General features: G+C 35.5%; 2 protein-coding genes across 2 annotated transcripts in view; both read right to left on the bottom strand.

Annotated features, from left to right (window-relative positions):
• Nucleotides 1-478: 478 nt before the first annotated feature.
• On the bottom strand, nucleotides 479-26,240 carry LOC138691091 (venom serine protease-like). The gene is made up of 7 exons (XM_069812798.1): nucleotides 23,798-26,240; nucleotides 21,777-22,010; nucleotides 15,459-15,657; nucleotides 7,180-7,377; nucleotides 4,216-4,370; nucleotides 3,724-3,877; nucleotides 479-519 (listed from the first exon to the last, which is right to left on the bottom strand). Exons 1-7 carry the CDS (start codon nucleotides 24,017-24,019, stop codon nucleotides 497-499), a joined length of 1,185 nt encoding a protein of 394 aa, XP_069668899.1. The 5' UTR covers nucleotides 24,020-26,240; the 3' UTR covers nucleotides 479-496.
• A 16,211-nt stretch (nucleotides 26,241-42,451) lies between these two features.
• Nucleotides 42,452-72,089, bottom strand: part of LOC138691090 (venom serine protease-like) — an 83,315-nt gene continuing 53,677 nt past the window's right edge. Inside the window, exons 4-8 of the mRNA XM_069812797.1 lie at nucleotides 52,600-52,798; nucleotides 48,337-48,534; nucleotides 43,584-43,738; nucleotides 43,088-43,241; nucleotides 42,452-42,526 (exon numbers count right to left, since the gene is read on the bottom strand). Coding sequence (XP_069668898.1) covers nucleotides 42,504-42,526; nucleotides 43,088-43,241; nucleotides 43,584-43,738; nucleotides 48,337-48,534; nucleotides 52,600-52,798 — 729 coding nt within the window. The 3' untranslated portion in view covers nucleotides 42,452-42,503. The remainder of the gene's footprint in view (nucleotides 42,527-43,087; nucleotides 43,242-43,583; nucleotides 43,739-48,336; nucleotides 48,535-52,599; nucleotides 52,799-72,089) is intronic.

Below are 72,089 nucleotides of genomic sequence, written 5' to 3' on the forward strand. Positions count from 1 at the left end.
AGATTAATTTTTGGTCCTACAGAATTATCTGTTATGATTATTATTAGTTATTAATGGAGAAAGTGAATCAGCCATTCGTTTACTAAAGAAATTTCGTATAATTTTGAATGGTCACATGACTGCCTTTCTATTTAAAATTTCCAAGTTACATCCAAGACAGCGGCTTTCAAAATGGCGGATGTGTAGTAGGATTGTATGTGGCATAGACGACTCATTAATCTAATAATAAATAGTAACATCTGTGTTATTCCAACATTTAGCATATTGGGATGGTTCCAGACCTTTAACTATCCCTGTACATTTATAAATAATGCAGATATCGTATTTTCGATGTATATATGGAGAGAGAGGGCAAGAGAGTAAAGCGTTTGTTAGATATGCCTCTATATTTTTTAGGAAATATATGAACAATAATACTGCATTTATTTTTAAATTACTAAGATATATTTCACAAATAACGATTTATTTATATACACAGGGTCTGAGTTACATATCGTTATCGGATGCAATATTCGGCGTCTGAAAAGAAACAAAATTGTTGTTACTTTACTGCCGCTATAAAATTGAATGTAATATAAGTAATTGTACGTTTATTAAACATAAATCACCATAGTGCAAAGTTTAAAAAGTCCATTTCATTTCCATTATGAAAATATTAACTGTCACTAAATATTAATAATTACCGAGAAAAAAGTAATATTTAGACAGATGGTAACATTTGTACCGACATCATCATGCTGACAGAGGTAGCCTAGTGGTGATAACGACGAAGGTGACTGTCGATACATTAAAAGTAAATTATTACCAGACATCGGATTCTAGGGCAAATGCCTATTTTGTTTCTTTAGGAGAAAAGTAAAAATAATTATTAATATTTGTGTTTCATGAAAATTGAATGGTATTCAAAGAGTTTTATAGTGCCCTAAAATGCCCTAAAACGGTTATTAGAGCCTAATTTGTTAAAATTCGCCTGAAAATGCCTAACTGACTGTAAAGTTTCGCATTTTGCTCTTACTTTTTATAATTTATACATGCATTCACTGCGAAATTTAAGGCATTTAAAAAGTGGAAAGTTTGCTTCACACCGGCCATTAAACCATTGATAAAGGAAACAAAATGTTTTGAATCTCACGACACTCGCAATAGATTTCACCGAATTTAACATGTTTGGAGGCATAAATGCCGACAAAGAACCAACCTTAGTTTTGAAGCAGGCAACAATCACAACATGTGCTGCTACCGATTCAGAGATATACTATACTATAAAAATGACTGTTTTCGGTCTGAAACCGATTAGCTGTACTGCCCTTCAGAGTGTCATAAAATCACAATTTTTGGAGAAAGAGTGTTTTTGAAATATTTATGAAAAGTCGTAAAACTGCGAATTAGTAGGGTAAACCGTTACAAAATATTTAAAAGAATGGCCCTCCTAGTGTTAACACTACCAGGAAATGCGACAATAAGTGGAACTTTGTATTTTTGTCCATTTGAATCTCAATAACAATGGTTCATTTGAATGCTCGTTAACAGTTGCTCTTTCCCTCACCTTATTTGTGTTGAGAAGTTTTGAGCGGTAGGACGTTTTCCTGTGAAGTTTAACGCGATAATGCCGAAAAATTATAAGTGCAAAATCTACATTGATCCGGCAATGTCTAACAGAATATTCAGAATTAATTTATGATGGAAAAATAATATTTTGCAAGATTTGTAGCAAACAGGTATGTAACAATAGTTGAAATAAATTCTATTAATTTTAATGAGTGGGCCTATAATATTTATACATTGACTGAGCTATCCTGAGGTATAATTCTTTTTAAGACCACTACACTTTAACCTTTTAAATTCCGATAGTTAAAGTATTTGCAGGTCATTAAAATTTTGATTGTTCGAACCCACTAACTTTGTGATAGAAATATGGCAATACAACAATTAGGATTTTATTTTAATTCAGTTTACTTTACATTTTTAGATTTCGCAAGAAAAGAAGTGCCACCTAAAGCAGCATGTGCAAGGAGCGGCTCATAAGGCTAAAGCTCAGCAGAAAAATCAACTGCAACAAACTTTACTAACACAGCCTACTTCATCCAATCTCAGCAGCAATTTCTATGCTGATTTAACCAGAGCGTTTGTTGTTGCTAACATTCCCTGGAATGCAATTGAAAATCCGGTTTTAAGACAGTTTTTACAAAAATACTGCAAACAAAATATCCCATCTGAGTCGACCCTAAGAAAAAATTACTTAGACAGAATATACAATGAAACTTTAGCTTCCATTCGGGAGGATATAGGTGATTCTTACATATGGGTCTCTGTGGATGAAACCTCAGATCCTATGAATAGGTATATAGCAAATATGGTAGTAGGAAAACTTAGTCCTGATGGACCTTCGATTCCACACCTCTTATGTGTTAAGGAACTTTCGAAAGTGAATAGCCAAGCCATTGCTTATTTTGTAAATAAAGGCCTACAGTCTTTATACTCAGGTAATATAGACGATTCTAAAGTTCTGTTGTTTTGTACTGATGCTGCGTCATACATGGTTGCTGCAGCTCCACTTCTTAAAACATTTTATCCTAACCTCACGCATGTAACCTGTCTAGCACATGGCCTTCACAGGGTTTCTGAAACAATCCGGAATGAATTTCCTCTTGTCAATTCGTTTATTTCTAACAAAAAAAAAAAATGTTTTTGTAAAGCCCCATCCAGGATTTCAATATTCAGAGAGAACTTTCCAGATATCCCACTCCCACCTCAGCCGGTTGTTACACGATGGGGAACCTGGATTCAGTCAGTGGTGTATTATTCTAAATATTTTAAAGAAGTGGTCACAGTTATTGATAAATTACCTGAAACTGATAGTGCAGCGTGTGTGAAAGCAGTGAAAGATTGTCTGAATGACTCACGAGTGAAAAACGATATTGCCTACATAACATCAAACTTTTCTTTCATACCTGCAAGCATTGAACAATTAGAACGTGAAAAACAATCTCTTTGTAGCCAAATAGCAATAGTAAAGGAAGCTCAAGTGAACATACATTCTGCTTTGGGCGAAACTGGGAAAAAAGTTAAAAATAAGTGGGACAACGTATTAAATAAGAATGTAGGATTTTCATTGTTGGAAAAAGTATCAAGAGTGATATCGGGGGAAAGTGTAAATGTTTCAGTAAGTATTGATGTTTCTATTGTACCTAATTTAAAATTTGCGCCTCTCACATCAGTTTCGGTTGAAAGAAGTTTTTCTGCTTTCAAAATGATTCTCAGTGACAAAAGGCAAAGGTTAACTGTGGAGAATTTAGAAAAAATTCTGGTGGTGTACTGTGCAGATAATTATAATAAAGTCTGAGCATGGAACTGAATTTCAATAACTTAAAATGAGTAATCTTGATATCAATAATCATTATTTCATTAGTTTCAATATATTAAATTTGTGCAGCTCTGTTTATAAATATAATATAGTATTCTTTTTTTATGTTTAAACATACTTTTTTGTGCGTATTTTAGTGTATAACTAAAAATTTCAGTGAAAGAAATACGTATGATACCTTGATGTGCCTAAAATGCCTATTTTCATTAAAATAGAGCCTAATTTTACAAATTTTGAGCTTAATTTAGGCGCCTAAAACTGCAATTTTTAGTGCCTAAAAATCCGATGTCTAATTATTACACTCAAATACAGAAAAAAGTCCTGGAGACTTCCCATGGTAATACTATAGCTTTACGTACCAGGAGAGACGTCAAGAATCCAGTTAATGTATGGATACACGCGAGTGTTAACACCGGGATAACCGAGGGCGCAGCCTCTGCCGTAGCTGATCACTGCTAACAAATGAAGACGGTTGCCTGGACCAGACCAAAGAACAGGACCGCCAGAATCAGCCTGGCAACAACCAAACAGTATATTGTTTGCAAGATTTTTATTTACGACAAGCAACAATGACACGTCATTACATCCATCCATCCATCCATCCATCCATCCATCCATCCATCCATCACATACATACATAAATACATACATACATACATACATAGAGTTATGTAGACTTTACGTCGCAGGCTTTTAATGAAACACGTTTTTCAGGAAGATCCTATGTACTTCATAAAAGCCGACCGTCACTTCATGAAGATCCAGGACACTTCATGAAGATCCTTAGGATCTCCGTAAAAAAACTGTTTACATTATCTGAGATAATATAATACATATACATGGAGACATACCTGGCAGGCGTCTGTTCCAGCATTGAATGTGCATATGTGATTGCTGGTGACCTTGGAACCGAAAGTGTTGGTGCAGTTCTCTAAGGGTATTATATAGAGCTCCGTCTGCAGAAGAACGTCCGACTTGGGACCTCCCTGCTGAGTCGTTCCCCAGCCTGAGAAATGAAACGTAAGTACGCATGCACTGTGCACAGTATTTTGTGTAGATCTTGCAATGTAAGTCCTAGAGAATCCTATGAATACTGAAAGAGTGCGAGCTGGCATTCGCACTATTCGCCACGACTACCGCAACCCAGAGGTGTACCCATTGAATGTCTGTATTTTTTCCTTGGTAAATCCTACAGCTCATGGAGGACAAAGGCCGACCAGCCGACTACTGGTCTCACGCCACACCGCAGCTGAAATGAACGTGCATCCCATCAGTATGGGGGTAACGTCTTGTACCCACAGTCGATGAACAGTGCCTTTCACTATCGAGTCGTCCGTTGCACGGCGACCGGCGATATCAGCCGTTGATAATCGAGCTCCAGGCACTGCTGCCGACTTGACTCCCCTCCCCTTCGTAGAAGCGCGGGAGTCAGTCAGTCTCACAGCAGTTTTGTTTCAGCGTGGTTGTGCTTTGAAGTGCTTAGAATGAAAAGTTATTTCTGTATTAGTGCTACAAGTGTTATTGTGTTTGGTATTAAATGTGATTTCTGTATTAGTGCTGTGCTATAGTTTACATAATGCCTCGACTTACGCATTACAACAAAAAATTATTTATGTATGGTTCATATGTGTTAACAAATTCTTGCAGGGAAGTTGTAAGGCGATTTTTAACTGAATATCCAGGTGTGCCTGCCCCACATAGAGATACTGTGCGAAAACTTTTCACTAAATTTAGAGAAACAGAGTCTATTCTTGATAAGAAGAGAAGAGTAAATAAACGTGTGCTTACTGAGGAGAAACTAGACGAAGTGGAAGCAAGATCAGAACACACTTCACAGCAATCCCTCCAACGGCTTGCACAGGAAGCTGGAATTTCGATGACCTCAGCATGGCGACTACCAAACTCTTAAAATTGAAACAAGCTCACTGTTGTTCATGAATTGTTGCCAGGTACTGGAGCGCAGATAAACCCAATTTTACACATGAAACTCCCTTACACGATGAGAAAATCGGGGTTTGCTGCGCAGTAAATGCATATAGGGCTACAGGGCCTATACTTTTTGAAACTACTATTAATGCACAGAGATGCAGGGATGACATACTCACACCATACAGTTAACTGGTATTGAATGTCAATCAGGGTATTTCCAACAAGACTCTGCCACGGCGCATACAGCTGATGAGATGTAAAATTTAATTCAGGACATTTTTGAAGCTAGGGTCATCAGTAAAGAATTATGGCCGCCACGATCCCCCAATGTAATTGGAGCACTTGAAAAATAAAGTGTATGCACGAACCCCCACATATTAGAAGAATTGAAACCAAATATCAGGCGTGAAATTGACTCTATTTCGTAAGAAGAATTAATACGTGTAAATGCACATTTCCTAAAAGATGCCAGAAATGTGTGGATGAAGGAGGACAACATTTCCGACATCTTGTGTTATAAGCCACATCTCCAACGCCGAGCAACGGGCGACTCGACAGCGAAAGGCACTGTATGTAGCTGACTTGCGACACGGGATTTTGCCACTTACTGTAGCTTGCTAGATACATCACAATGCTGGGTGGGCATCGGTTCCACACACTGGTCGAAATTTCATGAGAAAATATCTTCCTCCTGTTGTGCCCAGGGATTGTGATAAGCAATCATAACTTTGTTATGAACATGAGCAATATATTTTCACTTTATTTGAAAATAATGAAATCGTACTTATTAAAAGACTCAAACATCCCTTTACATGCGACAGAGCTCGCTTCCTGTTTCGACTGATTACCGTACAGTTTAGTTAACGTCAGCAGAACCACAGTCCAGTCCTTGAACAACGCAGAAATGCGTACGCTTGCATTTTACTCGTAGCACGAAGTCAGTCTTAGCAACAGCTGACATAACGAAAGATACAGCGTCTCTCGCGAGACATTTTAATTGGCGAATCAATGCGGTCTCGATTTCTATTGGATAAAGCAAAAACAGAGATTCAGTTGTGAGAATTCCTTAAATCTACATTGTTCTAAGTGACGACCGGAAACGCCGATTTGAAATAATGGTTAAGAATCAGAAGCGTGGTGTTTAGTGAATGCAATACCGTCTTTTTAGAAGATTCGCGGGTAAAATAGCGTCACTCTGTTACGTCACAAAGGACGCGGTTCCAGAACTTATAAATGGACATGAAACGTCTAAAACGCGGCCATTAGTTATTGGTCAAGACAGCGGTCATGCAGTAGCGGTCGTAACTTCCTACGTCCAGGAAGAAATTAAGAAAATGGCATCACCTGCGAACAGCACCAAGATTCGCCCTACTATCTACTGTAAGTAAAATCATCAGTTCAATCTTTAGACTTTTCATTTAACTAGTTTATCTTGGTACTGTAGAATTAACAGACATTTTCATACTTTCTAAATCGTTCAATCTTAATATTTAATAATTTACTGTATCTGTAGTAAATTGATATCTTGTTAATAAACTTAATAATAGTGAATTTCTACACTTGTGATTATTTCGAAAGCCTGAGATCACATTATAAGTAGGAATCCCTCCTATCCATAAGCAAGTACAGTTTATAAATCATATCAGAGAGCTAGGAAGTATAACTCAGTGTCTGATTCGTTTGTGTTATCTTGATAGAGATTATAACTCGCGATTATCTCAAAGATAAGCCATCCGCCCTTTTCGTGGCAAGTGGCACGACAAAATACTGGTGTCAGATATGATAGAGCTCAACAATAAATTTTGGTGTCAGATATAGTATAACAAACATTGGTGTCAGAAATGGGCATAACACTCCGTTAAGACTCGAAGCATCCAAGCACTCACCTAACACTGTAACAACAGCCCCAACGTTTATGTTAGGGAAGCGAAACGGCAGGCATGCGGGTCCGACCTCGCTGGAGAAGATGATGTCCTCGTCCACGCGAATCACAGCGATGTCGTTCATCTGCTTGTCAGAATTGTAGTCCGGATGTGACTGGAAGCTCTCCGCCAGCAAAATCTTTGCCGAACTCGTGTCGTCTCCTGTGATGTAAGGACATTTTTCAAACTGTACTTTTTTTACTTGGTTATTTAAAGACGCTGTATCAAATACTTATTTATTTAGCGTCGATGGGATTGGTGATAGCGAGATGGTATTTGGCGAGATGAGGCCAAGGATTCGTCATAGGTTAATGTGTCAAACGAATAAGAGGGGTAATGTAGACGTGTGTGGTGTCAGCGAAAGAAATGAAGGCAACGTGAGCCAACAGCTGGGAAAGTTTAAGGTGCACAAGAAAGACGATAGGGATAAGAAAGAGGGGCTAATGGTAAGAAGTGAAAGTATAGAGAAGGTAAATAGAGCAGATAGAGAAAAAAAGACGGAGAGCAGCAAGGACAAACCAGCATACAATCTAAGGAAATGGTGTGTCAGTGGAATGAAGGATTAATTAAGGGTTCAGTGAATATGGATGAATAGTGTTTAAGTATGAGAAGGGGCATGATGAGTTTATTTAATTAGTAGGAATGAGTAGGACGTATTGTATAAATAGTAAGAGTAGAGAAGCTAAAAGTAGGAATAGACTAGATAGTATCAGTAGGACAAAGAAGTAATATAGATAGATGTAAAGTAAATAATAGAGGGTAGGCCTAGTTAAGACTATAGTACAGTAAAATTATTGTAGTGTATTTATAAATAAGTAGGGTCTGTGAGAATGCAGAGTAGGAAATGTAATTGTTATGTTGTTATTAGGATAGGAAATAGTAGAAGGTAGGTTTAGAAGGAAAGAAGGAATAGTTAATAAACGCTGAAATATAGGAAGTATGGTGAACGAAAATGAAAGACATAGTGGATGAACATTAAATGATGAAGAAGTTTCGGTCATTAACATCGGTTAGTATATTATAAGTTGTAAATAGTGTATGAACGGGACTGCTGGCCCGAATACTGATAATGTGAAGGTCCAGCAGGACCAAAGGTTTGAGTGAGAATAAACCATACCATACCATACTATACCATCCATAAATTCCGCATCTGCGTCCAGGGTCCTATTTCACAAAAATATGGTCTAATACAGAGTGAGTCAGCCAGGACTAGACCGTCGTCAGTGCGAAGTCGTATGCGTAGTAACTGCTGCGCCATCGCTGTGATCAGACCTCTTGCTCGCATTAGTTTCGTGTTTAGTTACGTAAACACGTTCAGACAGTGAGGGTGCAGCTGTATACCGTACATTTGAGTGCAGTAGTGTGTCCATTATGAAATATAGACTTGAACAACAATATTAGTTATGACAACTTTGTGAAATACGAATCTTACAGAACAGTTGTAACAAACTTCCGTCAGTCATTCCCTGATTCGCCAGAGCCTTCTAAAGCAATGGTTTACATTTTAGTGAGAAAAATTCTTAGAACTAGATCACTATTAGATAATACACGAACATGAGTGAAGCGTGTTTTCACTGAGGAGATATTAGATGAAATTGCCCACCGACTAGAGAGACGTCCTACGACATCATCCCGCCATGTAGCTCAGCAGGTAGGGGTGTCACAATATTCAGTAATAAGAGGTACGAAACAATTAACATTAAAACCTTACAAAATTCGTGTAGTTCAGAGATTAACGGAACCCGATTATCAGAGCAGACATAGGTTTTGTATGCGGTTCCAATAGTTAGTGTATGATGGACTACTTGACCCAATCTTAATTTTTTATAGTGACGAAGCATGGTTCCACCTCAGTGATTACGTGAACACTCAAAACAATTGTTATTAGGACAGTGAAAATTCACACCGTTTTCATGAACAACCGCTACACGACATAAATTCGAGCCATTTAGAAGAACGAACTGCGGCGAGTTGCTGGACATGTCTCCAGGAGATGTGAAGCTTGCCAGATATCACAAGGACGTTATTTCAAACATGAATTGTGAATTCGGTAAGTATATCATTAACTCAATACTAACCGGAAAAGCGCGGAACGAATTCTCCGCGTCGTTACGTATGAATCAGCCGCCGTGAGTGCGGTTAGGAGTCTAGCCCTGGCTGGTTCACCCTGTACATTACAAGTGTATTGAACTGTAACTAATGGTTATTAGCACAATTGTGTTCCACAAAGAATTCTTGTATATTTGTACGTTATTACTCCATACTGATAACAGTATAAGTGAGCTTTCATTGTTCTGTTTCACGTAAGTATTAGTATTAGTCAGTATTGTAATTTGTACAGATTTCTCTACAAGAGAAGGATTACTAATAACTTCAAATAAACTTTTCGTGTAATTCAAGGAAACAGTTGACTGAAATATGTAGTATAATAGTAGTAAAAATGATTATAATGATAATGAGAATATCCGTGTATACAAAGGAAGAATAAATTTCCATTTTAACTCTGTATTTGAGTGAACGTTTTAGGTTAAGTGCACTTGAAGTAGAAGGACTTTTCATTAACATTAGGCAGATAAAATCGTCCAACGAATCGAAGTAAATCTTTAACAGTTAAGCATCAGTAACTAAATAGTAAATACGCCTCATTGGTTGGGTAATGATATACTCCGCGTCACCAGAAAATGCATCTGAAGGTCAAATGCAATATCTTCTGTTGCTTCCCAGCGATTCTTAAAACTTCGTGTGCTATTACGAATGAGGGTGTTATCTCTATCCCAGCTCACGGACGTTTTGAATCAGCATAGGTCACGCGGTGTCAAATGCTGGTGCTATATGCGAATAAGAAAAACATCAGTCTTTTACAGATAGCCGTATTGAAGGCAATAGTGTGTTAATTGTGCAGAATCATTTATCTTTAAATCCGTGTCTACTGTATTAATTGTTTTATTATTTTACATTTTATTTAGCTAAATTAGTTTATTACTTATTTTGACATTAACCCAGATAAGACTGACGTCCTATATATAGGACACCGGACGTTTTATTTTTTCAACATTGTTGTGTAAGATTTTCATAGTCGGCAATCATAATACCATAATCCTTATGTGTTATAAATTGCCTCCAATTTTTTTTGTTGTGTTCAGTCTACCATAGTCATTTTTGTTAACATATTTGTGTGAGTCATGGTTGTGGAGCAGAACATGTTGTTCTCGAAGTCTGTATACATCACATGCTATAGGTATAATGCTTTTGATATTGATAGGGCATACTCGTATAATGTACTTCGTATATAATAATTCATAATTAGATTCAAATTTTGATGCCATATCATGGTAAATTTAGGCGTACTACATGTAGTACGTCAGTCATAAGAGGGGATATTTCGTGAGACTGATGGTACTCGTGTTATTATAGGGCGTTTTAACTAAATGAAGCCGTGAAAATGTTTCAGGACGACCAAGTTGCTATACCTAAGTGCAATAACATTTCCATCACCATTTTATCACCAAAAATGCGTGTGGTAACGTAACTGATGAGGATTCTGGTGATGAAAATAACCCTACAATTGACAATATGCCTGGTAGTCAGTTGCGAGCTGAGACGGAAGTAACCTTCAACACACAAGGAAAGGGAATGGATGATTATGATGACGAAAGTCATAATGGTGATGATGAACATAGTAAAGGCGATGGTGAGAATGGCAGTAGAAATACTAGTGATTCAGCACCCGATATACAGATGAAGAGAAAGAATAATAAATTTCAATTGGAAAGAAGTTTACATACAGCAGGGAAATACTATATTTTTCAATTTCCGTGCACACAGTTTCAATATACTCTAGAAATTTGAAGAAGAATATATCAGTGAAATAACCCAATATCATATATTAGTACAACAAAAATATGGGTGGACCAAAACATCAATCTGTACAAAACATCTATTAGAAGCAAGAAATGGTACTTTAGTCTGCATTGACGTAGCAAAACAAAATGCATGACAGCTATACAAGATAAACTCCAGCGAAAAACTCGATCATCTTGCATTTCGCAAACGTCTTGTCTTATCTGTTCTCGAATCCACTATCTGACATGTACAGTCAAGCGGTAGACCAGCGGTCGTCAACTCACTGCACTCTCGGGCTATCGTCTCTTACCCGCAGGTGAATTTGTGGCTGCTGGAGGGTATGCTCTCTACCTAATCCTGCTGCACTTACCCTTTACCCATTTCAGCGAGTGCTGATGACCACTGCGGTAGACCATTTCATCTAAGACTGAGCAAAAAGATTCAAGGTTTGATGGAAGTAATCATTTTGTGGTATCTCAAGAAAAACGAACTCGATGCAGACAGTGTCACACAAAGTATGTATGAAGTGTGATGTTGGTGTACATGTAAAATGTTTTATCACGTATCACACACCATAAACATTCTCGAAAAATACAATAATCTTATTGTGTGTGAGCGATATAATTTTGTGTTAATTTGATGTATTGTTAAGTTAAACAATTTATATATATATTAGTGCTAAAACGGCTTATGTCATATAATGTTTTTGCATGGGAATATGACTGACGTCCTATATATAGGACACTGAAAATCTCGGATACTAGCAACATAAAAATTTAAAAATAGCTTTGTTATGTTATATCAATTACAATTAAATAATTCATACAAAAAAATCGAATTTTTTTAACAAATAATAATTCAGTCTTATCTGGGATGGAGACTGAGGCTGGATCATGTGTTATGTACAGAACATCAGTTAAAAATGGCAAACGAATAGGACAATGTAATTTGCTAAGTCACAGCAAGAATACTGTTTACAATGTGTACAGGGTGTTCAAAAAATACGGGGCATAATTTCAGGTATGTATTTCCCACATGTAGACAATCAAAATAGTTCATTACAACATGTGTCCGGAAATGCTTCATTTCCGAGTTATGGCCTTCACAACATTGAAATTCACTGGAATGTTTTTCTTTCCGCAGGTCGTTGTCATTACAGAAGATGTTCAAAATGTCCACCTCCTGCTTGAATACAGACCTCACATCGATGTCTCATTGACCTGCGAACACGATCCCAAACTCCAGGAGTATTGCGTATGTCCTCAGAACATGCCACAATTCGATTCCGAAGGGATTCCAAATCAGGCACCGGAGACGAATAAACCAATGATTTTAAATGGCCCCACAAGTAGAAACCGAGAGGGTTCAGATCAGGTGAGCGTGGAGGCCAAGCAATTGGGCCACCTCTACCTATCCATCGATCAGGAAACCTTCGATCCAAGTACCGGCGAGCCGTACGACTGAAGTGTGCAGGAGCGCCATCATGCAAGAAGTGAATGTGTTGACGATTGATCAGTGGAGTGTCTTCTAAAACATGAGGTATGGTGTTTTCCAGGAAGTTTGTGTACGCCTGCCCCGTAAGTCTGTTTACAAGTACATGGGGTTCAACTAATCGATCACCAATGATACCGGCCCACATGTTGAGGGAGAACCGCACCTGGTGATGAGATGGAACAGTTGAACGTGGGTTTTCATACGCCCATACATGCTGATTGTGGAAATTTGTTATGCCATCTCGTGTGAACTGTGCTTCATCTGTAAACAATACTAAGGCAGGAAAGTTCGGATTTACACCACACTGCTGCAAGAACCACTGACAGAACCTAACTCGTGCAGGGTAATCTGCTGGTGACAGGGCCTGTACACGTTGCAAATGATAAGGATACAATTGATACTCTTTCAACAGTCTCCAGACAGTCGTATGAGGAACATTGACTTGCAACGCTACCCTTCGTGTGCTGATAGAAGGAGTCATGTTCACAGCCTCCAGAATCTCCTCCTGTACTTCTGGAGTTGTAGATCTTGGTCGTCCCCTTCCCAAACCAGGAGAGTTAAATTTTCCATACTCGCACAGACGGTAATGGTGACGTACAAATGTCTTCCGATCTGGACATTGTCGCTGTGGGTACCTCTCCTGGTACAAACGACGAGCCAGCGCAGTATTGCCGTCCGCCTTACCGTACATGAAGTGTATCTCTGCCAGCTCTTGATTTGAATACATTTCGCACAGTCTAACGCCTACACAACACTGAATGTAACCTTCGCCTCGGAATGAACTGTCAGAGTGCCCTCTTAATGTCTCCTTTGACGACAACGACCTGCGGAAAGAAAAACGTTCCGGTGGATTTCAATGTTGTGAAGGCCATAACTCGGAAATAAAGCATTTCCGGACACGTGTTGTAATGAACTATTTTGATTGTCTATATGTGGGAAATACATACCTGAAATTATGCCCCGTATTTTTGAAACAGCCTGTATAACTTTCTTAAAGAACTTGCGGAAATTGCCACCACTGATTTTAGAAAATCTTAAGATCTGACTGTAAAAATATGTGGCATTCCTAATCGAACCTTAAACAAGGTTCTCGAGGAAGCGTTAAAATCTACAGAAACTCTTCTGAAGTGTTCTTCTCCTATGAAAACAATCAAACGATGTCATGTGACAGATTTCAATTACTGCGATAAAGATGTGTTACACCGTACAATACTTCAATTTTATGACAGGGGTGAATATTCGACTTTAGATAAATTAAGGAAAGTCATAGCAGAAAAAATTTGGTTCCAAAGATTGCAATCGTCTATTTTAAGAATGTTAAAGGAACTGGAGTTTACGTACAGAATATGTAACGAAGGAAAAAGATTCTTAATGAAAAGACACTGTTTTTTAAGATTTCGAACTTCGTACTAGCACAGACGTGAACAATTAGGAATGACAAATGTCTGTTCACATTATTTTAGATTTATGAAATTGTTTTTTTGAATAGATCATCTGTAACAAATAGCAGAAACAATAATTTCGACTGATTAATTACCAATTTCTTTATTGTGCTAATATATTACATAATATATACCTATGTCAAGCAAGGTAAATCATATATATATTAACACAGTAAAGAAGTTGGTAATTAATCAGTAATATATGAGTGTTAAAAAAGTGTACACAGAAAAATGAAGAATAATTTCGAGTTGCAATGATTTGCAATCCTATCTTAAATTTGTCTCCCAAACATATATACATATTACGATTTACTCTGTTGTTGCTGTTAGACACAGTATATCGAAACATATTTTATTCAGTATTTGTAATTTTTAACAGAGAGGATTATATGAAAAGTTGTAGACCAATACTTTATTTTTTTGTCAGCCTTAATATCAATTCATTTATTTATCATGGCTGCAAACGATATAACTACAGTCTAGTATATACAGTCACAAAGTTCTTGATCAAACTGAATCCTCTAGTTATTATTTACATTGAAAGACACTCTTTCAGCTTTCCCAATGACGGGACTGCCACATTGGACAAAGCATAATGAACATATTGAGTTAAAACAAAAACAGACCACAAAAGAGAAAGGAGGGGAACGAACAAAAGGGAAAATTAAGTACAGGAAAGATAATAGCATGCATATAACATGCCTAACATAGTGAACAAACAGATTAGATATTCGAGCAAAATTCTTCCTTTTTAGGAAACAAAGTACAGATGGTATTCTAAAATGGCAAGTGATCCTCTGATAGCGGCAAGGGAAACATCACGAATGAAGTCGTTGTTCAGCTGGAACTTCTTGCAGAAACTGACAAAGAGGCGAGGTATTGTGCCCCTAGCGCCAACCATTAGCCCAACTACTTCAATGGAGGTGAGGTGATATTTCTCCAAATAGAATGGAACTGTTGGCTCATAAATTCTGCAGTTTTATGAGTGGACTTGAGCGGGCTGTTGTTGTTCCTGTTTCTCTTTATGTGTATTTAATTTTTAAATTTAAAGTTTATACACATACATTATGTGCATTATACACTCCATTTTGTCAGATGTAATATTTGTTTAATTAATGTGTTTTGTTTGTAAACAGACGATATTAGGAATTGGGTCAATTATTTTCCCAAAATAGACTATGAAATGTTCCACATAAAACAATTTTTATCTCGAAAATGAAACAAAAACAGGAAAAATGGTATTAAACTATTTTTGAAGTATCTTAAAGAATAACCCCCGAAATGAAGACATTACTTAGGCCCACGGTTCACTCCGTATAATCTAATCTCTCTCCCCATTTCTTTTCCCTACTTGTTCCCCTTTTCTTCCTCCCTTTCCTCCAATTTATTTTCCTTACTCATTTCTACTTCCCAACTTCAATTCTTTTCTTTTCGAAAGTCCATCATAAATGTACTTTGCCTTACCGGTGGAGATGTCGTGGTCCCCTACCAGCACGCCGGTGATGTTTACTGGTCTGTCAAGTAAGGCGTGTGCGGCTGTTAGGACGTAACGTTTCGCAATAATAGTGCCGCCGCCGAATACGTCCTCGTTTACTAAGTGGACCAGCCCCACCATCATGGGGTACTCGTTCACTCCCGTCTCTGTCCCGTTCACTATGCGAGACTGGCAATACAAAAAGAGCCTGTTATCACGAGTCCAAATCTGCAGCTGAAGAAGTCAGGCTTTGCTCCTCATATGTTATTGCTAGGGCCGTGACATCGGTATATTTGTATTAGTTTAAGGTCGATTGAAGGTGAACTCACGACGCCGGACAGAATGTAGTCTACGTGTTTCAAGTACAGGCAGCGGAAGCGAATTGGCATATGCCGAGGCAAGCACGTGCCGTGTTTTGAATACGATTATTGCGTATTATAAAATCAACACAACACAATCATTGCATGTATGAGTTAATATCGGAAAGGTCTAAAATGCGGCGAGGTTGAGAATATTGTTGGAAATCATATTTAAATTACCACAGATGTGGTAAAACATAAGTCTGAAAATATTTTTTTTTTAATGTTCAGAGTTTTGAATTGCAGTTTTGGAATGTCGAAAATATATATGGGGAGTACACTTTTGCTTTTCCTATAACTGTTACATTAATTTATTTATCACATCTATTCCGTACCTTAATTTCCTTGCATGTTGTTTGCCTGGCTTCGGTTCCTGCTGCAATAAACAACAACATTCACTTTCAAAGTTTCACATGAAAATGATCGCCGATGATAGTGTATCCTGGCATGCGGAAAAAACTGCGTTCAACATCGGCTGAAACCAAGAGCGCTTATATAGAATATTTCACATCATCCATTTCTACATAAAGTTGATAACAATCGCAGTTGTCATCTGACAAAACTCTTGCAATTTTGCATAATGAATTGAAACCACCGTTTTTTTGTATTACTGTGTTAATTTTCGCAAACATCTTTTTGCTTATATCATCTTGCAGATCATTCACTTTTGAGATGAGATTATTTACTATCGAAATTTGCTCCACTAATTTCACACCCGTCTTTTCGAGACATTCGATTGTAGACGGGATACATACAAAATTAGACAAAATTAGATGAAATATATTCACACCGTTTTTAATATTTAGTTCACCAAGAAGAGTTTGGGCATTACTTATGGAAGCTGCATTGTTTCCGTCAAACATCTGTATGACTCCTTTTACGCTGGCAAAATTATTGTGAAAGTATGTGCAAGCTTCCAGTCATGATCCTCATCACGTTAAAATGAGAACAGGAGGAAGAGGCAAACTACTTGAGTCCGACTATACGAGCGAACGGTAAACGGACACAGTGCACGACGATGCACTGTGCGGTATGCTCACGAATCGTCTACAAACTAGTACAAATATACCGATGTCACGGCCGTGGTTATTGTAGATTACGTCCTCTGACTACCTAAAAAAATTAAGTACCTTCAGCTGGACACCGAATGTCAGAATCAGACAACGTAGGCAAAATAGAGCTTAGAACCGGTTTAGGTTCGACTGGTCGGAAAACAACCGTCAAGGTCGGGCATCCGACCGAATGTTCGAATTTCAACCGGTTAGCCTTCATGTTTTACAGGCTAGACAGAATACCAGGCGCACTTCATCCTCCCCAGCCGTGGGACTGAAGTCGGATGGTCTATGGTGAGTCCTCGGCATCACTTCATTTCACCCCTTTGATCTGATTACTAGGTTGGGTTTCTCCGAGGTTTTCCCCAAAAGGCAAATGCCGAGTAATCTTTTGGCGACTCCTCGGACCTTACCTCATCTCACTGCATCTCGCCAAAATATTGTAAAAAAAAAAAATGCAGAAAATTGTAAAAATGTGTAATTGTAATATTGTAAAATTTTGACTTGTTTCACATCTTAAAGCTTCATTGCACATGTAAGATCTATGGAATATAATAAATGAATGAATGAATGAATGAATGAATGAATACATTAAACTAGCATTATCTGACCACTGAGCTACGCTGAATTCAATCCACAGCACCGGATCGAATTCTCGGAGCGCTTGGTACATAGAACCAAGGCTCCGGGTTCAATCCCCGGCGCCGGAGCGAATTTTTCTCCTCAAACATTAATTATTTTTGTTTTGTTTTCAGTCTTTTAAACGATAACATGTTATCACCTACAGTCCAGAGTCTTATCTTTGTGGTAAAAACGAGAGTGTCAAAATTCAAAATCTGTGTAGCGCGTTAAGGCTGTCTTCAGCATATTTAAGGTAACTAGTATTACATATGATTCGGATATAATTGAACCGTAAGAGCGACGAAAATTTAACAACACAAGAACTCATTGTTAGCTCGCAAAATAACATTTTAAATCACGTGGTCTGAGAAGATAAGTTTTGTAATACTATCTCCGAGATTGTTGCCAATTTGTCTGCAGCAGAAGACATTTGGCTGAAGAATTTCCGCTAAATCATTTCGATCTAACTCAATGTGTCAATGCTACTACTCCCCTAGCACGTATTCTTCTATCGTCTAGAGAATGACCTCCTGCTTCATCGATAAAAAAAAATGGAAACTAATATAGTGGTTTGCTGTGATGCCTCTTCTGGAAACAACAGTGAGCGTGCTTAATATTCATCTAGCAAATATCTTCCTAAAGTATTATTTTGGTTCCCAGACGCTATGTCCACGGATATTATTTTCGTCCACTGCTTCGTATGTCCCTTTGATATTCCGTCCACTATATTTTTTCGTCCTCTGGTGTTATATGTACACTATTATTTCGTCCACAGTTTAAGTGTCCATTGTGCTATTTTGTCCTCTGAAAGTTTGGTCCACATTTTATTATGTCCTAAATTTATGTTCGTCCTCTTTATTAAGTTGTCCATTTTATTATCTGCGTCCAATATTCCTGATGGTCCATTTGCATAAATGGTTTGAAACTAATACTCTGCCGTTTTATTTCGGCACACTACTTTTTATTTCCTTTTCCTTTCTATCTCTCCTTTCTATTCTTATTATTTTCTTTTTAGTATTAGTTTACCTAACTTTTCATAGATGGCTTTACTTCTTATCCATTTTCAGTCTTACTTTCTCCTTTAGATAGTTTGTTTCCTTTCTTCCATTATTGCTCTATTATTCCTCACGTATAAGGAGCGAACTTTAGTGATCACGTGACTTGTGTTTGGTTTGTGATTGGTTATTTTGAGGGAGCATTAACATAGAATTTCGTTTTGAGTTTTAGTCTGGTGGAAGACTCGTTGAGGGAGGTTGGACGACAGCTGGGAGACCTGTGAGTTGGTGTTGTGGCTATTCGCGATGGGATCGCGGGTGACCCAGTTCGGAAAGGACGTGGACTGATGTAGGCTGGGATCGAACGGGGTTCGTGACTTTCTACAGGCAGGAGCGTAGCCGAGCTGCGGTGATGTATTTAGTGTGTTTATGAAGGTATGAGTGTCGAATTGAACCTATTGTTGAGTGTGTTTCGAAACTGGCATACCAGAAGGTAAACGGGTTTCTACATATTAGTAAGGTTAAACTTATTGTGATTCATAGAAAGAGTTTTATTTGAGATAGAGTGTGAGAATTAGCTGGCATTCGTCAAGGGTTTTACATTGAATGTGTAATAGTGATTTCTGCTACACCAGAATGGCTGGGACTTGTCTAACGAGCTGCTAATAATTACAAACTGTGAGGATGGATGGCATTACTATTTTGTGTAATGGCGAATGCCAGTTCAGTGAACTCTAGTGGTCAGCCAGTGTCGAAGGATTGAGGGATTATCATCGATTGTACTTTACTGGAGACCTTGGTTCATTGCTATTTTTCCTAAAGTGTTCTTAATAAACCTTGACGGAGAGTGTTAATGATTTATATGGAGTGTTTTCTGTGTATCACCTCACCAAACAGACAATCGACACTAATCACACCTTTCGACGGCAGGGTAATAGTTTATTATTGAAGTATTGTTTACTCAATACTTTTTTATCAACTATACAAAGTGCACAGAGGCCCACCGTAGCAATACACTATCACTACTATACCACTACCAATACAATAATAATAACATTGGCGCTACAGCCCTTGGTGGCCTGGGCCTCCCTCAGTAATTGTCGCCATCCGTCTCTATCTTGTGTGGCAGCTTTCCAATTTTTGCACCCCAACTTTCTGGCATCCTCTTCCACTCCATCAAGTGCAGTCGACCTCGTCTTCTCTGACCTCCCACCTGGTTGGCGAGTTGGTATAGCGCTGGCCTTCTATGCCCAAGGTTGCGGGTTCGATCTCGGGCCAGGTCGATGGCATTTAAGTGTGCTTAAATGCGACAGGATCATGTCAGTAGATTTACTGGCATGTAAAAGAACTCCTGCAGGACAAAATTCCGGCACATCCGGCGACGCTGATATAACCTCTGCAGTTGCGAGCGTCGTTAAATAAAACATAACTTTAACTGACCTCCCGGATTTGTTATTACAATTTTTTTACAAGGCTCACTTAGGTCCATACGTATTACATGTCCTGCCCACCTCAATCTGCTTGTTTTAACTGTATTGATTATATTTGGCTCTCCTAGAAGTCTATATAATTCATAGTTGCATCTCCTCCTCCAGAGACCTTCCTCAAGTGTTGGGCCATAGATCCTACGCAGAATCTTTCTTTCGAAAATCTCCAATCTTTTTTCATCGTTTTTGGAGATTGACCAAGTTTTGCCCCATATGTCAAAACTGGTCTCACTAATGTTTTGTAAAGAATAATTTTTACTTTCTTCGATAGAGCATGCGAACTAAAGTGATATTTCAGGCCAAAATATGCTCTGTTTGCTTTCATTAATCCATTAGAGATTTCTTTGGACATGTTATTATCGCTAGTGACCACTGATCCCAAATATGTAAAGTTGTCAACTTTCTCAAAATTATAGTCTGATATCTGCAGGCTGTCTATCTTTCCATTATCTGCCAACATATATTTTGTTTTCCTTTCGTTGATGGTGAGGCCTATTTCTTTTCCAGCCTGTTCCAAGGAAAGGAGCACTTCCTTTATATATTTCATGGATCTGCCAATAATAACAATGTCGTCCGCAAATGCCAATATTTGTGTGGATTTATAGAAAATGTTGCTCCGTGTTTGCACTTCAGGCTTCCTGACGACACTTTGCAATGTGTAATATTGAATAAAAGGCATGCTAATGCATCTCCTTGACGAACTCCTTTGGGTATTTGGAATGGTTTCGATGTAAGGTTCTGTATTTTAACTTGGTTGTATGTGTTACTCATTAGCAGTTTAACCATTCTAATTAATTTAGTTGGGATATTCAAATCTTCCATTGCCACTTACAGCCTTTCCCTATTAATACTATCATAGGCACACTTAAAACCGATAAAAAACAGATGAATTGGGATATAAAATTCCTTCATTTTTTGTAATAGTATTTACTCACTATAAAAACGTACAATATGATGAAGTAAAATGTTGTTATGGAATTGGCAATGGTGGACGATTTCTGTTTCGAGCCCTGCTTACTGTTCTTATTAACTACTTTTCCCTGACTTCTCTTCTTGTATTGTTATAAGAACTTCCTCTTAGCCACCAATAGCTAATAGTTCCCCCCTTAAAATGCCTGATGGAGATGCATTAGGAAGTTCTTCTCTTTTGCATTTGTTCGTCCTGTTGCATTTTTTACTTCCAATTCGTCTCCATTGGCGATATGAATGTGCTCTCCTTTCGCAATACGTATTCCAGTAGTGTGATATCTTTGGGTTATGTAACGGGCATTGCATATTTCCATGTTTTCACAGCGCCAATAAGAATAAAATACATTTTCATAGCAACCCTTTGTTTTTAAATTGCATATTGGAATGCTTGTTACCCAAAAATTAACAAAATATTCCAGGACAAAATATTTAGTTTGCACAGAAACTAGTGGACGAAGAAAAAAAAAATGCACACAATAATTCTTGACCGAAATATTAATGGACAATATTTTGGTGGAAGAAAGGTTTGCTGGACTAATTCCCTTGGACAAAATAGCTGTGAACGTGAGATAGTGGACAAATTGTCTGATGGACGTACTGCTGTGGATGTATTGTCCTGGGAGCATTATTTTCATCAGTTGCAAAAAGATACGAGAAAAACTTATAGTAACATAAAATACAAAGAAAGTGAATTTATTAGCATGATTTCCATCTTACTGTAGATATGTTGCATGTTTAAGTAATTTTTCTATCTTCATATTTGTAACTTATGCATACCTAATCCTTTTCATGTTTATACATATACGGCTGTAATGATTAGGCTACCTGTTTCTTCCACCCGCAGTCGCACTTGGGCGGTGAATGGGTCTGCACCCGGGTCGCAGTGATGGTGCATCGAAAGGCACCTTTGCTGAAATATTGGGTAGTCAATTGCATCGTCATCTGATTGCTCTTTGATTTCAAGGTGAAAGTCCCAGATCCACAGTATTTGTGGCCATCTGATAATCTCGTGTCTCCAGTGAGGGACACAAGAACTTTACCATCCTTGCAGTTTTCGCTCTGTGAAAATTTGAGTACGATTGAAACATTAACAAACGCACAGGAATAATGTTTATCTAGTTAGAGTCTAATAAAGTAGAATTAAATAACCCACAAAATGAGATTGTTGCTCCTACTGGTTATTACTTGTTTGAGAACTAATGAGATTCAATAATTACATAGATTAACAGGAACAACAGACCTTCTTCTGAAACTAATTTTTTCTAAAACAACAAATAATTCTTCAATGAAGTTAGGAGTGTACCAATCGTGAGGAAAATTATTACAAGAAATTGACTACCTAGAGCAATTAAATATGAAAATCTATTCAAGAAATACGTAGAACTCCATAATCAAGTAACTCAATGACGGCCTCCATTGAGAAATGTAATTCATTTCATTCCTGGAGAATATTCCAAATTTACTTCTCCATTAACCTCAGTAGCGGCACGATTAAAGGTTTGCACTTAAAGCCTGAAAGTTGCAGTTTCGATTCCCGATGGGATCAGACAATCACAGATATTAACAGTCATAAATTTGTATATATACGATCTAGTACTTTACACTCGACAAAATATCGACAATTACTCGTTAGTGGCCAATATACATGATCTTGAAATAAGAAATAGTGAACAAATTAATATTCCGTATTAAATATTCCATTTTTTATTGCTGTAATTATTGTATTATTGTAATGGTAAATACTATATTGTATATTATATATCACTGCCACCGGGTGTATACCCAATTGTAGTGTTAATAAATACATGCATACAAGAGTAACACAATCCTTTCAATTATGGGGATGAAATTATATAATAAGCTCCCCAGTCAATACTATAAATTATCTATCAATGGCTTCAAAACCAGATTTTACAATTGGTTAATAAATAATCCTTTTCACTCTATTTTTGAGTTATTTAACATTAATTTGTACGAAATTGTTTTTTAATGAATACATTTAAATGCAATTTGTTACAACTAATACATTAAGGGTGAAGTATTTTCATTAATTTAAAAGTTACAAATTAGTTAATATTTTCATTGTATTATTTAAATTTTACTGTTTCAATTAGGCCTATATTAGTGTTTTTTCAAATGGATTATACGTTTTTCAACGTATATCTGACGAAGCTATAAATGTATGTCTAATGGCCTAATAAATTGAACTGAATTGAATTCAATTGAATTTACTCCATCGACCTAACCCTTCAGGAGGCACTATGGCCTTGAAATTTACTCAGCTTCTAAGGCCGTCAGCATACTGCACTGGACAGTCTGTCTAGGACAGGAGCATTTTGTTTTGCGTCAATTTTTTGCGGTTGGAATTGATTATTCAAGAGATGTTTTCAGAAAGAGTTTATCGATCTTTTTCGACGTACTAGACTCCATGTTTATCTGAAAAGATTTGCAATACAGATCTTTTGTTAACACTTTTTCATCTCTTTGAGAGTTAAACAGTCGAAATGTCCTTCGAACTCTTTAAATTGTTTGAATATCTCGAAGCTCATGTTTGAAGCAGCTTCATGCTTACTTTCGATAACAATGGAAGTCGGTTTCAGCCAAACTTGCATTCTGCACACTTGCAATCACATCACATTGATACAAATCTCCAGACTCTAGACATCCAGGGAACTTTTCTTCTTCGAGGAAAATTTCCCGAGAGCCGAGCCTGGGAATCGAGCGAATCCTGGAAGCCAGCATGCTGACCACCATACCACGAAGGAAGTCACAATTATAACGAAAAAATGAAGACGGCGATGATGAAGAAGAAACAAGAATCTAATAAGAATGTATGCCATACTCACCGGTTGTATGTAAAATTCTTGACACTTCAGAATGAGATCAAAACGAGATGGGGCAGTGACCTGCCAGAAGCAGTTCATACCTCCGGGGTAGCTGTTCGGATAACAGGGGGATTTAATATCATAGGTCTGCCCTGCGTCCACCTCGTAGTGGTATCTGCATTGTGCAGCCGCGTCTGACGCGAGGAGTGCCACACCGGCCATCAACCACACGCGCAGCTCCATCCTCACGAGCTGCAAATGGATGTGGCAACTTGCTTCAAGTTTTCTATATCATCGCATAGCATCACGTTTGTTCCTTACTTCTCCGTTACGTTTGGTGACGGTTAGAGTATTAAGTGCGTTTTAGTGTGAATCAATTCATGTAGTTTCAAATTACGAACACATTCTACGGGTAGTAATTGCTTCTCGACCACATACAGTAAATAAATCCTGAGTGCTTGGATGACAATGTTACAAAGTTACAGCAAGAGCAGAGGAGATTGGAAGGATTAAATTGTCATAAGAACCTTACTCTGAAAATTTACAGTTTAAACTTTATAACCATTAAGCAGTGGTCGTCAGCACTGGCTGTAATGGGTAAAGGGTAAGCAGTGCAACGTAATATGCCCCGTGGTGCAGCAGGAAGAGGGAGACAGCATACCCGCCAGCAGCCACGAATGCACCATAGTGCTGATGAGCGCTGCATTAAGCAATCAGACCTGATAAATGTGGCTGTGTTATCCTGCTCTAAGACAATATTTTAGCATCTCTCTCGTGAAATGCGTGCTGTTTATCGCTTTGTCAAGAAGACTGATATTTCACGAAAATTTACTTACGCCACTTGATTTGACACATTCATTTAGAAGGATGTCAGTTTAGTTCAAGTTTGTTGATGGCATGACTCGTAAATGTTATCGTAACTTGCTGGCGTGCACTTTGTGTATGGAGCAGCTGGAGCTAATGATGGAGAAGCTGCAATGGAATTCATTACGATGTCACCTGAATGGTAATTTTCCAGCAAGGTGGGTTGGAAGAGGACATTCTGTCGCTTGACTACCGCGATCCCGATATATCATCCACTAGATGATTTCTTGGAGACCCATTTCAGAGCAATTGTTTACGAAACATCTGTTGACACAGAGGAACTGCTTACAAGAAAATGGTTCTTGCCTTTAGCAGGATCCTAGTAATGTCGGGAATTTTTGAAAGGGTGCATCAATCAATGTTGCAGCAATGCACTCTTTTTATTGAAGTCAGGGTCACCATTTTAATACGTCCTCTACCTTAATTTCCTAGAATAATTTCTGCCATCATTTGATAACGACTCCATCCTTTGTAAGGTAAATAAATAAAATGGTTCATATGGGCTTGTAGAGTGACAATCATTTATACAATTCACATATTGCATCCTGTAGTTTAGTTTGCAAAATGACAAATATATGTGGAATTCAACAGAAAAATTGTTTGAAATTATAGATATTAATAGGGATAAAGATATCATGATGCGAGAATTTAAGGTTTTTGAAATTATGGATATTAATAGTGATAAAGATGTCATGATGAGAGAATTTTGGAGATTTTGTACATTTTCATAGATACAACATTATCACACGTTTGGAGCTGTTTATCAGCTCTTTTATCAGGGAAGGGAAGCTAAGGGATGAGAAAGGAAGGGAATGATGGGAAAAAAATGAAAGGAATGAGAAGGAAGGAAAAGGAAAGGAATGAAAATGAGAGGAATGAGAAGGAAGGAAAAAAAAAGAATGAAAAGGATAAAAACATGAAAAGAAATGAGAAGGAAGGGAAAGGAAAGGAAGGGAAAGGAAAGGAATGAGAAGGAAGGAAAAGGAAAGTAATGAAAATGAGGGGAATGAGAAGGAAGGAACAAGAAAGCAATTAAAAGAAAAGAAAAGGAAAGAAATGAGAAGGAGGAAAAGGAAAAGAAAGAAAAGGAAAAATGAAAAGTAATTAAAAGGAAGGAGAAGAAAAGAAAAGGGAAGAAATGAGAATAAGGGAAGAGGAAAAGAATGAGATGGAAGGAAGGAAAAGGAAAGGAATCAAAAGGAAAAAAAATGAAAGGAATGGAAAGGAAGAAAAATGAAGAAAGGAATGGGGATGAAGAAAAAGAAAGAAATTAAATTGACTGAGAAGGAACAGGGAGGGCAAGGTTTGGGAAAGAGATAGAAGATAAAATTGAATCCATTACTGAGAGCTATTCTCTATGACTGGACCATGCTCTTTCCTTGCCTTTTCCAGATCATGAGTTTATATGTAGGTCCGAAATGTTGGGCATATCCGAGTTTATGATATGCATAAAGACACAAACATTTTACACCACTTTGACTAAGATATTAGTCCTAGATCATATTTAAAATGTCGTCGGGCGGTTAAATAAATTACGTTGAAGGAAATACAGTATCTACCATTTTTAATTATACATTCTTAAAAAATTATAGTGTAAACAAATTTGTACTGTATAAATATAGATTTGAATGAAAAATAGATAAAAATTATAAAACGTTAAACATTAGACTATCACCGAACCATATTGATGAATACAGAATTCGAATAAAAATAGTTATACCTTATTACTCGTATATAGACGTTCATCAAGAATTAAACATACACTACTTTTGGATTATGTAAGTAGGTATGTAATTGAATCAGCTAATATTAATTTATATAAACACTAATTAGGAACTTGAAATGACATCCTTTCGTACCAAATAAGTGTAGGATTAACTTAATAGTCTACATAGATATTTTAAGCAATTAAAGTGTCGCTATGTTCAAACTTACAGATTAATAGATTTAATCCGTTATTTAACGACAGACAATCTAGCATCCATGGGATTGTTAATAGCGAGATTATCCACAACGGAATTGCTGGACATTTGTCTGAAATTTGGAGAAAATCTCGAGAAAATATTCATACTAAAAATAATGTCAACAAGCGTTGCGAACCAATTTCCGTAGGCAATTATCCTAAGTCCTAGATCACGACGGTAGCTATGAATACAAAATTTGTCATATAGGAAATATTCCGGAACTTCAATTTTACCACCTTCAGACCATTTTATATTGTAATGCATGGACATTAATTAATAATGGAATAATGTTTCACTTTTGAGTCGCATAAATAAAAAATGTAATAATTTCAAATAGGCTACAGTTCTGAACAGCGAACGGAATGAGAATCGGTTGCAGGGGAAACATAGCGTGATGGAAGTTGGACCTAAATACTATTTGTCAGATTGAAAAAGATAATTTATTATTTATTCTTACTTCCTGAAAATGCACCAATTTGAAACTATTCACAAATTGTTAGATATATAATAGACTAGTTACGTAATTATACAGGGACATCATTTTATTTTTACTAACATTTTTAATATTAACCTGGCTATACCTTTGGATTAATGATTGAGACCCGGAAACACAGTTTGATACCTTCTTCCACAACTGGAGTTTGATGGTACTGGCGTAAAATACAAACAAATCACTTTACTAGGTATAGGAGGGAAGAAAAGTAGTTCATCCATTCACGTGAAGTAGGAAATACCGCGATTTTGAATTTGATAATTTTCATTAGGTTTTGTTTAATCAAAATACAGTACAGTATTAACAATAGACTAAGTGTTTTTACTCACGAACTGAGTTATGCATGGGAACGTATTCATTATGCAGCGTATATTATACTGTCTACAGCACATTAGCGTACAATATAGAGAATGAAGTTAAATTGAAAAATAATCATAATATGGATATATAAACTCATTTTTGAAAATGGTGACCGTTCATTTCGATACAGGCTTCAGCTCTTTTGTGCCTATTATCGCACTATAGACTATTGCATCTAATTCCAATTACCAATTTCGTCCTTCATACTTAGTAACTCATATTAAAATAATTCTGTGCCTACTCTATAAAAGAGTACCTTACGTACAGTAAATTCAGTCTTCATTTCTGCCCGACCCGCACAGATAAAATTACTCAGACATGCTATCTACTGTCCGTCCAAGTGGTTATGCCACAGGATCGTAGAAAGGGGGGAATCACGTGATAGCTAATTACTTAACGATGTCCTTTTATTGAAGTTATTTTAAACAGTTGCATATTATTACGTAGACGTCCAATTAATTCCTAACAGAAATTAATATTTTTGGAAAAGAGTTAAGATAGGCCAGCCACTAGACTTTAGAATGGAGAGAGCAGAAGCAGGTGGGGGGAAATCGGGATGCGACGTAGGCAAACGGACGACAGTACCTGTGCGAAAATATGATTCAATGTTGGAATTTTTCGTCATTGGAAAACGCGAACATATTTCTGAAACGTACTATACTCACTAACTCAGTACTGCGTCCTTGGTTCTGTGTGGAGTAGAAGGGGTGGGAGTGAAGTACATTCAAAAACTCAGGTACAATAAAAGTTGAAGTAAAAATAAAATGATGATCCTGTATAATTGAATGGAATATCAAGTATTTCCTACGTGTAAATCGGTCGGGTGTGGGTTAATTAATTAATCGTCCACCTCTAAGCATTAACACTATTCCGTTCTAATTTCTATGAGGATAGTGAATATTATTATTTGGCAGCTAGATAGTGTGTTCATATTTCACAGTTACATGTAGGCCTACATTTTTGAAATAAAATTATGTGCGACATTAAATCAAAAACTATGAAAATTAAATGTTTTCAAGAAATTTAGTAATTAAGAAACATTTCTTGTTGTAGTTTTCTAATGAGAGAAATTGACTAGAAAACAGTGTTGAGAATTATATGCATTAAAAACCCTAAAATATGCATAAACGGAAGAACCGTCCAACTTACGAATATCACAGTACAGGACCCCACAGTGGCGATGTAATGAGAAATATTGAAGTTATTGGGATTAATGAAGAAAGTCACAATAATTCCTTATTATTGCCTTATTGGCTATTTCAAATTTAATTCAAACCGATTTGATATAGATAATTAATTTTCTTTCATGATTGTATGAAACTTTAGTGACATAATAACCCTGAAAATGTTCTTTCTACATCACGTGAAATGAAACGACAAAACTTATAGTCTGGTAAAACAATAGAATAAAATTAACGTCCACATCGCATTAACGCATTTCTACGCAGCGGAGAACAATGGGCTGTGAGTTGGAGTTGTACCGGGGTAGGACAGGCAGGTGGGCGGCAAGGTAAAGGATGCGGCGGGGAGTGAAAGGGACAGCTTTGGCAGGTCTGGCTGAGTGTCTTTTTTTTCACGTAGTGATCGCGATACTACTAATTAGACTAGTCAACAAATTTTAACTTTGAAAATTGTGCCGAAATGAAACATTGTTACTATCCACATATTTGCCATGCTTAATCCAAAAATGGAACCCATTTTTCAGCAGCACCCTCAGATTTTCAATTATTACCCTTATTCCATTTCTGAAAAGTTCAGTACTAACTAAGCAGTTCCACATTTTTATTATCTAATGCAGAATGCATAAACATAGACGTTCACTATTATAGTGGTGTTAGTACTAAAAATAAAGTATCCTTCATGTTATAATGATGTAAATAGCTATTTACATTTACGTAATGGAAGGTAGGCGTCGCCTTAAAACACTTTTTTGTGTGTATTTTAGTATTCTCTCTTTGTATGAACCAGCAGTAATCACTCACCATAGATGGATCCCGTCTCCCTTTATAACGCTGTTCCATCTGTAAAATGTCTTTGTGAAAGCGTTCCCCTTGTTCGTCGCTCACTGCACGACGTTTTTAGGAAAAAATCTAAGTGAGAATGCAGGAAGTGAATTTTGACAGACATCCTGTATCCAAAATTCTTATAATTTTGAAAGAGACTTCGAACTAGTTGTCATTATTTTCTTCCTTCTTGTTGCCGAGGAATTCATTCGCAACATTTTTGAATTACTCCCATGCTGCAAGTTCGTTTGGAGTTAATTTTTCTAAAAAAAAAATCGATCACGCATTATTTGTTAACCTCAGGTCCCATGAATATTCCTTCTTTTAATTTTGCAGCAAGACAGGGAATATTCTTTGTAGATATTTGAAACCTTTGCCTGTTGTGTCCATACCTTTCATAAAGTTCTTCATGACCCCTAATTTAATGTGTAAAGGATGGAGATATATTTTTTGTTGGTCAACTAAAGGTTTAAATTTTACATTATGTTTTCCAGGAGTGAAATCTTCTCTTCTTGGCATTCCTTGACTGTATAGTGATGTCGAGTATCTCGGCTGTCCTAAAGGCACAGAAAAAGCATATTTAGTGAATCCAATCTGCATTCCATATAGAAGACTTCAAGATCCCGCAAATATGCCAACAATGGTTTTCATATTTTAATGGCTTCAAGAATACGGCGCACGTTTTCGTATGTTTCTTTCTTTGCTGCACTGTATGCTACAAATATATAGGAAAGTTTATTAAGATTGTGTAAGAAAACGGCTTTCAGACTAATTTTAGAAGCATCTATAAATAAGCGCCACTCTTCAGCATTATGTGTAATACCTAGTTTTAATCAGTCCATTTACATCGCTGCAAGTACAAACTCCAGAATCTGTAACTATGAAAAGTGGTAATAGATCCTTATTTATGTCTCTAAATACTGAAACATTAGTATCTTTATCCAAGACCTTCCAGTCCTGAAGACGAGATTCTAGAAGCTCAGTCAGCTGTTTAGTTAAGTAAAAATCACGTACCAGATCATTGAGTTCCACCTATGTTATTAAATGTGGATTTTCTTCTCTCTCTTCATCTGGAATGTAGACGTCATCTCTTGATATAGAGCGCTCCACATTATCAGATGATGTTATGTCAGATTCCGATACTTCTTGCCATGTAGAAGGTGGAATGGGAACAGGTAAATTTTCTCCGTGAGGTATTGGTCTTATAGCTGATAGGAGATTAGGAAACTGAATGAGTCTCTTATTGTTTTAAGAAAATTCAGCAACATTGGTTAAACAGAAATAAACAGTCATCTTTGTGGTTATTTTGTTCACGCCATACCATTGGTTCGGAAAGTTTTTACAACTACGCCTTTGCTTCTTCATTTCATTTCACACAGAACAGTTCACACTACTAACAAAACCTCTACACCCGAACTAAACAAAATACAGACTGACTGTCTCTATTTTCATTACCAGGCACCCTGTAAGTCTATATTTTCTTTCAAGTATCAACAAACCATGATTCAGATATGTCAAGTGAAGAGGGACTTGGTATATGTACACTAGGCATTGAAAAATGTGTATAAATTCTATATTTACGAAGCTAAATTATTGAAATTTATTTCATGTGTACCTTGTTAAATGGGAATACGTATGCATACATCGAAATTAAATGTAGGCTCATGTGGCTTCCACCAATTTCCACAAGCGGCCCGTAATGGAATCCACAGTCTTCTAGAGGAAGTTGGATGGGGCATTGGTGATAATGCCCCGAATCCGTGCTTCCAATTCTTCATTGTCCCTGGAGAGGATTGTGGCATTCCTTCCTTTCTCTGTATGGCACCATCCCCGAACGAAAACAACGGAATTCCGCACTTCATAGCGTGCAGTTCGTTCGCGAAAAACAGGTGATCGACCATCTTTGCTATTGTTGTGCGAACCGCCCCTCACGGCCTCCATCAATACTACGGACGCGCAAAAGTTCAAACTCTATTTAATGATTTACATGTACACACAATTTTCATTATGGTTGCATCAATATTAAATATTCCACAAGTTACTTCCCGCTAGCACTGTATTTATGGCTATTCATAAAATACAACATTGTTGCAGTGCTCGGAAACCTGACGTGATGGAAAAATCTGATTACATATTCGTAACCAGCGCATCAGACTTGATAATAATCAGCATTCTGTTTGTCGGCACAAGAAATGCTGTTTACTAGTGTTATTGGTGGTACCGAACTGAGTCCAGGACCAGCAAGCGGCAACGAGGCAACCAATGTCAAGTGTGGGAGCTGCAGAAAGAATTTATGAGTACGCGTGCTGTGCAACCAGTATGAGAAGTGGTTTCATCTGACTTGTCAGAAGATCAAGACGGAACAGATAGAAGAAACGTGGCTGTGCAAGGACTGCGGGAACGATGCAGGCAATAGGGTGCTCATCGGTCTTCGGAACGAGGTGAAGATGCTATGCGAGAAGCTAGAGAAAGCGGAGCAACGAATCAAGTATTTGGAGAAAGAAAATAAATTGTTGGGACGGGAAAAGGAAAATGGTGAAGAGAAGGAAAAGAAGAAGCATGGTGCGGCAAGCGTTATCATCGGAGACTCCATCATTCGACACGTAGGAAATCTACAACCGGAGCTGGCTACAGAGTGTTACCCTGGGATTAGAGTGAAAGAGATGACAAGCGTAATCGAGAATTAGGAACGAGGGGATCCGGAGAACATCGTGCTTCACGTAGCAACAAACGATTTGTGAAGAGATGTTGATTACATCATGGCAGACGTATATGACTTGGTGATGGAAACGAAGAAGAACTATCCGGCAGCTGGGATAATCATCAGTGGAGTCGTCAGACGAAGGGACGTGTGGGTAGCGGAGTGTCTTGGTGCACGTTTCGTCGATCCAAACTCCTGGATAGACGACAGATGCTTTGGAAGAGACGGAATCCACCTAAATCGGAGGGGAGCTGCAGAAATGGGATCCCTCTTCGCGCGGGAAGTTTCTACAGCATGGGGCGGCGGAATCGAGGACCCATCAGCGGGCAGCGGGACCGAAGGACTACCAGCCATCGGCGGAGGCGAGGGTCTACCAGCGGTCTGAGAGGTCGAGGGATACCAGCAGGCGGTGAGGTCCAAGACCTATCAGCGGCCGGCGGAGACCAGCAGTGACGACGAGGTGCCACGAAGATCCAGAATGTTTAAGTAAGGACAGGCCTATTAAGACTACTGCATGTTAATTGCCGAAGTATTAGAACTAATCTTATGTCGATGTTTATAATCCAGATGTAATAATTGGGACTGAATCATTGCTTACGGAAGACATAAATGACTCGAAAATTTTTAGGTTGGATTATAGGGTCTTCAGAAAGGATAGAAGTGAAAAGAGAGGGGGAGTTTTCGTTTGTACTAAGTATAACTGATGATAAAGAAAAGGCCAACTTATGAAATTCGTATTTCATATCGGTTTTCAATAATAATAATAATAATAATAATAATAATAATAATAATAATAATAATAATAATAATAATAATGCCGCTGAGAGGAGTGGTTGTGTCACAAAGCGTGAATGTGAACCAAATTCGACTTTCAAAATAACTTCCAAAGGGGTTAGAGAGAGAATAACGAAATTAAAAAAATCAGAAGTCTCGAGGACTAGATAGTATTGCTACAGAGATTCTTATATTAGGTTCCGAGGCCATGATTCCATATTTAAGGCGTATATTTAATGCCTCCATAAACAATGCAGCTATTCCATGTGACTGGAAATCAGCTATAGTGGTACCCATACATAAAGGTGGAAATAAATTAGATGTCGGAAACTGCAAACCGATTAGTCTTACATCTGTCGTATGTAAAGTCATGGAGCATTTGATATCGGATTATATTCGTCGTGTTCTAAATGCGAAAGACTGGTTTTACAACCGCCAGCATGGTTTTAGGGAAGGCTTTCCATGTGATAGTCAAATTACGTCGCTGGTTCAGGATCTAGCTGGAGAGGTAGATAAAGTTGGACGAATCGGTGCAGCATTTGATTTGGTGCCACATAACATATTAATAGATAAGTTAAGTAGGCTAGGAATAGATAAAAGAGTGGTGCTATGGATCCAAGAATTCTTAAAAGGTAGAACCCAGAGAGTTAGAGTAGATCACGAAATATCGGAATTTGTAAAAGTAAGTTCAGGGATGCCACAGGGCAGCGTTCTGGGGCCATTACTCTTTATAATATACGTAAATGACTTATGCGAGAATATTACATCAAATATGAGGCTATTTGCGACGACTGCATTATCTATAGAAAGATTAGAAATAATTCAGATGTGGATGCTATTCAAACAGACTTGAATAAAATTTATAACTGGGTGTTAATACATAGGATTAAAATAAATGATTCTAAAAGTAAATCCATAACATTTTGTAAAACCCGAGAGGAAACTATTCTTTATTATTAATTCAGTGGTGCTCTAATTCCGAAAGAACAATGTTATAAATACCTAGGAGTGTATTTAAACTCCAAACTTTCTTGGGAAGAGCATGTTGATAATGTTACGGTAAAGCATGGAGGGCACTTCACTTTATTATGAGAATCTTGAAAAAGGCTAGCCCCAAATCGAGGGACATAGCATATCTAACGTTAATGCGACAGTTAATGGAATACCGAACTGTATGTTGAGATCCCTATAGAATATATCAGTTAAATTATTTAGAAAAAATCAAGTATAGGGCAGCTAAATTTGTTAAAGGTAAAAGAGAAGATGGAAACGATACGATAAAAGAACTTAGATGGGAAACTTTGGAAAACAGACGTAGGAAAAGTAGAATAACATCATTGCATAGAGGACATCTAGGTCAGAACGCATGGGTAGACATAACGGCTCGGCTAGCGAAGCCAACGTACTATGGTAGGAACGATCATGATTTTAAAATGAAATGTAGGAAACATAAAACGGATGTAGGTTAATTTCTTTAAGGTGACATGTATTTATTTAGCCTGACGAGTTACTCCCTTGGTTTGAATTGTAAATTATATAAAAATAGCGTGCAGGAGGGTCTTAGACTAGAAATGTTTGGTTTAAGTGTAGTTCTGTTTATAAGTATGCATAAGGGTGTAATTATTTGTCTTATTTGAGCTGTTGCATCAGTGAAGCGTGGGAAGTCAGTGAAGTTACGGTTTTACAGTGCAGTGAATAGTTCCGATCAGTGATAATTTATAGTGTCAATGAAATGTGTTCTTTAGTGTCAGTGAAATGTGTCCTAAAGTGTCAGTGAAATGCGTCATAGTGCCACTACAGTGAGGGAGATGAGAGTAAAGTGAAAGATTATTATCAGTACCAATGTGAAACTTATGTAGGACCTGTACATATGTAGGATGTATTGTACAATTAGCTTCACTTATCAATTAGGTTATTTTTTGTATTATTATTAATTGTATTATTGTGTTAAATTTTATTGTGTATTCTTATTACATAGTGTATATAATAAGTATTGTTTATTGTATGATTGTACTGTGCATTCGCAGTGGTCTGCATCGGACGATTTCGCTCGAGCGCCAAGTAGTTCATAGCATAATCCGATAGGTAGCGCACATGCATGATGGGTAAAATTGTTGCGAGCGATAAATCCGCGAACGGTATAAGCCGAGCGTTAAACATTCGTTCTTGTTACAGTGATGAACTGTGTAGTAACGTCATAGATGTTTATAATGTTAAAACTTTGCATGTTTAACTAACATCTCCATAGTACAACTACAAAACTTGCTTTAAAATGTAATATAAATGTTATAGGTAAATGTCCCCCACTCCCACAGGAGTGATTTTGTTTTTGCCACATCTGATAGATGTTATTGGATGTAAATGTAATTATTATAAAGGGAGAACACTATCAGGATAATGCAAGAAATGTATCAAGTTTTCTAGTAATAATAATAATAATAATAATAATAATAATAATAATAATAATAATAATAATAATAATCTCTAATAAAAATTGTGTACCAATCTTTGCGTCTGTAACAGCTGTGCAGCATGATTATTTGTTTTATTATATTTTCTTTGACGTTATCTCTGTACTAATATTGTTATTAATTTACTGCTATATAATAATATTTTGTAAAACGTTTCTACAGTTTCGCAGTATATAGGCGGAACACTATTTATGGACCTGTCATATAATATATGTCTTAAATCAAGTATTGAATAATTATTAATTAGGAATAACAACTGTATAACGAAGATTTTTATACTATTTTATTTACAACTTCATGTTACTGTTTTGGTACGTTACATTAGACGTTTGTCATAAAGGCAGAAAATATTGCCTTATTTTTAGCGTGTGAGCAAAACATATGTGTATCTTATCTGTCGCCTTCCATATAAGATAAGACATGTCGGTGAGATGATCTTGTACTGTGCTTATACGTATGACGAGCGTATCACGACCGATCTTATCTCACTCGAACGTGCAACATTCCACCGAGTTCAAGCGAGCGATTTAACTCCAATGCAGCACTCTGGTGTATTGTAATTTAATTGTGTATTGTTTATATTGTGTATACCACTGCCACCGGGTGCTTGTCCACTTGCAGTGTAAATAAATACATACGTCCATATCTACCGTATCCTTGAAGCACTTTGCTTATATTCCTCGTCTTCTTGAGAACACCATTTTTACTTCTGCCGATGGCGCGTTTTCTCGACAAAATTGATTCAGAACTCCTTGATTTGATTTCGGAAATACGTACTGTATTAACTACTGAAATTGAACGGAAAACGCTGTTTCTTTTCTTTTTTTTTAATTCACAAAGAACCACTTATCTGCTACATATTACATGAAGAATACACCATTTCCAACACTACATAAGAAAAATAGCGAGACGATCTCTATGATGAGGAAAGTCCCCTTGAACATGAACTCGGTATTTGTTTACTTTTTCAAATTGCAATTCTTCTCATCTAAGCCACTCTAACCTTGATCTTCTGCTTTTTGCTATTCCCTATCTAACCCACTCTAATCTTGCCACATTCCTCCTCGGCCTTCTGGCATTTAACTATCCCCTCTTCTAAGTAAAGATTAATTTTTGGTCCTACAGAATTATCTTTATGGTTATTATTAGTTATTAATGTAGAAAAATTCGCTCCGGCTCCGGGGATCGAGGGAAGGCCAGAGAGGGAAAAGAAGAGGGATTCTACTACAATGTAATTTTAAAAATGAACGTCTACTTGCGTTTACATTTCTCTTTAGAAGAACTTACCCATGATATGTTTCCCAACAATGCCAACCCAAATAGTTTTTGTGAAAGCTGCGTATGGTTCTCCTCCTTCAGTTGATTTGTAACGGTAGTTGCGTTTGTTGTTGAATTCATTCCGCCAGAATGTAGTTTCAACGGAGAACACAATTTATCTGAGAAAACCTGGATTGTTGCTGATACGCTCTATCACTAATTCACAAAACTATGTTTTTCTGTCAGGATAATTCTCTCGAAGTTCCTGTAAAAGTAATACTTTATAAGGATGGCGATTAGTACTTTTAAGGATTTTCATAACGGAGCTGTTACTGATGTTTGATTCTAACGCCAATTTAGTAGTAGAAACTTTAATTTTCTTGCACACGGAGGACATCCAGTGAAGTATTCTCATCAGTTACACTTTCCGGTCGACCTGATTTTGGTAAATACGTTACGCTTCCATTTCAGTAAATTTCCTCACAATCCTCGTTATTGTTACAGATGAAAGTGTGCTGCAATCCGAATGTATATCATTAAATAAATTAGCCGCCCCTCAATGGTGAGAGACTTACCTGTCTCCAAAATCAACATAACTAAAATCAGAATTCTCTCTATTTCGCTCAACTCTGGGTATTAGATTTAGCACACTTCAGTACGATTATTCTGTTTCAAGAAATAATTTTATAAAATCAATAAGGATGTTGTCATGAGAATAAACATCTATACTAATAATAAATCTGTAGCCGAAATTTTTCTGGTAATTTTCGATTTTCCAAAAATAATTGGTCCTAACATATATAATTAACCACTCTGAAACCGAAAATCGCTTTTTTTTAATTTTTGTTTGTATGTCTGTCTGTCTGTCTGTCTGTATGTTTGTTACCTTTTCACGCGATAATGGCTGAACGGATTTCGATTAAAATTGGAATATAAATTAAGTTCGTTGTAGCTTAGATTTTAGGCTATATGACGTTCAAAATACATTATTTAAAAGGGGGGTTATAAGGGGGCCTGAATTAAATAAATCAAAATATCTCGCTTATTATTGATTTTTGTGAAAAATATTACATAACAAGAGTTTCTTTAAAAATAATTTGCGGTAAACTTTATTCCTTGAAAAATTTTGATAGGACTGATATTTAATGAGATAAATGAGTTTTAAAATTAAAATAACTGCCATCTAAGGCCGTGTAATTAGAGATGGGGGAAATAATTTAAATACCGATATATTGATATTGCAATATATTGCAATCCTAATTTTGATAAACGATATATATTGCAGAAAATATATCTGTATATCGAAACGATTCGATATATCGCTATCCCGTAAGCAAATTAATAGATAGTAATGCAATTACATTTGTGGGTGTACATTTATTACAATAAACTTAAATTTTAATAGCCTATTCCTTATCAGAATTGAAATTAACATAACAATTAAAAGATTAAATGTAAAATTGGAACGATAAAGAATACATTTTCAATATCATAATTTCATTATTATGTAGTTCCTAACCTAAATCAAAATTATGGTGGAGGTAAGATGAGCTTAAATGATACAATGGTAAAGTGTTAAGTGAACGCTATATGGGTCAGAATTTGACGCTGAAACATACATTCATTCATTCATTCATTCATTCATTCATTCATAGCGTTCTGCTCAAAGGCAGGTATTTCACTGCAAACAGAGCATTCTCCACTCTTTCCTATTTTCTGCCTTCCTCTTTGTCTCCTCATATGATCCATATATCTTAATGTCGTCTATCGTCTATCTTCTTCTACCCCGAACTCTTCTCCTGTTCACCATTCCTCCTAGTACATCCTTCAATAGGTAGTTTCTTCTCAGCCAATTTCTTTTCCTCCTCCTGATCAGTATCAGCATCATTCTTTCTTCATCCACTCTTTCCAACACAGCTTCGTTTCTTACTCTGTCTGTCCATTTCACAAGCTCCATCCTTCTCCATATCCACATGCTTCTATTCGCTTCTTAGTAATGTCCGTGTTTCTGCCCCATGTAGTGCTACACTCCACACAAAGCACTTCACTAGTCTCTTCCTTAGTTCTTTCTCCAGAGGTCCGCAGAAGATGCTCCTTTTTCTATTTAAAAGCTTCCTTTGCCATTGCTAATCTCCTTTTGACTTCTTGGCAGCAGTTCATGTTACTGCTTATAGTACACCCCAAGTATTTGAAGCTGTCCACTTGCTCTACTGCCTCATTTATAATTCACAAGTCTATCTTTTTTACTTTTCTTCCTATGACCATGGTTTGCGTCTTGTTGGCAATTATCATCATTCCATACTCCTCACAGCTGTCATTTAGCTACAGTAGCTTATCCTTTAGTATTATCTAGCAATGCCATATCAGGAAATCTTAAACACTTTATTCTTCCTCCTACTATCACTCCTCCCATGTTCTGAAAACAGTTCTTCACTAAATCCTCCAAGTAGATGTTGAACAGGGTACGTGATAAAGGGCATCCTTGTCGTACTCTTCTCCCTGTTTCACTTGCTTCTGACATGTCTTCTCCTTTGACTCGTTTCATTTGTAGGTTACTGAAAAGCCTTCTCTCTTTCCAAACCATTCCAATTTTCTTTAGGATCCCCATCAGTTTTTTTTTCCAATCCACGATTCAATTATTCTAATTTTATATAGGATTCAATCGAGGATACAAATATAATGTTCTTTTCTAAATAACAACGTAATCATTTTTAAATGTAAGTAAACAGTACTTAGAATGTTACAAGTTTTAACAAACTTCACAATTGAGTATTGCAATAGTATTGTAAAATCTTTGTTATTGTATGTAATTTTTACTTGCAATAAAAATCTTGTAAATTTTGTAAAAATTTGATACAAACCTTCTATACTAAGTTCCCATTGCAAGTTATTGTTACACTCCAACATTCCAAATCTCAATGGTGGTGGCGATGATGATAATAATGGTGATGATTATAATGATGATGGTGATTATGGAGATAATAATTTTTATATACTAAAATATAGGCTATAATAAGAAAACAATGTCAGTACTAGGTTGTGCATAGAAATCCTAGCCTTATTAAACAAATCTCAAACCAGTATTACATCCTTGTTTCTCTTTCCATTTAAAAACATAGAAATAAAAGTTTTGAAGTCAAACGGTTCCTTTTCAGAGTGGCAGTTGCTCCTGCATTGGAGAAATTAATACTAAAACAGTAGTAGATAAACCTCCCGTCTCAGTCTCACGTTCGCACACGTTGGATTTTGAATTTGGTACTGCATATTAAATAGTTTGAATTCGAATTCTAGACCAGCCAATCAGAGAATGGCAATGATTGGATTGGATATTTCAAGATTACACAATTATGTAACTGCCCACTTTCATTAACGCCATTTCACAGGGAATTATCGGAGTTAACTAGTGTTGATTTTGTTGTTCATAATAATTCCATAAAAACAAAAACAAATATAAAAAACCGATAAATTTATGAGAAAACCGATATATTATACGATATATGGAATCAAAATTTCGATATCGATATATCGATATATCAAAACGAAAATATCGGTATTTCGTAAAAACCGATATATCGTTCCCATCTCTATGTGTAATGAATTAAAAAACAAATGACTTCGTCTATAAGGGGCCTTGGACAGCAACAATCGAAAGCTATGAAAGATAGCCTACAGAGAATGTTTCTGTGTTGGTATGAAGTAATATCGGAAGCTAAATTAACCGATTTGTATAATTAATTATTATTTCACCATTGGAAAGTGTAGTTGCTCTAGATGGACATAATGCTATAATGTTATTACAGTAACTTCTGATACAATATAATATAATATAATATAATATAATATAATATAATATAATATAATATAATATAATATAATATAATATAATATAATCTATACTAATAATAAATCTGTAGCCGAAATTTTCCTGGTAATTTTCCATTTTCCAAAAATAATTGGTCCTAACATATATATTTAATCACCCTGAAACCGAAAATCGCTTTTTTGAAATTTTTGTTTGCATGTCTGTCTGTCAGTCTGTCTGTATGTTTGTTACCTTTTCACGCGATAATGGCTGAATGGATTTCGATGAAAATTGGAATATAAATTAAGTTCGTTGTAACTTAGATTTTAGGCTATATGGCATTCAAAATACATTATTTAAAAGGGGGGTTATAAGGGGGCCTGAATTAAATAAATCGAAATATCTCGCTTATTATTGATTTTTGTGAAAAATTTTACATAACAAGAGTTTCTTTAAAAATAATTTGCGATACGTTTTATTCCTGGAAAAAGTTTGATAGGACTGATATTTAATGAGATAAATGAGTTTTAAAATTAAAATAACTACCATCTAAGGCCGTGTAATGAATTGAAAAACAAATGACTTCGTCTATAAGGGGACTTGGACAGCAACAATCGAAAGCTATGAAAGATAGCCTACAGAGAATGTTTCTGTGTTTGTATGAAGTAATATCGGAAGCTAAATTAACCGATTTGTATAATTAATTATTATTTCACCACTGGAAAGTGTAGTTTCTCTAGATGGACATAATGCTACAATGTTATTACAATAACTTCTGATATAATATAATATAATATAATATAATATAATATAATATAATATAATATAATATAATATAATATAATATAATATAATATAATATAATATAATATAATATAATATAATATAATATAATATAATATGTAATATTATATAATATAATTTAAGTTATTTGAAGGGTTCAGTACCATAGTGGGCCAAGCGCCATTCACTGAATACGTAGAAAACAAGGGTTAAAATTAAGTTATTATCATAATTCAATGGAAACCTATAACAAGTAAAATAAAATATACACATTAAATCTAAATGATGTCAATATTCATTAAACTATGGTTGCATGTAATAAAAATTAAGAAACGTGTTAAAGGAATTCTCATTGCACCAAATGAGTGTCTCTGGGCCAAAATGATCGCATTTTAATTATTTGGATGCAATTTAAATTAAGTAACATATTAAACGATTTATCCTTCTATCAAACACGAATGTTCCCTCGATCAAATGTCCTATTTTAATTATGTAATTACTTTATATTTATTTCTAACGGGTGCAGCGGAGCGCACGGGTACGGCTAGTAAAACAAAATTTTTTTGTGTTATTAGTTGTTATTACTGGCAAAACACGGTCAACATTACATAAAAAGCGTAATATACCGCATTGGACTCGTGTGAAAGATGCATCTTAATCGCTAAGTTCTACAATAATAATAATAATAATAATAATAATAATAATAATAATAATAATAATAATAATAATAATAATAATCTATATCATGGCAGTCGTGCGATATTTATGACAGGGATTAAAACATCTAAAAAGTGATTCCGTCATTCGTTTACTAAAGAAGTTTTGTATAATTTTAATGGTCACATGACTGCTTTTCATTTAAAATTTTCAAGTTATATCCAAGATTGCGGCTTTCAAAATGGTGGAGGAGTAGGATTGTATGTGGCATAGGTGAATTCATTAATCTAATAGTAAACAATAACATGTGTATTATTCTAATATTGAGCATATTGGTGTGGTGCCAGTCCTTTAACTAACCGTGTACATATATAAATACTACAGTTATCGCATTTTCAATGTGTGTACGGAGTGAGCGGGGCAAGAGGGTAAGCGTTTTCCCACTGATGTCTCCTGTTGGATATGCTCCTATATTTTTCGTTATTGTTGAATTGTACTGAAATATATGAACAATAATGCTGCATTGATTTTTAAATTACAAAGAGATACTTCAAAAATAACGATTTATTTATATACACAGGATCTGAGTTACATATCGTTATCGGACGCAATATTCGGCATCTGAAAAGAAACAAAATTGTTGTTACTTTACTGTCGCTAGAAAATTGAATGTAATATACGTATAGGTACATCTTGATTACACAACTTTTAAGAGTGAATCACTTCGGAATATGTATTATATGACTTTATTGTTTTAAATTCTATCATACCTGGTTTACATGTTTCGACCTGTTATTCGTTTTCTTCTGAAGAAGACCAATAACAGGTCGAAACATGTAAACCAGGTATGATAGAATTTAACACAAGAAATTCATGTAATATATATTCCGAAATAATGTACGTAATTGTACGTTTATTAAACATAAATTATCATACTGCAAAGTTTAAAAAGTCGATTTTATTTCCATGATGAAAATATTAACTGTCACTAAATATTAATAATTACTGTATTTTAAAGGCCGACATTTGAGAAAAAATATATATTTAGATAGATGATAACTGTTGAACCGACATTATTATGCTGATATTGGTAGCGGTGGTGATAACGACGAAGGTGATGTATATACATTAAAAGTAAAGTATTACACTTAAATACAGAAAAAGGCCTATAGCTCTACGTACCAGGAGTGGCGTCAAGAATCCAGTCAATGTATGCAGACACGCGGGTGTTAACACCGGGATATTTGAAGGCGCAGCCTTTGCCGTAGCTGATCACTATAGCCAACTGTAAACGGTCGCCTGGACCAAGCCAAAGACCAGGACCACCAGAATCAGCCTGGCAACAACCAAACAGTACATTGTTTGCAAGATTATTATTTACGACAAAGCAGAATGACTCATCACTCATCACTCATCACATCACATCACATCACATCACATCACATCACATCACATCACATCACATCACATCACATACATATATTAGTGTTATGTAGACTTTACGTCGCAGGCTTTTAATGAAACACGTTTTTCAGGAAGATCCTACGTACTTCATGAAAGCCGACCGTCACTTCATGAAGATCCAGGACACTTCATGAAGATCCTTACGATCTCCGTAAAAAAACGGTTTAGATAATCTGCGTGAGATATAATAGGCTACATATACGTGGAGACATACCTGGCATGCGTCTGTTCCAGCATTGAATGTGCATATTTGATTGCTGGTGACCTTGGAACCGAAAGTGTCGGTGCAGTTCTTTAAGGGTATTATATAGAGCTTCGTCTGCAGAAGAACGTCCGACTTGGGACCTGCCTGCTCAGTTGTTCCCCAGCCTGAGAAATGAAACGTAAGTACGCATGCACTGTGCACAATATTTTGTGTAGATCTTGCAATGTAAATCTTAGAGAATCCTATGGGATAAATCACAATATAGCGAACTCCAGTAGGGGAAGTTATCCCCACTCACATGAAATGTGCATTCGACACAACACTCGCCTATCACGTAGACTGTCTGATGAGCTAGTAGGAGAAAAGTGGAATGGGTCGTGGGCGAAGCTTCTATGTTCGCTATATTGCGATTTGCCCATCCTATGAATACTGAAAGAGTGCGAGCTGGCGTTTATACTATTCGAAAGACGTTTCCTATTCGCCACGACTACACAGTGTGCAATTTTTCCGATCTAGGTGGACAAAAATAAAATTTCGACTTGTTTAGTTATGCATAGGTGAATATGAATTCGTGTTCTTTAATACTTGAAGAATGTTTTGAGTAATAGCTTTTACTGATTTATCAGCGGCAAGCTATATTTAGAAGGGTATAAACTTTGAGTTCTTCCTAACACTTCTCGCTCCGGTTCAGTCGTAGAGAGAGAGGCTTGCTATGTAGGTGAAAAAGAGCTAATTGTTAGTGATTTATTATGTTGTGAAACATGGAATTTGTTCAAATAGGTACGTTCTTACTGATGTAACTTCAATTACAAGTTTATGAAGTATTTTTCTTTTTACAGTAGAATTTAAATATTACAATTGAAAAACTTATGTTTTTAAAGTTCCCAAAATATAATGTGAGTGTTAGTATAGTCGGTCACGTTCGGTTACAGCAATTCTTTTACCATTTAATACAGTATCATTTAGAGTGTTGAATCCTTGTTTTAAAGTTTGCGCGTTCTTGCGCATTTATCAGTAATTAATTTTTTTTCAGTGGTGGGGCGTACGAAAACTGTTCCATGTTTGGCTTAACAGCAGAAAAGAATCATTGACTAAGGAAATTTTTAATCACTGTGAGAGTGTTTTAGGCCTACAAAATTATTAACATGATATGGAATATTAGTTTAAAAATACATTGGACACATTTTTATCTGACCTTAACAAACGCACAGTGAATCAGAACGCAAATCATTAGCTGGACGAAATTAATAACTTCTCTGCAGTCTAACGCATTGTTATGAAACTTTGTACATGACTTACAAGTGGCACGTATGCTTTGTGTACAAAATCTGATTACGTTTGCACTTGAAAAACTACCATTTATAGCTGGTGGATTTACACAGAATTAATAACTTGTCTCCTACCTAAAATATTTTTTATGAAACATTGTACGGAAGTTACAGGTAGCATATATTTTTTGTGCACAAACTATATTTATGGTTCATAAGTGGAACTACTTCTTTTAGAAATGCATTTAAACAAAATTAAGAAATTCTCTCCTATCTAACAGATTTTTATGACAATTTTGTATAAAGTTTCAGGGGGGAATATATATTTTTTGTCTACAAAGTCTGATTATGTTTTATAAGAGGAATTGCCTCTTTATAGTGGTGCATTTAGACAAAATTAACAACTTCTCTCCTATATAATAAATTGTTATACAACTTTGTACAACTACCAGGCCTACAGGTAGCATACAGATGTAATCAGAATTTGTATACAAAAAGTAACTTAGGCTATATGCTACCTGTACCTCCTGTACTTACAAAGTTTCATAAAATCTGTTATGTAGGAGAGAAGTTAATTTTGTATAAATGTACCCCCTGTAAAGGGGTACTTCCTCTTTTGGAACCGCAAATATAGTTTGTACACCAAAAAAATATATCCTACCTGTAACTACCGTACAATTTTTCATAAAAATCTGTTAGATAGGAGAGAAGTTACTATTTTTGTCTAAAACCACCCCATATAAAGGGGTAGTTCCTCTTACACAATCGTAGTCAGAACTTGTCCGCAAAGAATTTGTGCTATCTATAAGGTATGTACAGAGTTTCATAACAATCCGTTGGAATGCAGAGAAGTTATGACTTTTGTCCAGCTAGATTTGCGTTATTGCACTCTTTGCGCCGCAGCTGAAATAACGATCATCCCATCAGTATGAGTGTAACGTGTTGTTAGCACGATGGTACCCGCAGCCGATATACGGTGCCTTTCGCTGTCGAAGCGCTCGTTGCACGGCAGCCGGCGATAGCAACTGTTGATAACTGAGGTCCTGGCACTGCAGCCGATTTGACTCCCCTTCCCTTCGTAGAAGCGCGGGAGTCATTCAGTCAGTCTCACACGGTTTTGTTTCAGTGTGGTCGTGCTTTGAAGTGCTTCGTATTGAATTTTATTTCTATATTAGTGCTACAAGTGTTATTGTGCTTGGTATTAAATGTGATTTCTGTATTAGTGCTTTGCTATAGTTTACATAATACCTCGACATACTTACGCATTACAACAAAGAATTTTTATGTATGATTCGTATGTCTTACTAAATTCTTGCAGGGGAAGTGGTAAGGCGATTTTTAACTGAATATCCAGGTGTGCCTGCCCCACGTAGAGATACTGCGCGAAAACTTGTAACTAAATTTAGAGGAACAGAGTCTATTCTTGATAAGAAGAGAAGGGCAAATAAACGTGTGCTTAGTGAGGAGAAGCTAGACGAAGTGGGAGCATGATCAGAACACACTCCACAGCAATCCTTCCGACGGCTTGCACAGGAAGCTGGAATTTCGATGACCTCAGCATGGCGATTACCAAACTCTTAAAATTGAAACAAGCTCACTGTTGTTCATGAATTGTTGCCAGGTACTGGAGCGCAGATAAACCCAATTTTAGACACGAAACTCCCTTAAATGATGGTCCGCAGTAAATGCATATAGGGTTATAGGGCCTATATTTTTTAAAATTATCCTTAATGCACAGAGATGCAGGGATGACATACTCACACCACACAGTTAACTGATATTGAATGCCAATCAGGGTATTTCCAACAAGACTCTGCCACGGCGCATACAGCTGACGAGACGTAAAATTTAATTCAGGAAATTTTTGAAGCTAGGGTCATCTGTAAAGAGTTATGGCCGCCACGATCCCCCGATGTAACTGTTTGCGACTTTTATCTATGGAGCACTTGAAAAATTAGGAGTATGCAGCGAACCCCACACATTAGAAGAATTGAAAGCAAGTATCAGGAGTGAAATTGACTATTTCGGAAGATGAATTAATACGTGTAAATGCACATTTCCTAAAAAGATGCCAGAAATGTGTGGATGAAGGACAACATTTCCAACATCTTGTGTTATAAGCTACATCAGGCATGTCAATTTTGCCCACAGGAGCAAGCGCGCACTTTATAGCCCAGGAGAGCCTGAGCGCTTTACAGCGGAAAGGAAAGAGACAGACGAAAGGGGTAGTATATGCCGCTTGGTCGAGCTATATTCAGGGATGGCCAGCACTGATTCAATGGATAAAGGGAAGAGAACTTATTAAAACTGTATCCATGTTAATTTTTAGATTTGTCTGTGAAGTATAAGTGCATTATAAGAATTTAAGTTTTAATTTTAATGCTCATTTTTCACAAGTTTGATTTTTTTTTATCAAAAGAAATATTTTCTCAACTTTTCGTATAGAAAATTGAAATTTTCAGGGATAGACCTATTTTATTTAGTAGCCTTACAGAATGTTTTCGTAAATTTAATATACCGTATATACGTATTACTGAAGATAATGTATTGAAAATTTTGAAAATATTCGCATGGAAATTCTTTGTAAGGAAATGAATTAACAAAGCAACTACTGTTACACCATAAGCAAAAGATATGTGCCCATGTGTTGTAAAAATGTCAGCTCTATAGCTTCAGCAGATTTCGAGAAAATAATTTAATATTCTGAAGATAGGAAGTTGCTCACAAATATCATCTTAAAATCATAATGCGATAAGAGTTTTGTTATGTAATATTGGTTACACTTAAAACAGATACAGTACCTAGGTAACTTTGCTTTGTACTGTAATATTGTTTTGATTAGATTATTGATTACTTTTTAAGGCTAAAGATACCATCAATATAAATTCCAACTTATGTCATACTCAATGTCTTTCTTTGGAATATCACTTTCTTTATGAATGATGTGTTTCATGCACTTAACACAGTATAATATTGTACTACTATGGAATTTAAGTGAATATTCCTTCTTAACTCTCTATTATGTTATTAAGATTTAAAACACAAGTGCAATATTAAGAAATCAGTGTTAGTACTTTTGTTTTACAGACAATATAGATAATATTAAACAGAAAGAAGCCATATAAAAATAACGACATAAAATTTCACGTTCCGTTTGAAGTTTGTGCACCACTGTTTTCTTAAACCAACAGGCTGCTTATTCATATACACAACCCTTCCTCTTTCCATACTTAGCGCTTCATGCCCGCGCACGACGTCAAGGTCAGAAAAATGCGCTTGCTTTGATATCACTGAGCTACATCTCCAACGCCGAGCAACGGGCGCTCGACAGCGAAAGGCACTGTGTGTAGCTGACTTACGACACGGGATTTTGCTACTTACTGTAGCTCCCTAGATGCATCACAATGCTGGGTGGGCAAAGGTCCCATACACTGGTCGAAATTTCATGAGAAAATGTCTTCCTCCGTTAAGACTCGAAGCATCCAAGCACTCACCTAAGACTGTAACAACAGCCCCAACGTTTATGTTAGGGAAGCGAAACGGCAGGCATGCGGGGCCGACCTCATAGGAGAAGATGATGGCCTTGTTCACGCGAATCACAGCGATGTCGTTCATCTGCGTGGCAGAATTGTAGTCCGGATGTGCCTGGAAGCTCTCAGCCAGCAAAACCCTTGCCGAACTCGTGTCATCTCCTGTGATGTAAGGACATTTTTCAAACTCTACGTTATTTACTTGTTTATTTAAGGACGCTGTATCAACTATTTGGTTATTTAGTTGACTGAAATATGTAGTATAATAGTAGTAGATAGATAGATATATTTATTGATATAGTTCACAAAAGTACAAAACTTAATAATTTAACAAAAGGTCTATATACAAATGTAGTTCTACATAATAAATATACAATTTCCTAAACTACTTAATTTATCGCAAATCTGAATAATTTATTGATTCAAATTTGCACTTACGCCTGGTTTTAGTGCATGTTTAAACCAATCGTGATATCCATTAAGACTTTAAACCTTATTTATCTGCTCCTTTTCACAATTTAATTGTAATTTTTAGGTCTTATTTTACATAATAACTTATTATTCCAAATAGGTGAGCAGATGTCGACAAACTGTAAGTCATGAACCTGAAATAGCTGAATCGGTACATTCCATATGTACGTTAATCTTTACTCTTGCAATATTATCTTGTCAGCAGAAACGTATGCGTAACTTCTATGAAGACTACCGCATACCTGCTTAAACACAAACTTGACAAGTTGCTTACATAATTAACCTCAATTTAGTTTCATCATTGTGTCGCATGCACTAATTATCGATTCATTGCTATTATGATGACTAATAAATTTCTTATAAATGCATTCTTATTGAAATTAAAATATATTAGTTAACCGACTTATAAAGTCAAATTATCTTCCGAACCTTTACTAATTAATATAGCTATCGGAATACGTTAATAACTACATTAATTCTCTATTTTCAATTATTATTTTAGAACCTTGACTTTATTCTATCTTATTTTCAAAACCTGTCTTCTTATCTTATTTAATTAATAATAAGTTTTTCTAATTTTACGAAAATTTAATCTTTGTTGATGCCTATCTCTTAGTAGGTAGTTTCCTTCAGTATCTATAGTTTTGATTGAATCTACTTTATTTCTGTTACAGTTTCTATTTGTCATTTTACCTCTTATTAACTGTTCGTCACCTGCTTCTACTTCATCGGTCGGTATCGCACAGCTCCTCCAATATAATAGTAGTAAAAGTGATTATAATGATAATGAGAATATCCGTGTACATAAAGGAAGAATATATTTCCATTTTAACTCTGTATTTGAGTGAACGTTTTAGGTTAAGTGCACTTGAAGTAGAAGGACTTTTTATTAACATTAGAAAGATTAGAACATCCAACGAATCGAAGTAAATCTTTATCAGTTAAGCATCAGTTACTAAACAGTAAATACGCCTCATTGGTTGGGTAATGGTATACTCCGCGTCACCAGAAAATGTGTCTGAAGGTCAAATGCAATATCTTCTGCCGCTTCCCCGCGATTCTTAAAACTTCGTGCGCTGTTACGAATGAGAGTGTTATCTCTATCCCAGCTCACGTACGTTTTGAATCAGCATAGGTCACGCGGTGTCAAATGCTGGTGCTATATGCGAATAAGAAAAAGATCAGTCTTTTACAGATAGCCGTATTGAAAGCAATAGTGTGTTAATTGTGCAGAATCATTTATCTTTAAATCCGTGTCTACTGTATTAATTGTTTTATTATTTTCCATTTTTATCTAGCTAAATTAGTTTATTACTTATTTTGACATTATAGAGGGTGAGGCTGGATCTTCTGTTATGTACAGGACATCAGTTAAAAAAGCAAACGAATAGGACAATGTGATTTGCTAAGTCACAGCAAAAATACCGTTTACAATGTATATAACTTTCTTAAAGATCTTGCGGAAATTGCCACCACTGATTTGAGAAAATCTTAAGATCTGACTGTAAAAATGTGTGGCATTCCTAAACGAACCGTAAATAAGGTTCTCGAGGAAGCGTTAAAATCTACAGAACCTCTTCTGAAGTTTTCTTCTCCTATGAAAACAATCAAACGACGTCATGTGACAGATCTCAATGACTTCGATAAAGATGTGTTACACCGTACAGTACTTGAATTTTATGATAGGGGTGAATATTCGACTTTAGATAAATTAAGGAAAGTCATGGCAGAAAAAATTTGGTTCCAGGGATCGCAATCGTCTATTTTACGAATGTTAAAGCAACTGGAGTTTACGTACAGAATATGTAACGAAGGAAAAATTCTTAATGAAAAGACGAGATATTGCAGCGGCAATGGCTGCTTTCTTGAGAAAAAGCCTATATTTTGTTTGGATGAAACATGGATGAAAAAAGCCATTGGTGGAATTATATATGTCAGGACTCAAAATCATCAGATGGAATGAGGATGCATGTTGGACAAGAATGGAGACTTATTGTATGCCCTGCTGTATCTGACAGGACTGATTTTGTTCTCGAAAGTAAATTTGATATTTGAGGATAAAAACAACACTATCATTTAGAAATTAATTCAGGGTTGTTCAAGGAGTGGCTCGTGGATGATTTCTTGAATTATCAAAAAGAAGGTTCAATAACAGTAATAGATAATGCAAGTTATCACTCAGTTCAGTTAAATAAGATTCCGTCCAGTAACATAAGAAAAGCACATAGTCTATGTGTTATTTCTTGGCTCATCGCTGCCGCTTCCGCTGTACGTCCCCGAGCATGGAAAAACAAAATATATGCATTACATATTTAATAACACAGCATATGGACTAATGTTTTCATAATGGGTATATTTATGATTTCCTGAAAGAACGGCTATATTTTAATTAGGGCTAATCTATTTTGGGTAGTCACATATTTAACATAATTATGTAGACAAAACTGTCTCGAAAACATGAATTTCTGACTTTTAAAGAAGTCTGTATTGTAGGGGAGTAGTGGGTACAGTGAAATACAAAATATTAAGACATATGTATGCAAGTGAAATTTCAAGTGTTTTTAAAATCAAGTGCAACAGAAATATACGTTAAAACATGGAGTACAATAATACATAAACAGAAATGTTAATAGATAAAGTACATATAATATACAATGCGTGTTTGTCAAAAAAATGTAAATGTCCCAGTGTTCCCATTCAGGAGGGTACAGTGAGACACCAGTGTCTATTAACGGACATTGAAATGATTTACATTTATTTCAAAAGAAAAGAAAGCTTGCTGTCTCTCTATCTTGCCATGTTCTGTAGACTTATTTAGAATCATTTTGATGTCTGACTTCGAAACCATTGAAACATCTGGAACATTTGGAAAAGTGAATTTTCCATTACTTTTCAAACATTTGCTAAAAAATAAAATGAATTTTTGGTGACAACAAAGCTTATAATTATAAGAATTTAATTTAATTCTTTATTATTTTTAATATATATTTTTAAATTTTGTGAATAATTTTTTATTTAAGAAACCATTAAAGTGTAATGTATCCATTATTTCAAGCTATAGTTCCTAAATTGGTTACTAGTATGTTTATTTTTAATGTTAGTTACCGGTAAATGTAATATAATTACAGTTTATTTTTGCAAATCATTGGTAAATGGGAACAGTGAGACGTCTCAATGTACCCTTCAATGGAATGTCTCACTGTCCCTTTACGCATAGTTCCTTTAAAAATGGCACCACCACTTCAAAATCAAAACAAGAAAGACGAAACTTTGCAAAACATAACGTCAAATACCATAGTATTAGGTAACAAAACATTCATATTTCTATTTAATTTGCATATCCAATATAACCTTCATTAAACACAAGCCAAAATTTTACTTCTAGAGTGAAAAATTACGAATTATTTTTTCATCACTCACCTTTATAACTAGAATCAAATCGAGTATGAACATACTGTTACTTTACTCATGCAACATACAACTCCACTGTTACCAACATTTCAACATAAAAATTTACCATCTAATAAAAATGTCTCACTGTTCTCCCTGTCTCACTGTGAACACTTCTCCCCTACTGGGGGTTAATCTATTTTTTGGAATCGTATATTAAACATGTATAGGTCAAAGGTTTCATAATATGCATAACTTATTTCTAATTTTTTTAAAGAATGGCTGTATTACACAAAGGGTTAAATTATTTTGTATAGGTAGGCTATTTTCTTTTCGCAAGTCCATCATTAATGCACTTTGCCTTACCGGTGGTGATGTTGTGGTCCCCGACTAGTACGCCGGTGATATTTACTGCTCTGTTAAGTAAGCAGTGTGCGGCTGTTAGGACGTAACGTTTCGCAATAATAGTGCCGCCGCAGAATAAATCCTCGTTCACGAAGTCGACCAGCCCCGCCATCATGGGGTACTCGTTCACTCCCGTCTCTTCCCCGTTCACTATGCGAGACTGGCAACACAAAAAGAGCCTGTTATCATGAGTCGGTATATTTGTATTAGTGTAAGGTCGATTGAAGGTGAACACACGACGCCGGACAGAATGTAGTCGACGTGTTTCAAGTACAGGCAGCGGAAGCGAATTTGACACATGCCTAGGCAAGCACGTGCAGTGTTTTGTATACGATTATTGCGTGTTATAAAATCAAGACAATACGATCATTGCATGTATGGGTTAATATCGGAAAGGTCTAAAATGCGGCGAGGTTGAGAATATTGTTGGAAATCATATTTAAATTGCCACAAATGTGGTAAAACATAAGTGTGAAAAAACTTTTTTTTTTTTTTTTTTATTTTCAGAGTTTTGCATTACAGTTTTGGAATGTCGAAAATGTATATGGCATACAATTTTGCTTTCCCTATATTAACTGTTACATTAATTTATTTATCACATCTATTCCGTACCATACTTGTCTTGCATGTTGTTTGCCTGCTTTCGGTTCCTCCTGCAATAAACAACATTCATTTTTAAAGTTTCACATGCAAAAGACCGTCGTGTGTCTGATAGTGTAACCTTGCATGCGGAAAAGCTGCGTTCAACATCGGCTGAAACCAAGGGCGCATATGTAAAATATTTCACGTCATCCATTTCTACATCAAGTTGATAATAATCGCACTTGTCATCTGACAAAACTCTTGCAATTTTACGATGAAAGAGTAATGGAACGGAGAAAAATTCTCTCCGGCGCAGGGATTTGAACCCGGGTTTTCAGTTCTACGTGCTGATGCTTTACCCACTAAGCCACACCGGATACAACTCCGACGCCGGTTAGAATCGTCTCAGATTAAGCTTCAACTCTTGAGTTCCCTCTAGTGGCCGCCCTCTGCACTACGTCATAGATGTCTATGAACGCAGGACCGAAGTCCACACATGTGCTGAGGTGAACTCGATATGAGTGACTACTTGGCCGGGATCCGACGGAATAAGCGCCGTCTTAAATCACGAAGTGATTTACGCATATCATATATATTATTTTAATGTACCGAAGTACATATGATATTTCCATGCAGATATTCTGCGTCATCATACGATGAAAGAGTAATGGAACGGAGATATATGATATGCGTAAATCACTTTGTGATTTAAGACGGCGCTTATTCCGTCGGATCCCGGCCAAGTAGTCACTCATATCGAGTGCACCTCAGCACATGTGTGAACTTCGGTCCTGCGTTCATAGACATCTATGACGTAGTGCAGAGGGCGGCCACTAGAGGGAACCCAAGAGTTGGAGCTTAATCTGAGACGATTCTAACCGGGGTCGGAGTTATATCCGGTGTGGCTTAGTGGATAAAGCATCAGCACGTAGAGCTGAAAACCCGGGTTCAAATCCCGGCGCCGGAGAGAATTTTTCTCCGTTCCATTACTCTTTCATCGTATGATGACGCAGAATATCTGCATGGAAATATCATATGTACTTCGGTACATTAAAATAATATATATCTTGCAATTTTGCATAATGAATTGCAAAACACCGTTTTCTTTGTATTACTGTGTTCATTTTCGTAAGCATCTTCTTGCTTATATCATCTTGCAGATCATTCACTTTTGAGATGAGATTATTTACTATCGAAATTTGCTGCACCAATTTCACACCAGTCTTTTCGAGACATTCGATTGTAGAGGGGATACTGTACATCCAAAATTAGGTGAAATATATTCACTGTTTTTTTAATATTTGGGTCACCAAAAAGAGTTTGGGCATTACTTATGGAAGCTGCATCGTTTCCGTCAAACATCTTTATGACTCCTTTTACGCTGGCAAAATTATTGTGAAAGTATGTGCAAGTTTCGAGCCATGTTCCCCATCACGTTAAAATGGGAACAGGAGGAAGAGGCAAACTGCTTGAGTCCGACTGTACGAGCGAAAGGTAAACGGAGACAGTGCACGACGATGCACCGTGCGGTATGCTCACGAATCGTCTACAAACTAGTACAAATATACTGATGTCACGGCCGTGGTTATTGTAGATTAAGTCCTCTGACTACCTAAAAAAATTAAGTACCTTCAGCTGACACCGAATATCAGAATGGGACAACGTAGGCAGAATAGGGCTTAGAACCGGTTTAGATTCGACCGGTCAGAAAACATCCGTCAAGGTCGGGCATCCGACCGAATGTTCGAATTTCAACCGGTTAATCCTTATGGTTTACAGGCTAGACAGAATACCAGGCGTACTTCATCATACATGAAACTGGCATTTTCTGAGTAGCCACACAAAGGAAGTAATATCTGAAGAATATTTACTTTGTCTTAGTCACAAAATGTGTTTGCTTGATATAGGCCTACAATTATTGATTGGGCCCTTTAATACATTTATCTTCATAACTAGACAGTGGATGTGGAATGACTTATCGTTGAATGTAAGTGCACATTTACTATATGTTACATTTTTTTCATTCAGACCATTGGCTGAACAGGTTTTAAACGTAAACAGACGACGTCAACATGCTACTGTATCTCCGTACAGTCAGAAGGAAAAGGAAAATAACGTACTGGAGTAGTGTAGCACATACCTTGCAAGTTCAGTCCTCGTCATCATTGATGCAATTACCAGCGTTGCAGTAAACGACGATATATTCTCGTAAGTTGTCGAAGCTGAATCGTCTTCGCCTATCGCTTAAACAGTTTTTGTATCGAGAGAATTTCTGAAGAAAACCTCTAAAATGGGGATCACTCAATTTCTTTAGAGGAATATTTGCACTGAGCATCATGTTGCACGTGGCGTTTAGACCTGCACAACTAAATGATGATGATGATGATGATCATGATGATGATGATGGTTCCTCAGATTTCATTTCAACGTATTTCCTGTGCGATGTACTATTGCAATGTTTCTCTATATTCCGAGTTCTGGTTTTTATTTCAATGTCACATACATTACATACGATATTGTCTTCGTTAATATATAAAATGTCACTCTCATACTTCTTAATTGCATTTCGTATCTCTAAGCGAATTTAACGTTTTGACTGCGACATTATGAATGGATCAGCACAACATATTCAACTCGTACTAAATACTTGAGCAGGATAACACAACTGCACACATTGTGTTGCAATGTGGACCGGGGTTGCTTCGTTACGCACGCTGCTGTACTCGCCAGGTACACAAAAGACGAACGGCGCGGCACGTGCCATATACTCCGATACGAAATAACTTCAGTTTTCCTTAAGTCATCCCGCATACACTGTCTAGACATAAGCAATACATAAATGAACAAATGGACACCAGTAACAACGAAGGAAATAAGTGTAATGCAGAATATGAAATCTGGTGTGTAAAGAAATGCTAGAATAGAATAAATTACAATTACTTACTAAATAGAAGAGAAAATAAGTACATACATTCTAGTGTAACGTTTACACTTTAAATTCAAAATGCATACCTCTGAGACAGTAGTTGTTAAGGGGATCCGGTAGGCAAAATTTCTTTAATTTTTTTTTTCCATTTTTATGCTATAAAATTATACATTCTTTTCTGTTTAATTTGATATATATATATATATATCTCATTATTCTATCTTTCAAATAACTATTTCTAAAACAAGTGTGAATAAAGCCCTGGAATGCACTAATAAGTTTAGTGAATTCTCTAAAGCTTGCATTCAAAATTTAATTAAAATTATTATAAAATTATTATTATTTTTATAATTATGTATATAAATATATATTAATTTCTTTCAGATTTAATTGTTTTTTATAGTTATCTTTGGAATGATCACTTCATATTTAAAAATTTTATTTTGCACTTTAAATGCTAATATAAATAATATGATGGTGTAAACACACGAATGATAAGCAGGCATTGTTTAATTTAAATTAGTTTTGTGTTAAATTCAGGTCAGTATATGTAACAATAACGTGTAAAAAAATCAAGTGCCTACTACTAGCAGTTTCTGAGAAAAGCTGCATGAAAAATGATGATTTTAACATAGCCGAGATAGGACGTACCGGAGCCCCTTAATATAATGCCTTTTGATTACTCTAAATAGCTGCATTATCATTTCATTAATAAATCATTTTAAGAAGATAGAGTGTTATTAACAAAAAGAAAAGCACTCTCAAGCACTAATGCTTGTACTTCCAGATGCATGTTGTTGATACCCAACTGTAATACAAGGATGAATAAAACAATCATAGAATTAATTAACCAATCAGTGAATCAATCAATGAATCCATGGATGAATGAATGAATGAATGAATGAATGAATGAATGAAGTGATTGACGAATGAATCAATGAGTCGGTGAATGGATGGATGGATCGATGTAATGATTGATTAAATGTAGTGCGAGAGGAAGATTTATCAACTAAATGGTAGCCCTACATGACGATAATCGCGTCCTTGCAAGGGCTTTTGAAACTCCTGCCGTGGCTCAATGCGGTTTGCCTTTTCCGTCCATGCACAAAGAGTGAGAAACGTCAGACGTCTCGAATATTCGTTAAACCGTATACTGAGACACTTCGCGAGACGAAAAAGCTTTGCTTACTGGCTACAGCGCCAGGCGTTCATTAGCAATATAAGAGCCATATATTATATATATATATATATATATATATGCTATATATATATATATATATGACATCACAATCTATTAAACACTGTAGACATATCCTATTTGCTGACTACTTACAAAGATGTACCTCTGCACCTATATCGGCACTAAATTACGCAATAAATGAAATAAACAATGAACTAAAATCAATTATTTCATGGACGAAAAAGTTTGGACTGAAATTGAACTCGGTGAAATCACAGGCAATTATAATGGCACATCAACGACTTTTAAGTAAATTAAACACAGGTGACTTATCTCCAGTTAAAATGAGTGAAACTATTATCCCTTACAGTGATATAGTAAACAATATAGCAATTTATATGGACAAAAACTTAAGTTGGTATACTCAAATCACACACATATGTAAAATAATTTTTATGAAAATTCACACACAAAAAAGAATTTGAAATTTCCTTCCGTTGCTTCTCAAGAAGAATTTAATGCAGTCGCTCTTGATGCCTCATTTTGATTACTGTGACACTCTCTACACTGACCTTAACATGAGACTGACAGACAAACTGCAGCGTGTTCATAATGCATGCGTTCGATTTATTTGCAACGTCCGTAGATCTGACCGTATCACACCTTCACTAAATATGCTGGCCTGGGTCCATCTCAAAGAGCGAAGAATTATTCACTCTCTCACTTTACTCTTCAATATTCTTCAAACCTCTTACCCTAGCTACATAGCTTCTCGTTTTCAACATTTGTCCTCATATCACGAAATAGATACTCACAACAGCATATCACAGTTCATCTTTGGAACTCTCTACCACAACATGTCACAGAATGTCGGACATTGCCTAGTTTCAAAAATAAATTAAAATTGCGCTTTTTCAATTAGATTCCTTTCAGTTGTAAGCCCTTTTCTCTGCCATAGTTTTGTAAAAATGTAGGCTATAAATTTTTTTTCCTTCCTTTCCCCTTTTTGTTCTCTTTATCAGCCGATGAATTTATTATCATAGCCTTTTTATCGTGAATTTTATTTTATTTAATTTTCGTATTTCTTTTATTTTTTATTATTATTTTATTACATTACATTTTGATATATTCTTCCTTACGTTTTTCCATATTAACCATTTGTACTAAATGAGTTGCTCTTACTATATTCCAATGTATTTTACTTTCTTTTTTTTCTATTATGGTATTATTTTCATGTTGTTTAGTGTCGATTTTATTATGCTATTTTTATTATTATTTTTTTTGTAATATGTTAGTATTCTGTTCTTTAACTTTTTTTTAAATTTTAACTGCTTGTATACTTTGTGATCTGGTAGAGTGTAAGAGAAGGCCCTATGGCCTTAACTCTGCCAGTATAAATAAATAATAATAATAATAATAATAATAATAATAATAATAGTAGTAGTAATAATAATAATAATAATATTATTATTATTACTATTATTATTATTATTATTATTATTATTATTATTATTATTATTATTATTATTATTTCTATTTTCCTAACCGGTTGTACACAACTCTAGCAGGCACCATTTGGCTTGGAACTCTCATTATTATTTCCACCAATCAATGACCGACATTTCCGTAGTAGCTCGGCTTACGACGACCGCGGATCCGAGTTCAAAATCTTGGCGATATTGAAATTGTATTCGTGGTGAGAAAGTAAAGATTGCGAGAGGGGTTCTCGTCATTCCACCACACTCTTAAAAACTCCACTTTCGTTATCACTTCCGTCTCGAAAATTAGGGCACACATTGTTTTTGCATGACGCCGAATCGATCGTCCGTCATGGTAGTTCTTCCTCGTGGTTTGTCCAAATATTGGTAGATGACATAGTGGTAGATTCTGGACAACTCATAGATCTACATAAGAGATATCAGAGCTCTCCAATTCTTGCTTCACGCGCACATGCAATACAAATAGTGCAGGAGAGAATTTAAATTATCAAAAGACAATAATGACCTTAACCGTTGATTACTGTAAGCATGACACCAAACAAACCCTTTTTCCTTCACTAACAATATTCTTTGCACGGTTCTCATTCCCACACCACATGCTTCTGCAGTCGTTTCTTTTGCGTTGGCAACGTTGCAGTCAGCAACAAGATGGCCGGCAGCGTTCTGCTCGCCAACGTTTTTAAAACAATTATACACATTAAACACTATTTCCCGCGCCTGTCTGTGCAGTACTTGTCTTTTTACAGTCTCTTCTTTCATTTATTTATCTTACACACGCACACTCACGCACACACACAAGTAAACGTTAGTTTTACTTATTCCATGTATTGAAACATTCACACGTGAACAAACGAACTCTGGAAGTACTTCTTATAGGCCGATTCCGATTGGTTCTACTATACAAGGTTGTGACGTCACATATCAGAAATGCTACGGCGCATATAGCAGCTGACCGCCTTCCGAAATGCCGTCTAGTCTAGAGGACTTGGAAGATATTCCCGACAGTTACCAAAGGACACTCATGGGCAACATCGGAACATTGTTTCACGTTAGCTGTGGGAACAAACGCAAGTGCCAACGGCAGGTGCATCGATCTTCAGAATTATATGCTTCTTGTAAACCTAAATTCTGAATTTTTCTGTACACAGATTTTTCCAAAAAAAAAAAAAAAAAAAAAAAAAAGGCGAAGGAAACTGGCACTCCTAGAAATATTCTTAATTCTACCCTTCTCAAATCACACATATATTTTTGCGGCGAGCACGCTTGGATTCCAACATTTTGAGAAGCTGACAGCGGGGACGTACTGTGCCTCCTCTTTAGAGCACAGCAAGGCATAGACGAAAGGTAAGGGTAATATTTTTCAGGATATTGTCCGCTCCTCTTCACTATACCCATAACAGTAAATAATTCGGTAAATATTGAAGGAAATACCTTGAAAGCATCATCGAAATACCAGATATCACTTTTCGCGAGGCTCTCAAAATTTCTGCAGGTCGCGAATACGAGGACTCTACGTAGCTCTCTCTACTTCACTGTTGAGAACTTCTCGTGAGTCGTAGGCTATATTATAAATCATTCAATATGAAGCTTTTCGCGAAGAAGATTGAATCATTGACTATTGAAAAGAAATTGCCTACAGCATAGTGATTTCCTAAGTAAATTACCTTAAAACCCTTTTAGCCTTAAGACCAAATTAGTTATAAGTTTAATTCAAAACAAATAAGTTTAATAAATGCACAGTTTTGAACCGAACACACATTTCCTAATAATAGTAACATTTTCGGGAATTGGAAAAAAAAAAAAAAGTTTGGGAAATGGTATTCGAGAAATTTGTTTTCGGGAGAAAAGCATTCGGGAAATTAGATTCGGGAAACTGTACGGTAGTATTTTCCAATTTTTTGGCCTCACAAGTACTAATTAATAAATTAATTATTTACTATTTTATTCGTTCATTTAGTCTAAATTCTTTGTTCGTCTCTTTTAATTTATTCAGCTCGTTATAAAGATAGGCCTATCCACTCGTCTTAAATTCGATTGCGCACTCTAAATTCTTCCGTCCGTACTAATCTTATTCACCTGTTCTATTCTCTTCTCTCTTTTTAAATTCATTCTGTCGTTTTAAATTTATTTGCTCGTCCTAAGTTCATTTACACGTTCTAAGATTACTTATACTACGCTAATCCATTCATTCATTATACATTTATTTCCTAATTCAAAAGCTACTCATTTATTTAAATTGCGCGAACTTGTTTAAACTTGCATGAACCAGTTCAAAATTAATCAATTCGTTCTACATTTCTTAAACAGTTCTAAATTAATTTATTATGTATCCTGCTTAAGCTTCTGGGTAGGCAGGGTAAGCTGAGCTTTCCCAAACATTTTCGAAGAAGGGACAAGATTAATTTAGAATGTAGTTAATTAAAAACAGGAGTGTTTCCGCGTTTCGATTACCTTCTAGCGACGTAAAGCTCGGCATAGATCACTATTTCCGAACCATGCCTTCAGCCAAGCTTACCCAAACATTTTGTCACTCTTCGCTACTGCCCTGCTAACTCAATTTTATGTTCATTTTAATGATAAATTAATTATTTCTATATTTATTCATTATAAATTTACAGATTGATTCATTTGTTAAACTTTCATTCAGTGTGAATTATTTCGATGTATATTCAATTATTCTACTTGCATTCATCTACTTGAGATAATTACTTCCAAAATTAATTAATTTCAATTTATTGGTTCGAAGTTCACTTATTCAGAATTACTAATTTAATTAATTGATTTCTTAAATAATTTCTTCATACACTCGGCAATGACTTTCGAACTTTCAGCACAGAAATGAACTCTAACTTGGAATGAAGGTGTAGATTACAAAGTAGCCTACGTGAAGTACAATTGTGACAAACAAAAAATAAACAGATAAACAAGAAATAAATAAAAAGAAACAAACAAAACCAAATGAATAAATAAATAAGTGAATAAATGAAAAAAAATAAATGAGTAAATGAATAAATGAGTAAGTGAATAAATGAATAAATAAGTAAGTAAATAAATAAATAAATACATAAATAAATAAATACATAAATAAATAAATAAATAAATAAATAAATAAATAAATAAATAAATAAATAAATAAATAAGTAAATAAGTAAATAAATAAATAAATAAATGAATAAATAAATGAATAAATAAATAAATAAATGAATAAATAAATAAATAAATAAATAAATAAATAAATAAATAAATAAATAAATAAATAAATAAATAAATAAATAAGTAAATGAATAAATAAATAAGTAAATGAATGAATAAATAAATAAGTAAATAAGTAAGTAAATAAATAAATGAATAAATAAATAAATAAATAAATAAGTAAGTAAATAAATAATTAAATAAGTAAATAAGTAAATAAATAAATAATACATAAATAAATAAATACATAAATAAATAAATACATAAATAAATAAGTACATAAGTAAATAAATGAATAAATGAATAAATAAATAAGTAAATAAACAAATAAATAAATAATAAATAAATAAATAAGCAAATAAGTGAATAAATGAATAAATAAATAAATAAGTAAATGAGTAAATAAGTAAATAAGTGAATAAATGAATAAATAAATGAATAAGTAAATAAATAAATAAATGAATAAATAAGTAAATAAATAAATGAATAAATAAATAAATAAATACATAAATAAATGAATAAATAAATAAATAAATAAATACATAAATAAATAAATAAGAAAATAAATAAATAAATATTAAATAAATAAGTAAATAAATAAATAAAAAATAAATAAATAAGTAAATAAATAAATAAAAAATAAATAAATAAGTAAATAAGTATATAAATGAATAAATGAATAAATAAATAAATACATAAATAAATAAATAGATAAATAAATAAATAAGTAAATAAATAAGTAAATACGTAAATAAGTAAATAAATAAATAAGTAAATAAATGAATAAATAAATAAATAAGTAAATAAATGAATAAATAAATAAATAAGTAAATAAGTAAATAAATAAATAAATGAGTAAATAAGTAAATAATAAATAAGTAAATAAGTAAATAAATAAATAAGCAAATAAATAAATAAGCAAATAAATAAATAAGCAAATAAATAAATAAGTAAAGAAATAAGTAAATAAATAAATAAATAAATAAGTAAATAAATAAATAAATAAATAAATAAGTAAATAAGTATATAAATGAATAAATGAATAAATAAATAAATACATAAATAAATAAAGAAATAAGTAAATAAGTAAATAAATGAATAAATGAATAAATAAATAAGTAAATAAATAAATAAATCAGTAAATAAGTAAATAATAAATAAGTAAATAAATATATACATAAATAAATAAATAAATAAATAAGTAAATAAATAAATAAGTAAATAAATAAATACATAAATAAGTAAATAAGTATATAAATGAATAAATAAATAAAATACTTAAATAAATAAAGAAATAAGTAAATAAATGAATAAGTGAATAAATAAATAAGTAAATAAGTAAATAAGTGAATAAATGAATAAATAAATAAGTAAATAAGTAAATAAATAAATAAATGAGTAAATAAATAAATAAATAAGTAAATTAATAAATAAATAAGTAAATTAATAAATAAATAATCAAATAAATAAATAAATAATAAATACATAAGTAAATAAGTGAATAAGTAAATAAATAAATAAATAAATATTACATAAATAAATAAGTGAATAATAAATAAGTAAATAAGTAAATAAATAAATAAATAAATAAATAAATGAATAAATAAATAATTGAATATGGCAAAGCGTTTCTGACTTGAGCTACTCCACGTTTCAGTAACTAGGGTGTTACAATATATATTTTTTTAATATGAGAACCGATATTTTTCAAGTTTGGCATCTGTTCTAGTAAAATAGCATTGTGTACATTATTTTCAATCTGGTAAGAGTTGACCAATTCCACGTTTGCTGCCTGCAATATATGTCCCGACACTACTTCCAACATTACTTGCATTCGCTTTGTGCAGACAATAAAACTGCATGGAGTATTGACCCATACGAATCATCTATCCAAGTAGCTTCACGTACTTCCGATGCAGCTTGACTGCTGACTTGGAATTACGTACAATACGAAATCAAGCTCGGAGTACTTAAAATGCAGGACTGTAAACTGTGGCTCAGATACGCATATGTTACTCTTACTTCATTATTTACACACATTATTATTTAAGTAGTTCATAACAATTCATACATGCACATACATACACGCGCACACAGACACAAACATACATGCATTCATTTATGCATAACACAACTTAGCTTTATACGTCAGATTTCTCTTTTTTTTTTTTAAATCTGATTCATAGGAATTATAAAAAGTATCGTGATGCTGCGAAAGTCAATTCCATATTTTTTCGGAAGTAGGCCTACACTTTGTTGCCAATTTGTCTGCAGCAGAAGACACTGGGTATAAGAATTTCCGCTAAATCATTTCGATCTAACTCAATGTGTCAATGCTACTCCCTTAGCACATATTCTTCTATCGTCTAGAGCAGCGGTTCCCAAAGTGTGCTTCGCGGATGATTCTCAGGGGCTCCGTCGCCGGAAGTTATGAAGGTGAAAAAAATTGCTGCTTCCATCTAGTCTCTAGCGGGAAAAGGAAAACTACTTCCATCAAGCGAAAAATACTTTCTGAGAAAGTAGTTTGCGTTCTTCTTGCTTACATGGAAGCATTAATATTAGATATACTCGTCATTGGAACTATCTCGATCTTTCTTGCTTGCCAAGTACTCAATGATTCTCGAAATTTATTTTATTTTTTATATACTGGGCAGGCAGCGTTTGTTATTCGTGGTACGTGGAATCTACAATCTATTGACTGTTACGTTACCTCAAAAAATATAAATACTGTATATCTGCATGTTAATTTGATAGCAGATGTTTTAGCTAAACTTTCGTTGAACCGGAAATGTGGCTTAAGACGGGCTCCCTAAGACCTAAGAGACAGTCTCGCTTCAACCACGGCAGAGTACGGTCGAGGTTACGGGAGCGGATATCTAGTGAGTTTGTGTACGCGGAGTGTGTGTATACTGTAGACTAGTGTTGCATTACGCCGGAGTATTTTCGTGCAATGTTTACATTCTACGAATACTTTCGCGTGTTTTTTAGTTTCTTCTTCTTCTTCTTCTTCTTCTTCTTCTTCTTCTTCTTCTTCTTCGTGGTAAAGAAAAGTGACAACAGGAAAACCAAACATGTCTACAATTCGACGTCTAAATACAATTAAAGTACAATTTGACAGTAGTGCTACTTGTCCTATGGCAATGGATGTACATCTTCGGATACAACAAACTCTCAACTTAAACACAGAACAGGTAGAAATGTTGCAATTAAATACACAAGAAAAATCATTATATATAAAAGTGACATCGCCCACAATATACGAAAAACTGATACACAAACATGAAGGTTCAACGGATTTCAAATATAATAATGGTGAAAAAACGCAAGTGAAAGTAAGCAAGGCAGATGTTCCATCCGTAACTGTCCGAGTGTTTAATTTACCCCCGGAGGTGCCGAGTTCATTAATTCAAACAGTGTTAAACACGTATGGTGTAGTTCATTCAGTGCGACAAGAACAGTGGAGCACAGCTTATCCTTTCCCAGTTAACAATGGCGTTCGTGCGGTAAAAATGGAAATCAAGAAGCATATTCCAGGATCGATAGCCATTGCTGGATATAACGCACACATCACGTATGTGAGACAACCAATTTTGTGCTATGTGTGCCATGAGCCCAATCATAAAAAAGAAGATTGCCCTCAGAGAAAAACTACCTTTAATGTTAATGTTAAACCAAGACAAATGTTATTAAGTGACATTGTTTCGGGAACAGTCGTTCAGCAACGCGAGGAGCAAACGACGGAACGGCCCACGGAACGTGACGCACCTGTAGAAGAGGAAACCGACACCGCATCAGAGACTGAGGCAACAAAAACAGTGACTACCGAAGATGAACAAACTATCATGGACACCACAGAGTATACAGCAAATGATGCAGCTGATCGTGCACAGAATATGGAACAACTTGCAGTTATTGCCGATGACGTGGAAATAACGAATATTTCATCTGGAATAAAAACACCTCTGCAAATTGGGGAATCCACACTCGATCTCGAAGAAAACAAAATAGGGCAACTACCGAAACACCATCTAAGAAACTTAAACCTATGACGCAAAATGAGTTTACACGGGACCCACGTCTGAGAAGTCGCGAAGATGGCGCGGCGTCTGGCAGCAGCTCCAGCGAAAAGAACACATCAAACACGTATCCTAGCAATAAGGTCAAGAACAATCCACGACCTCACTCCTACGCAATCTACGGTCGCACCAAAGACGGCAGTAAGAAGGACGGTCCTGATGGAAAATCTCTTCCGAAGGAGGATAAAAACGTTAGGGCTGGAAAATCCCTTAACGACGGTTAGCCATAAATAATTTTGGCACGTAGAATATGCAGACGGGGATATCCATATCGTACTGCAAGTCAGTACTTGCACTACTTTATTTAATTCAATATATGGTGCTACCACGAAATTATGCAACATTAAACATAAATTGTTTACAAAGTAAAAATAAACAGTCGTTACTCAATGCATTCATAAGACAAAATAGCATAGATATTCTATTGTTACAGAAAGTGAATACCGAAAACTTTGATTTCATAGGACCGCAGTACGATTACGTTGTTAATACTGGTGATGAAAATCGTGGTACGGCAGTTATTTATCGTTGTGGACTTACGGTTGATGCCATCGAAAAACATCCAAGCGGACGAGTGATAGCCATGAATGTTAATAACATTCAGATACTAAATGTATATCTCCCTTCTGGAACTAATCATCGCCAACAGAGAGAAAGTTTTCTAAGTAAGGAACTCCCTTTCTTCCTTCGTCACAGATATGACTGTCTATTGATAGGTGGGGACTGGAACTGCGTGCTTCACGCGAAAGATCAAACGGGGCAGTATAATCCATCTCCGGTTTTAGCCAACCTAACACAAGACTTACATTTAGTAGATACGTGGAAGCTTCTCCATGGTAATAGAGTCGAATATACTTTTCGCCGACAAAATGGAACATCGCGATTAGATCGTTTCTATATCACTCGAACACACAGTAAATATATTTACCGTATACAAGTTTTTCCAACGCCATTTTCTGACCATGACTGTGTCCTCCTCTCACTCCAGACTGATATTAATCTTCCCGTATATGGTAAGGGCTCTTGGAAACTGAACAACACTTTACTACACATTCCTGAAATTAGTGAACAATTTTCTCAACATTTCGGAAAATTAATAAGCAAAGCCAACAAGTCCAAACTGAACATCATGCAAAAGTGGGTAAACATTATAAAACCTGGAGTTGTTAAATGAATTATATGCGGTACAACAGGCGGGTGGTAATAAGTGGCAAGAAATTCTGAACGTCAAATCGACTATTTGTGCTCTTCAACAAAAATTCATGGACGGTGTAAAGATACGTGCGAGAACGCCAACAGTAAGCGAAGATGAAAGATGTGCCCTATACCATCTTGTAAAGGAAAAACGCAACGCTAGGACTAAATATATATCCCACCTCCAAACAACGGAAGGAACACAATTAACATCTAACTCAGATTGTATTAAAGAAATTGAAACCTTCTTCAGAGCCCTTTATTCTGCATCTCCCACATCTCCAATGGAAACAGACACTTTACTTAAGCACGTGAATAGACACTTGAATCTGCAGCAGCAACACGATCTTCAGTTATCAATTACAGAAGAAGAAATTCTTAGGGCAATAGAAAATGCACCCAAGAATTCTGCCCCTGGACCTGATGGACTTACATATCAATTGTACAAAATGCACTGGAATTTAATTAAAGACACATTAGTGGACTTGTTCAATTACATTTTTGATAGAGGGATTGTAGTCGAGGGGTTCAGTGATGGGATTGTAATACTTCTCCCGAAGGTTACAAATCCACGTACGGTGTCGGAATATCGTCCAATTACACTCTTGAACACAGATTATAAGTTATTTATGAAGATACTAGCGTGCAGAGTAAAAACAACTTTTCGGGATATTATTGAAATAGGCCAAACTTGCAGTGTACCAGACAAATCAATAATTCACAACCTTGCCACCATTCGTGATACAATTTTATATTACGAAGAATTCCCAGATGAAAAACAGCACTGTTATCGATAGATTTTAATAAGGCCTTTGATAGAATGAACCATCTCTATATACAACGAGTTATGAAACACTTCTGTATACCAGAAAAATTTTTTAATGCTATAAGTAGCTTGTATGATAGTGCATACTCCAAAATTCAAGTGAACGGTTTCTTTACGAAACGTATCCCAATTGCATCATCGGTACGACAAGAATGCCCTCTGTCAATGTGCCTGTTCGCTATTGGTATAGAACCACTTATTAGAATGTCACATAACATCTTACAATCTGGACGAGCCACGTGCAACATGTTCACGATCCGGGCTTATGCAGACGATGTTGTAATCCTCCTCCGAGATGAAGACGAGTGTACAAAATTACCACAAATTCTACAAACATATAGTGTGGCATCCTGTGCACAAATAAATGTACAAAAGTCATCATTAGTACCATTAGGCAATTGGCCTGTTACACACACTGTAAATCATATCCCTATAAAAAGAAAAGCAAAGATTTTAGGATTGACAGTATATGCATCCTTCAAAGAAATGGTTTACATCAATTGGTCCATTACGTCTGCAAGAACTCGAGCAACAATGTTTCAGCATATACATAGAAACCTCAATCTCCTTGAGAGGATATGGCACATAAACGTATTTTGCCTGTCCAAATTGTGGTATCTAGCACAGATTTTGCCTCTTCCGTCCAAATACTCCACAGTGCTAGACAGAGCAATCAGCTTCTATGTCTGGAAAGGATATTTTTACAAGCTTCCGAAAAAGCAGTTGCATCTACCAATAACGAAAGGAGGTTTACAGCTGACGGCAATAAAAGAGAAAAGTCAGGCCCTTTTAACACGGAATATTCTTCGCGCGAAACACGATGAAAGCGATCCCATGGACAACAAATTCTGGCAAGACCACATTCCACTACTATGCAGTAAAACTACCGCCTTACCGCACTTGCTGAAAATGATTTGGGAAATAATAGAGTCATATCCACCAACAACAGTCACGAATGAAAAGAATCAAAACACGAAGACTATCTACACTTACCTCATGAAGAAAGCCGTGCAAACGCCACGTATCGTGGAAAAGTTGCCAAACCAAAGATGGGGAAATATATGGCGCAATTTGCATATGGCGAACATCCCTACTGCATGGAAGACAACAGTATATTGCTATCTCAACCAGATTATACCGACTGAAGAAAAGAGACATCGCCATAATTTAACAGACTCCCCGGCATGCAAAAAGTGTGGGTGGTTAGACACACTGAAACATCGTGTCACAAATTGTGGTGCTGCGAAAACCATATGGGAAGGAGCAACAGCTTTACTAGTAAAAGTATGGCCAGATTCGCAACTACATGATTGGTTCCAAACATTATTGGTATTAGACCCACCAACAAAACAAAACAAATTTGTAACGGTATGGCTTGCTTCAGGATTCCTGCACTACCAGTTGACAAAGTCCTTGCACAAAATGGAAGAATTCCTACATATGTTGAAAGAAGAGGCAGCCAAGTTGGAAATGAAGTACGACAAATCATCCCAAATTTTAAAAGAACTAAAACTATTACAACTGAATAGCTCACTCAATTTAGTTTAATTCAGGAATTACAAACGTGTTCCCCTTGTAGCATTGTTCTCTAACCATTGCATGCTCGCTCATTGGTAATATTAAACCAACACTGAACAATATTCAGTGTACATTTTACCTCAACTTGTACTCAGTATTTAAATGTATGTAAATATGTTATTAGTGAAATAAGGGGAATTTTGAGGTAACAGAGTAACTTAATTTCAGTTATTCTCAGTTTGAAAAATAATGTAAGTTTATAACTTATTCATTCAACATCACAGGTTCTCGTAATGTAGTTATAATGGTAAGCCAGGAATTACTGTATGATTTTATGTAATTTTAATTTTACAGTTAATAGCATAGAACTTTCATTCTGTTAACTATTGAAACTATATGGTATATTTTGACTATGAAGATGAATTAGAGTGAAAAGTTCAAGCCATGAAGTTAACTGAGGTTATTGACGAAAAGTTTCAAAATAATTATACAATCAGATTGCGTTGGTCATCTAGGATAGCAATGTAGTATGCTCTTGCAACACAGTTTAAGAATGTAAAAAATAATTCTGAACTTGTAGGAATTAAGTTTCACATAATGTGAAACTGCTTCAGTTTACATAATGTTTGAGATAATGTTGTAAGAAAGATAAAATATTATTGATATTATGTTTAGTGCCAAATTTCAGATCTTTCTAAGACGATTAGATATGTAAAATTGAGTTTGAAGAGAGAACATTGAATCACTGATGTCTCGGGATTCACTTTGGAATGCTGTGTTGAGAATTTTTTACAAGGTATATAAGATAAAAAATTTAATTTTCAGAATGCTTGTTACCATAAAGCTTTTTGTAGAACTGTTTTGTAGAATGACATCTATATTTGGGGTTAAGTCACTTCTAAAATAATTTTATGAAGTCTTTGTTCTGTATCTGTTTTAATAAAAATAAAAAAAAGAGCAGGAAAAAAAAAGAGTCATTAGCCATCAACCAGTGCTCAGTCAAAGGGAGATAACAACACCTATAACCTTACTTTCAAAGAAGATAGTGCGAATTCCTGGGAATTGGGTTCGGAATATGTTGAACATGATCCTGTCTCAGAGTCTACAATGCCTAGTGTATAGGTATTGAAAGTAACAAACGAAAATATTGTAATTTATATTTGGACATGGGATTCACTGAGTTTGCTGATGAACGTCCACAGTGTGTGATATATAACAAAGTTTTTCCCAATAGTTCTATGTTCCCTGCCAAGCTTAGACGGCATTTCTCAATTCAAAAATTCACAAATAAAACTGTAGACTACTTCGAAAGAAAAAGTGACGAACTCCATGCAGTTCAGACAAAATTTCACCTCGTATAAAAACAAACAACGAGAAAGCACTGAAAACGTCGTACTTGGTTAGTCATGACCAGGCCCTTGCTGGTAAACCTCACCCTTGCTGAAACTCTTATGACTATTAGTGAAGGTAGTGAAGTGCATGGTGGACGAGAAAACTGCAAAACTTGATTTCCAGTGTGCCCTTACCAAATAACACTGTGCGTAATCGAATCCAGAATATATGAAAAAAAAACGTAAAAAATATCATGATTTCCCGTATCACTTAAACGAAATTTTCGTTACAACTTGACAAATCCACGGTCTTTGCCGGATTAGCTATGTTAATGATGTTTGTGCGATATGGATTTTCAGGTTTTTTTCATGAAATATTTTGTTCTGCAGCCATTGCCATCCTCTACAAGCGATACTGAATTTTTTCCTTCTTCATAGAAAACTCGATACCGTGGGAAAATTGCATTGATGTGTGCACAGATGGCGCTATTGTAAGGATCAAGAAAGTTTCAAAAACTGCACAGTAGTCACTGTGTACTACACCAACATTCCCTCGCAACGAAAAAAATGCCAGCGTTATTAAAGCAAGTACTAGACAACGCCGTCAAAATTATCAACTTTGTTAAGGCACGACCTTCGCAGTGTAGGCTACTTAAAATCCTGTGTGAAGATATCGGTAGTATACACAAGTCATTGTTAGTAATATTACACACAGAAGTGCGATGGTTGTCGCGCCGTAAAACGTTATCCCGATTACATGAACTTCGAACGGAATTTTCTTCACTTTTGAATTATCAATTTGCTAGCAGATTATTTGAATGATCGGGAATGGTTGTACAAATTATGTTACTTGGCAGACATTTTCAAAAATGAATTCAGCACATACATACAAGGTAAACTGAAGACTATATTCGATGCTCATGACGAAATTGTCGCACTGAAGAAAAAGATAGTGTTCTACATAGAAAGCGTCGACAATAAGGATCTTACGTTTCTCATTGACTTCAAACTTTATAGAAGAAAATAACAACAATGAATGTCTCATTCATAGCAATAATGAAAGAACACCTTGACAATTTGCTTCGAAATATCAATTCATACTTTCCAAGGGACACTCGGGAATCGAT

This window comes from Periplaneta americana, chromosome 16 (genome assembly GCF_040183065.1).
Source record: "Periplaneta americana isolate PAMFEO1 chromosome 16, P.americana_PAMFEO1_priV1, whole genome shotgun sequence".
In the NCBI taxonomy this organism is placed as follows: Eukaryota; Metazoa; Arthropoda; class Insecta; order Blattodea; family Blattidae; genus Periplaneta; species Periplaneta americana.

Excerpts from the sequence above, each read along its gene's own strand:
- LOC138691091 (XM_069812798.1), bottom strand. The coding sequence starts at position 24,019 with ATGGAGCTGCGCGTGTGGTTGATGGCCGGTGTGGCACTCCTCGCGTCA. Across the intron at positions 22,011-23,797 it reads AAGAATTTTACATACAACCG|AGCGAAAACTGCAAGGATGG; the intron begins GTGAGTATGGCA and ends AAATTTTCACAG. Across the intron at positions 7,378-15,458 it reads GGACCACGACATCTCCACCG|GAGACGACACGAGTTCGGCA; the intron begins GTAAGGCAAAGT and ends CTTACATCACAG.